This window comes from Neovison vison, chromosome 1 (genome assembly GCF_020171115.1).
Source record: "Neovison vison isolate M4711 chromosome 1, ASM_NN_V1, whole genome shotgun sequence".
NCBI classification, from domain to species: Eukaryota; Metazoa; Chordata; class Mammalia; order Carnivora; family Mustelidae; genus Neogale; species Neogale vison.
In genome coordinates, this window is record NC_058091.1 from 20,063,647 (window position 1) to 20,135,735 (window position 72,089).

The window sequence follows — 72,089 nt, forward strand, 5'->3', positions numbered from 1 at the left end:
AACTTGTGGCCTGAATCCTTATTCTACAGGTATTAAGTTGGTAAGTAGTGTTATGTTTATTTATTTATTTTTTTAACTGATGACTACACAAATCAAGAAGACACTTCTTTGTTAACACAACTGAATAAAAATAATAACCAATAATTCTAATCAGTATATTATAAAAGACTATGCAAATAGAACCCAATTAGGGAAATTCAAGTAGCTGTTGTTTTTTGTTTTTCTCCTTTTAATCAATCTTCAATGGTAAGAAATCTTGGCTTACTTAAAATTTTGTTTTCTCCCATACTTGAGTGTTTTAATAAAATTGCCCAGAATGTTTATTTTTCTGTTCAAGGATCTCTTCAGAAATATATACAACTTAAGTATTTTATTCTCTTTGAATATAACTTGGCTTTTACTCCTTGGTACCTTGTTTTGGGCTTTCTCATTTAGAGAATGTTGTTGGAGACAATGACTAATCAGCCATTTTCTTCCTGTATTTTAGCAAAAGAAAGAAATCGTCTTTTAAGCCAGTTTGTAGATAAAAGGAAGGACTCTGATAAATATCTGTATTGGCCTCAGGAACTAGTAGATTTGCATCCCAGCCATGTGTGACTGTACATAATGGGTGGAAGCCAAGAATATGATAGTTGGAATTACAGAGATTGATCATTTTAAGAGCAGAATTTCTTTAAAAAGCATATGGTAGAGACATATGATAAAATTTAAAAAAAATTAAAATAGTGATGCATAGCTTTATTTGTTAATCTATAGAATATCCAGGACATGTCAAGTACAATAATAAACTTTAAAGAAGTATGTAGAAAATGACTCTGTTCTTATGTAAACTCACACATATTTTTGAACAAATATTTTGTTAATAGCATTTATCTGGAGTTGATTACAGGTGATTTTTATTTTCTTCTTTATACTTTTCTATATTTTCTGAATTTTTAAAAAGAGCAAGTATTAATTTTCCTTTCAAAAAAGGTAGTAATTCTATTTTATTTTCGAAGTATAGTTTAAAGCTTTTAAACAGGAACAGACATAAAGTGATTTCAACAAATTAATTATGAAATCAATTATATGCTGTTGCTCTCCCCTCAACCTACCAAATTAACAGTTGATATTTGTGTCTTTTTGCCTGGTATCAAAGCATAACCACTTCTCTAGGCAGCAACTCTCTATCATACAACAATATGTCTGTAATGCTTGTCTATCCCTGAATTAAAATCATCCTTAGTTAGCCTTAAGCTGCCTTTCAAATGAAAAGACATGATCTTTTCCTAATGTGTGGACTGTTATTTTCCAGAAGACTGACTTTCCTGATGGGTCAACTGACTTTGCTTGTTCAGCGGCTACACTCAGTCTCTTTCTTTCAGATGTAGCATGCCTGCCTCAACATCAGGATCAAGTGGAGGAAAGAGCTTCAGTTTTCTATGCCGGTGACCCTTCAACCATGGGTTCTCCAGAGGTTTCCAGCTTTCAATTCTTTCCCTTAATTTAGTTCTTCCTAGAAGTGGTAGGTGAATCTATAACATTGAGTGACTCTTTCTAAATTTTGAAATGCCCACAGTAAACCAAACTTCTAGTGCTCCTGCTAAAAAAATAAATAAATGTTTTGCTACATTTTTTTCAGTTAATATTATATTCCTTTGGTCAATATTTCATTTCTTTTCTTTCATTTATATTTTTTTAGCTAATAGGTTAAAAGTATTCGCATTAACACTCCTGTTAATATGCCTTGCAAGACAGAGCAGCTCAACTCTACAAAGGCAAACTGTACCCACAAATAAGTCTAGAGTTAGATTGTCTCAGGACCCTAAAGACATTCCTGTGTAGTGTAAAGTCCTGTTTAGTGAAAAGACAATCACTGCTCTAGGGAATTCAGCAGGGCTTCAGGTTAAGAAACGCTACCCAAGTGCCTCAATGACTCAGCGGTTAAGTGTCTGCCATCAGCTCAATTGATGATCTCAGGGTCCTGGGATCAAGTCCCATGTAGGGTTCTCTGCCCAGGGGGGAGTCTGCTCTGTCCTCTCACTCCCTCTTTCTGCTCTATCTCTCAAATAAATAAATTAATAAAATGCTTTAAAAAAGATTTTTTTTTAAAAAATCTACTGAACACTATATAAACTAAATCCTAATATAGCTTAGAAGGGCTACCAAAATATTGATTTTATATCTCCTTCTTTACTGGAAAGTATATAGGCTACTAGGCAATTACCCTATAAAATGGACTGAGAAGTAAATAGAGTAAATCACAATGAAAACCCTCAACGTACTCACCTCTCCAGTTTTAATGATGATTAAACTACAATTCTTAAAATATTTCACAATAATTTTTGAGAGATATTACCAGTTATTTAAGATACTAGACTAGAAACAAATATTGCACTGTATGATCACTAAAATTGAAAGAAATAAAAAGGACCATACTGGAATATATCTTATAATGAACAACTTTTTAGAAAGAAAATTTAACTAGTATTCAACTTTCTGTCAGTTTAGTTTTCCAAAGGATTTTTCATGTGTACAGATATTCTCAATTCCCTTCCTCATCAGTAAAAGTCACAATGATGCTAGTAAAAATGGAAATTGTTTTACCATCTTCAGAACTGAGGTGGTCATAATACACTCAGTTTTCTCGACATCTTTAAGCTGGCAGAACCCCAAACTTTCTAGTCATGCCTAAAACTTCAGTGTCCGTCAAAAGTAGAGACCCTAAAAAAAAAAAAAAAGAGTAGAGACCCTGTAATACAACTGTATTATGAAAAACTCTAAACTTCATAAAGAACTTTCCCTTAACTATTTCCCTTAGAATAAACAAAGGACTGAGAAGAGAAAGGGGTCTTAAATGAAATGTAAGGTGAGGTCAGTAGGCTCATTGATCACTGGCAGAGCACAGCTCTTAAAAATTAGAAGACAGATCAGTTTCTGATAAGGAATGAGCAGATGGCTAGAGTTCATTGGAGGATGGATGAGGAAGGGAAAGATGGTAGAGATGGAAAAGCCATTTGTGTAGAACAAAAACCAGATGAGCTGCCATTGTTTCCATCCCTGCCCTCAGCACAGGGGCTGACCCATTCAGCCAAAAACGTGGACCTAGAGGGAGAAGCATCATTATTACACATCAGCCCAGAAAGCGAGGGTGAGGCCCGAGCCTGTCCCTCAAGGTATGCCAGAAGGTAGGAGCAGCTGAATGGGTTCCTCTCTAACTCAGAAGTTAAGTGAGAGCTATGTGGGAGAAGGAGCTGGAAATGAGAGAGCAGTTTTCGGAGACACCCAGGAAGTAGTGTGTTTAACAGTACCTTATTCTCTAATGTAATCTGAGTATTCTATAAAAATTTTGGCTGGCCTTTGTTTCTGGTTCTTGGGAGGGAGCCTTAAAACCTTTGGAATTTTTTAAGGGACAAGAATATCTTTGTTATTCATGATACCCTGCCATGGGACCTCAAGGGTTTATGCCAATGAGGTGACTCCTAGTTTTAGGATCGGGGTGGATGTGATGGAAGGACCAACTACATGATTAGAAAGTTGCAATTTTGGTGTAGTCCATCCTCTGGGAACCAGATGGCTGCTGGAAATTGAGTTCAATCACATAATCAATGATTCAGTCACATCTGTATTAGGAACCCCGATAAAAACTCTGGACACCTGAAGCTTCAGAGAATTTCCAGTTTGGTGATCAGGAAAGTGATGCATCCTGAGGACATGCATCTTAGCATTTAGAAACCTCCCAGGGCAAGGTCTGCATCTCTTCTTTTGGCTGGTTCTGATTTGCAGGCTTTTTAAATAAAATTGTGATGATAAGTATAATGCTTTCCTGAGTTCTGTGAGGCAGTCTAGCAAATTTTCAAACCAGAAGGTTAGTGGAAACCTCCAAATTTACAGCCAATTGGTCAGAAGTGCAGGAGGCCTGGGAACCCCAAAGTTTGCAGCTGGCATCTGAAATAAAGGGAGGTTTGTTGGGATTATGCCCTTAACCTATGAAATCTGACCTAACTCCAGGTACAGTCAAAATTGTTTTACACCGAGAAAGCTTCTGTTACTCTTGAGTGGCTTCCAGATTATTTTTTTAAGAACTAATGTTTAAAGCAGTAGGTTCTTGAAACATCTGAAGTTACATGTGTCAAATTTCTCAGTATCCAATTTTCACTTGAGCATTCACAAATTAAACTCGACCTCCTTCTACGGTAATTAACTTACACCCCTTGCAGGCTAACAAACAATTCATCTTGCTCACCCTACCCTTTAACATCCATTCTTCCTCCCATTTATGTTCAAATATTTCCAAAGGGGGAAAAAACGTGAAACTTTCTTCTGTATTTACCTAAGCTATTATCAAACCTCTGCTCATGTTGTTAATGCAGTGAGACAGACTAATAGGGCTATCTTCACTTTTGCCCCGATGTACCACCCCTTCACTCTGTCCACCATGTCAGGAAGGATAGGCAACAACAGGTCATGACTCAGAAATGAGTCTTAACCAGAAATGAGTCTTACTTTCTTACATACCCTCAGGGCCCAGGGGTTGTGTCAAACATTTCCTTGCGTTGTCCATTGAGTAAGCTTTCAGTTTTAGAGACCTCTTTCAGATGGTCATTCAGAAGTCCCTTTTTTCCCTGATCTCCCCAGCCTTTTCTCTTCTCACCATCTCCTCAGCATATTCTATGCCCCTCTCAGACTCCATGGAGAGAGTCCAGAGGAATCCACTCAGTCTTCCATTCTATATAAGGTGACTTTACGTCTTTTAGTTTCCTCAGAGGTAAACACCTACAAGAAAAACACATGTGCCTTGCCACCAGCAAAGCCCTTCCATAGCAGAATGACTTAAGTTAACAGAATCAGTGTCTCTTTTCCTCTTTTACCAAAAGATATCCTCCAAGGAGCAGACAGGAAGAAAAGGAAAGAAAGCAGTAACTGAGTAAGAAAACCCTGTAGACAGGTCAATAATCATTGTACTCACAGCTTCTGACCCTGGTCTTATCGTAAAGACTATACTTCACTAGCTGAAACCCTCCAGGATGTAGTAGAACGGTAAACCATGCACTGAAACCTCTTCTTTCTAATGCTTTAAAGACTTGGCTTGGTAACAGAAAGGGGCAAAGAGCTGTGCAGCCACAGGCAAATTCGTAACTATCTGAATCTTAGTTCTCTGATATAACAGGGAAATAATAATAGCAAACTTTCAGTATTACTGTAAGGATAAAATGAGATATGTATAAAGGATATAATGCATAGTGGGCTTGCAAAAAGGATTAGCTCTTATTATTGCTATTATTATTTACTTTTTAAAAAATTTTATTGCCATAGTTAAAATTTTCAGTATAACATTGAATAGAAACAGTTTTATTTCAAAAATTCTAGATTTATGTATTTAGAAAAAAATGCTAGATGTGTAAATTTAGAATATTATTATAATAGGGGTACCTGGGTGGCTCAGTCAACTGAGCATCCAACTCATGATTTCGTCTTATGTCATGATCTCAGGGTCATGAGATCAAGCCCTGCATCAGGCTCCACACTCAGCAGGGAGTCTGCACGAGATCCTCTCTCTCCTTCTGTCCCTCCCCCGGCTCGTGTGCTCGCTCTTTTTAAAATAAAAAAAACCTTTTTAAAAAGAATATTATCACAATATATTAAATATTGTTATACAGTTACGTCATATTAGAGTTTTATGTAGTATATTTGCAGCTGTTCAAAAGTGAGGTTGGTCCATACATTTCTTATCATGTACTATCTCTGACTCTAGTTTCAAATTCTTTCAGTTCTATAAAATGCGGCACTCCACCCATTTGTAAAATTTTTTGAAACCATTTGCTATGAAGCTTGGCAAAAGAAATATATAAAAACAGTGGGAGCCTGGAGATTTGGGGGGTGGAAGTGAGGTCACTGGGGTGTAAGCTCTTTGATTATCAATTCAACTGATTCACCGGTTATTAGTTTACTCAAGTTTAAAGTTTTCTTGACCAGATGCTCAATGGTTATAAATTAAAGCAGAATGCTTAATAGTTATAAACGGACTGTTCTTGAATCTGGCAGCACAAGTTTGAAGACTGTCTTGCCCATTCACTAGCTATTGACGTTGACCAATTTTCTAAGCCTCTCTAATCTCTGATTTCCTCATCAGTTAAGGGAGGATAATAAATATTGCCTACTTCACACAGTTGTTTTAAACATCAAGTGAAATAATGCGTATAAAATGCTCACCACAGTGCTTGGAAGATTGTGGGCATTCAGTCAGTGTTAGCTATTATTAGCAGTGGCTGTGGTGTAGAAAAGTGTGGATTTTAGAAAATAAATTCTTTTTGATCAAAAACTCATACATTTTGCACATACAGCCATTTAGCTGGGTAATTTTGGGGAAGGCAGGTGCTGGCTAGACAAGTCAACTTCTAACTGAAGATATTCTGCTTCTGAGCTACTTGCTTCACATTTAAAAAATAGTTTTGTGGGACACCTGGGTGGCTCAGTGGGTTAAGCCTCTGTCTTCAGGTTAGGTCATGATCCCAGAGACCTGGGATCAAGCCCCACATTAGGCTCTCTGCTCAGCAGGGAGCCTGTTTCCCCCTCTCTCTCTGACTGCCTCTCTGCCTACTTGTGATCTCTATCTGTCAAATAAATAAACAAAATCGTAAAAAAAAAAAAAAAAAAGTTTTGTCCTTCTGATTCTGAATGGTCTTCTTGGCTATCACAAAGACACAGTTACCCTGTATTCATGTACATCCAAATTCAAGTATATGCAAGATAATGAGTTCTCACAGGATTTCTCTTTCCTCTGCATTGAGGTCCCTGGTTATACAGAATGAGTTACAGGTGACTTTAAGTCCACACCCAATGAGGACAACTGGCTAAGGCAGATTCCACAGTTGATTTCAGTGTTCCCTGGATGCACACAGAGCTAGGTCTGGCTCTACTACCTACTACTCAGCCTGGGGCAGGTTAGTTAAGTCTTTAAACATCTGTTTTCATTCGTGGAGAATTTGAGTACAGGTTGTAATCCCTTATTGTCTAATATATTCTGAAACTGAGACTTTCCCAGATTTTAAGACATTAATAGGGCATATGTACCATGTATTATGGACCATTCCAATTAGGGTCTTAAACAGTTCCCCATAATCACACTACTATTTCAGAAGAGTAGGATTATTCACAATAAATCAAATAAATATTACAAACACTTTTCTATTAATTCCATTCAGGACTGGCTAGATTTTGCTACCAAATGTGTTAGGAGGGGTGCCTGGGTGGCACAGCTGGCTAAGCACCAGACTCTTGGTTTCTACTCAAGTTGTGATCTCAGGATTGTGAGATCGAGCCCATCAGCAGACTCTCCACTCAGCTCAGAGTCTGATTAAGACCTTCTGCCTCTCCTTCTTCCTTTACCTGCCCCCATGCTCACTCCCTCTCTTTCACTCTCTCTCTCCAATAAATAAATCTTAAAAAATATGAATTAGGAAAAAATTTTCAATGTTGAGTGCTTTTTTCAATTTCAGTACTGTGGGAGAGAAACTGTGAACCTGGAGTATCAGTACCTGCCCCACAGTATTTTTGTACACATTGAATTAAATTGTACACAACAAAGTGATCCTAAACCATATTCCTACCACTGAGTAGTGCTCTTCAAAGAGTATTTCTTTCTTTCCCTTTTTTTTCTTTCTTTTTTTAAGTAGGCTCCATGCCCAGCATGGAGCCCACTGCAGGGCTTGAACCCATGACCTGGAGATAAGATCTGAGCTGTGATCAAGATCCTGGTGCTTACCCATCTGAGCTACTCAGATGCCCCCACACAAAGAGTATTTTTTTAATTAACTTGTATTATTAGCCCCAGGGGTACAGGACAAAGAGTATTTTTAACTCCAGGGCATTCAACAGCATAGAAACAAATACAACACATCTTCCTATGCCCAATTTTTATATAATTATCTTTTCATAGTCTTTCTCTCTCTATATATATAAATATATAGATATGTATCTAGAAATATACATATCTATATATTTATATATTTATATATGTATATATAAATATATATATAAATATAAATATATATGTATCTATAAATATACATATCTATATAAGTACATAGATAAACACATTCTTCTCCTAGCATTCTACCTTGACCATGAGTAAAGGGGAGCCTCAGTGTTCCATCTTCTATAGACTGGCATTCTAATCTTCCCTTTCCTTAAAAAGGACTAAAGAGGGAGCTCCCAAACAAAGTGTGTTCCATGAAAATGTTTCTTGTGCCTTCACACCACCATTGGTGGAAATGGATAAAAAACCTTCAAATTTTACATGCATCTAACAAGACCCACCCCTGGCCTGCCTCCCTAGGACATAGAGTCTTACCACTGCCTGCCTTGGCACTTTCAGAACTAATCTTACAATGCCATATATCTCTATTTACATCAAATTCTAGAAGGAACCCCAATACTCCCAGGCCATCTCTCAGTTCCAAGACTCTGAACTCCATATACACCCCATCTCCCAACCTCTGTTTTAATTTCTGAAACTAACCACTGTACACTCTGACACTTCTGGTCAGTTACCCACAATATTCCTTTCATCCTAAACATCTCCTTCATATGTTTTCTAGCTCCAAGTGGAATAACAACATTCCTTCTCTTGTCATTTCTTAGAAGGTGATTTTCACTCCCACAAACGTTATAGCTCATTGCAGCTTCCAGACCACCTCCATTCTCTCCTTTCTAAAAATCCCCAGTTTTGAATGCCATACTGTCAGACTACAGCACTCATTCATTCTTGTTATGGTCATGCTCAGAGGTACAAGTCCTTCTAACACAGACCTTGAGGATATTAGCTCCCTGCTCACTTTTTCTCTGTCATTTAATTCTTGTCATAATTTATGGTGATTTCAGAATTTACATGTGTAATGTCTCTCATATCCTGTCATCTCAGTATCTTGACCATTTACCCTCTAAAGATTTGTTCTTCACTCTACGAAGCCATAGACTTCTATCATTCCCTCTTGGACCATTTCATTATCAATAACTGCAACCCCTCCAAAATTCAATTGTAAGCAACACATCTCTTGTATAAACAGAATATTTCAACAATTCTCCAACCTACTGGAACCTAAAATCCATTTACTGAACTATCTTTTCACTATCTGTTGCTATCTTGACATCTAATGCTTCTTTACCCAGCTCAAATTCCATGGTTCTCCATAATAATCATTTCTTTGAATTCTCCCATCTGCTTTCCCCTTCCTTCCTTCATTATTCTCATCTGTCAAAAGCCCATTCCTGTTAAATCTGACTTCCTACTCTCTTTGTAATTTTACTCACACAGCTGAGCATTGCTGGAATAAGCAATACAACCACACTGAATGGCCCCATGTTAAATGTATGACCTTGAATTCTTATTCAACAAAACTTTTGGCTGTACCACTCCGGTCCCACTACCATCTCACTATTCTAGATGACTCTTTCCTACATCTCTTCTCTCAAAATTTCCTCTGTTTCTACCATCATCAATCTCAGATGATGACCATGCTTCTTACTTCACTAAGAAACAAAAGTACTCAGAAAGATTTAATAAACTCCCCCACCACATCTACCTAACTATCCACATCTGTGCCTAAATTCTCTGTGGTCCTCTGGTTATCAAGGAGGTGGAGTGCCACTGGACTCAGATCTTGGAACATCTGTTTTCTCTAGTGCAGTTCACTCCCTAAATGAGTATAAATGGCTTCTCAGCACCTCCATATGGAAATCTAACAGGAATCTTAAACTCAAACCATCTGAAATCCCAACCTTTCATTCCCCGCCTCAATAAACTGGCTCTTCCTTTAGTGTCCCTCCTCACAGTAAATAGCAGCCCCATTATTGTGGTTGTTCAAACTAAAAAGTTTGTATAATCCTTAACTTTTTTATTATCTCTCCTAACACAGATCTGAATCCACCAGCAAATCATGTGAATTCAACCTTCAGTGTGCATTCAGACAAGAAGCACTTGGTTCCAACTCTAAAGCCCTACTGATCTTAATAGTGTCAATTCTGAAATACTGAGAGGATTGAAATGAGGGTCAACAGATTCTTTTTTTTTTTTTTCAAATCCAAATTTCGAACCTTTACTTTTGTATAACTGCTTTATTGAGATATAGTTCACATAGCATACGATTCATCCACTGATGTATAAATCAGTGATCAGTGTTTTTTAGTATATTTAAAGAGTTGTGTAACCATAACCACAATCTAATCTTAGGACATTTTCATGACTCCACAATGAAACTCCTATACCCATTAAAATTGTTCTCACTTTCTTTCCAATGCTTATGAACTTCAAAAGCTCCTGGCTGTAGTCTGGGCATGAGATGCAATGAAAATTTGCCAAAACAGAAAGATGGAATTTATTGAAAAGATATGCTACCCAAATGTATGTACTGTATAATCTCATTTTGCTATTTTGTTTAAAAAATGCTTCTGTAGGTGTGTAAGTAGGTAGACAGAAGGGTAGCAGGATAGATGGACAGATAGATCTAGGAAGATGCACAGTGGGGATTTCTGGAATTGTGTCTTTTTTTTTAGACTTTTGCTTGTCTAATTTTCTTCAGTGTAATTGTACTTCTTGTGTAATAATAACAGACAATGTAAAATAAAATAAAAATGGAGAGATTCCCAGAAATCAGTCAATCTGATCAATTTGATCCTAAATAGGCTGGTTCAAGATAGCAGATGAGGAAATCTTACTAAAATTAGAGCAAAGTAATTTTTAAAATATATGTTTGACGATAAGCCTAAAAATGAGGAAAGTATGAGGGAGACCGTTTCCACATTAAAACAATATGTATATATTTAAAATGGGAGAGAGAGGGAAATTATGGAGTATTTGGTAAATGAGGCAAGGCAGAGAAACCTGAAGACTTGAAAACATACTTAGTGGCTAAAGCTAAGAAAGGAGATCTTTCCAGCAGAAATTTAACTTTTTTACAGCTTCAGAATTAGCTAGTATAGAGCATGGAGAGGAAGTGGGGCTAAAAACTGGAATTAATTAGAGGTTTTGGAACAAGATAATACCTCTTTATACTAAAAGTAGGGTCACTCAAGAATTTACCCCTAGGCCAAAATGCATAATAAATGCATACAGAAGAACACAAATTTGAGAGAGAAGATCAGAGCCTTAGAGAATCCATTCAGAACACCCCACATTCAGTTATTAGGATTTTCAAATAGAGAAAACAAAGAGAAAAGAGAGAAGAAAATTAAACAAAAAGATAATAGAAGAAAAATTCACAGATGTAAGGACATGAGCCTTCAAACTGAAAGTGCCCACCAAATACATGATTAATTTTAAAAGATTTGTTACATATAATACCCAAGTAACATTGGAAATTTTTAATACTATTTAAACAAAAGTCTTACAATTCTTCTTTTTTTTTTTTTTAAAAGACTTTACTTATTTGTTTGTCAGAGAGAGAGAGAGAGAGCACACAGGCAGAGTGGCAGGCAGAGGCAAGGGAGAGGCAGGCTCCCTGTGGGGCAAGGAGGCCAATGTGGGACTCGATCCCAGGACGCTGGGATCATGACCTGAGCCGAAGGCAGCTAGCTGCTTAACCAACTGAGCCACTCAGGCGTCCCAAGTCTTACAATTCTTATGCATGAGTTACCTTCCCACTTCTTCAGACTATCAGGCATCAAAAGCAAGTTGTTCATTATAATTATTTATATAACTATGCTCTAAAAAGTAGTGGTAGGTAGAAGATTTGCTTTTAGAATTGAAATTCTTAGACTAGAGGAAACAAAGAAATCATCTTTAATTAGAATTTTTAGAAAAGAAAAAATTTAGGAAAATGAAAATTAATATTTTATTTATTATTTTAAAGATTGTATTTATTTATTTGAGATAGAGAAAATGTGCACAAGCATGGAGAGGGGCAAGTAGAGAGGGAGAACCAGGCTCTCCATGAGCTGGGAGCCTAATACGGGACTCCACCCCAGGACCCTGAGATCATGACCTGAGCCTAAGGCAGATGCTTAATCAACTGAGCCATCCAGGTGCTCCCAAAATTAATATTTTAAATAACACAAAATAATATTATGAGTTCTGGTTCTGTGAGAAAATGTATCCAAGCATAAAGGGAGACACAATGTGCTCTAAGTTGAGAATGAATTATATCTGCCATGAAAGAGTTCACTTTTTAAAAGATAGGATGAAAGATTGTCTCTATCATGTTTTCAACCTTAATTTATTATAGAAACACTAAAGAGTGTAATAAAGAATGAATCTATTACACAGAAGACCAAAAGCTGTAATCTGTGTTGTCTCAGTCACATGACAAGAGGAAATACCAAAGTTTGGACTCTTGATTTTCTCAGCTGTAAATGGGCATAAATCTCTGTCTTCCTTATCTTATAATAATATTGCTGGACTTTATTTGTTCACCCTACACGTATTTATCAAGTGCTTATTACATGCACTGTATATGAGTTCACAAAGTAAGCAGGCTTGCTTACTCCTGTGGAAAGAAATAATGATAAAATTTACATTAACCTCTTCTTAAATTATTTTAAAATGTAGACACCAGTGAAATATTACTAAATGTGAATTTATTTTTAAGTTGATTTTAGGATTTCTAGCGCTCTTGTGCTGTGCTATTACAGTAAGTATTTTCAATATCTATATATATTTCAATATAAAGTTTTACAGGTACTAGACAACATAACGGTATTTATATAACACTTAAGTAGAACTTTCTCCTATCAACCTGACTTACACACTTTTAAGTAAACCAAGGTATAAATTAATAATCATAATAAATGTAGAAATTTTACCAGTACATTAGCGTTAAAAATAATTCTAAATGATTGGTCCAGAATAAACAACCAGAAGTAAATGATCTCTAAGAGATTTTGAGAGATTGTGTTATCTTGCTTTTATCTCGTGAGTAAGCATAGCATTTCTAATGCTAAAAAGAGTTGATTTGCACATTAAATTTCATCTAAAATGTACTATAGTTCCTTGGGTCATAAAATATAGACATTCCATTTGGTTTACAACGCTTAAGCAATTTGGAGTCAGATTTTTTTCTTTTTTGCCAAGGGAGCTTGTGAGTCTCCCCCCTTTTTTCAAACAATAGATCTTTTAAAGACAAGAATCCAATGACCTTTTCAAGGGTCATTTGGAACCTTGGGCAAAATGTAACAGTTCTTCCTGATGGATTTCCACACAAAGTTACTGGAGACTCAAAGTCTATGGTAAATAGAGTCTAGGGAAACACAAACCTGGATCTGTCTGCCAGCTCATTATTAATACATCTGAATGGTCTGAACCCCTGACCTATGCACTGAATCTCTAAGCAAAACTTCCCTTCTTTCTCTCTCTCCTCTATGGCACCGTAGTCTTACAGGTTTTGCTTATTTTCTTCTATACTTTATATTCATGTAACCCCCATTACAATATTAAGTCAGATTTATTTTGGTTTCCACATCTGTTCTTCTCAGCCCTGTTGGTAGCATTTCGTGGCAAGATGAGCTACGGAAAGAAAATAAGCAGAATGTGTGGGGTTGCAGGAGTGTAAGTGGGGCTTTTTCCCTTTGATCTCCAAGTCATGCTTTCCCTGTAGAGTTTCCTCTACCCATCTTGGCAAACATTAGATGCTGAAGTCACACTACTGTGAAGTTGGGACCAGGAAAGGAGAAAGAACAGACAACTAAAGACTGGAATTAAAAATAAGGATTGTAGATAGCCCTTAAATATTAACCTAAATATATATAGATGTATAGATAAAGATATATTTAGTTTCTATATATATATTTTAAAAACTTCAAATGAGTTTGTGCAAATAACTGTGCAAATAGCAAGAGTACACATAAATAAAAATTTTGACATAATTAAGACAAAAATAAAAGTACTATTCAAATGATTATCTGACAGAAAAAGAAGAATCATATCAACAGGAACATATTAATGCTGCTATAAAACTTGAAATCTTCTCCTGAAATTCCCTATTAATATTTCAGTATCAAAGCTTAAAGAATTTAATCTTCTATGATAATTTATCTCCACAGATTTAATTATCGACTTAAAAAAAAAACTAATCATTAGTAGCAACAGAGACATGTTCATTGACCAACTGATTCATGGCTCTTTGAATGGCTTCACCATGAAAAACTAAATTGTAACGTCTATTTTTTTCCTAGAAGAACTAACAAAAGTTCTCTGGGCACTGAAATCTGTACCTCAACATGATTTTAATTTTGCCCCACTAGTATTTTACCCCCCATTTTTCTTCAGGTGGAAAACACAACCATCAAATTTTAATTCCAGTTTTGCCCAGTTATTTCAGCCCTAAAGAGATTATAGTGAATCATTTTAAAAATTTAATTACATTATTGTGAGGCAGGAATAGTACCATTCCACCCCTACGGCTCCCCTCAAAAAACTCCAGAAATGAGTTCATGGCTGTGAATGTGAATGAAGTTATGCATAGTGTTTAGAAGCTTTAAATCTGAGCTGAGAGAAAATTAGTCCTTTTGCAAGCAGTGAAAAACCAGGGGATCATTTCATTGTCACCACCCAGAAGCCACCAGATGCTTAGAATTCCATGTATTTCAGGGACAAACCATTCAATGACTCCTTTGACACCCAAAGTATGCCAATAATTCAATGTATTAGTTGGATGCAAATTTTATACAATAAGGTATGGAAAGCAAACTGTAATTGGGAATGCTGAGTGAATGGAGCTCTATCCTTTGACAGAGCCCATTGTTGAACTCCAGCCTGAACCTCCGACCCTTTACTTTGCAGGGATACAATAGCCTTTGATATGAGATGGTGGGAAACGGACTTAGAGACTCATTTCACATTCAGTTGCAATTCATCAGTTTGGCGAGGACTTTTAGCAGCTTTAATGACCACAGCAATTGATGGTTAAATCAATTTGTGCCGGTGACAGCATGGCTGGCCTCTAGACTGTAACAATCCAGGATTGCACCAGGCAGAAAAGACTCTGTTATTCAGATGTGCATGGCTCCTACTCAGCTCTGAGTGAGAACAACGGGGAGACAGTCTCTCACAGGGCAGGCCCTGGAGAATGCACACATTCACTCTAGTTGACTACACAATGGTGAGACTTCTTTGTAAAGTGATGCAGTAGATATTTTTTTAAAGTATTGTTGCAAGTAAAAATATACAGTAGAAGACAAAGATTTCTAATATTTGACTATATCCTAAGAGAAAGTAGCAAACCAGAAAGAATTTAGTCTTTGTTTCCTTGATCGAAATGGGTGGTCCTATTCCCGCCACCACTAGACCACCCCTCCCCCTATTAAAAAAAAGAAAAAAAAAAAAAAAAGGAAAATAGAAAGGAGGGAAAAGAAAATCCACAGGAGAGGGAAAAGAAAATCCACAGGAGAGATTATGACTGAGGGGCTTTTTACATTTAAGGAAAAAAAAAAAAAAAGGTGAACTAAGAATTTAAAAAACAATACTGCATTCTGTATCAAAAAGGAGGAAATATTGCTCCCTCTTCTGTTTATCAGAGGGATTTTTTCCAAGTAGTTGGAAGACGTTTTTTTAAATGTTTAAATATAAATGTTTATAATAAAGAAATGGCAGTACAGCATGTGGGATGACTAGTATGGCTTATAAGACTTATTTATAGTAAAAAATGTTAAGTAAATAAATATTTCATTGAGCCTATTTTTTAATGTTTGAGAAATATATATGCAAAATTGACATTTTAAAGGTGGGGGCAAGGACAGAAAGTCATTTTGCCAACAAAATGTTTAGTGTCAGAATGAATGAGTGTAAGAATGACTAATTAAACCATACACAATACTTTACAAGTCTGCAGAAAATGTACTAAGGTATCTAAGAATAAATACACATAATGAGGAATGTCAATATATTATTTAAACATCTGCCTTAAAATAGTTGGAATGACCTAAAGTCCACAGATATACTTCAGTGGACTTCTACGATATGACAGTGAACTTAAATAACTATTTAGGATTTTAGCATTAAACAGGCATTAATGCTACCTTTTTTGCAAAACAGAAATTGTCTTCCAAAGTATGGAAATAATGTACACATAATATTAAATTTAGAATTTCATGAAACTGACTACAAGGATGGAATCTCTGTAAACCTGAGATTTTTTTTTTAATTTTTTTGGTTAAATTTTGTTAATTTCTTTTTGTTAAAAATCAGGCCAAATAATGTTACATTTTTTTAAAGCTATTGTGGAAAGGAGAGAAAAAGGATCTCTTTAAGAACATGGGTAGATCCATGGGAAATGAATTGCATAAAACATGCAGCTATAGCACTGTGGAAAAAATGTAAACAACATTTTCCACCAGATTTGTCTAAACATTGAAAGAATATTGAGGTTGTACAGAGGAGGTCTTGGCACTGAGTCCAGAAGCTGTACTTGGTAACTGGGGAGGGGGAAGAAAAGGAGGCGAGTTTCCATGGCAACGCTGGTGCTGAGAGCAAATGAAACAAGCAAGCATCTTCCCAAGGGAGGAAGGGAGCATGAAAAGTGGAAATGGAGGGGGAAGGGCAGTGGCAGCTTCTGAAAGGCTGGTTTATGCTGAATAAGTGTTTTGTGTAAAGCTGTGACGTGATCCATAACAGAGTGTATATTCTGAGAGATCTGACATCCTCTGGTAATACACTGCTTCAGTGATTAAAGATCACTTTGCATGGGAATGTATATTTGCCTTACAATTTTCAGATTAGATGTATAAAGATATTAAATTCATCTTGGTGTGTACATTGTCTTCTGCCGTCACAATAAAATAATACGAGGTGTCTAGAATAGAACTTTGCATGCATTTTTCCTTGTCATTGTACCCAGGAGTGAAGTTTATATGGAGGAAAAAAACCTTTTATTTCCCTCTCTTAGAGGAAGAGAAGGAAACATAAAGGCAGATAGATATGGTTCCTCATACTTTTGATTATAAAACTCTGATTCACAATCCTGACAACAGTGTTTTATGTGTCACAAGGCAGTATATCGTTTCTAAGAAATACGACTGTGTAAAAGCTGATTTTATTTATCTGATTAAAATGATCATTATGAATATTTTCTTCCAATTATAAATGGCTTAGTGTAAAGAGTAAAACAGTAATGGTACCAAGAAGAGGTGACAGATGGAGGGCTAACTTTCCTCACTGCTCTGGAAATACACATTACCATTGAAGTAAAGCCCCTTTCATTAGAGGTCAGATTATATTGCAAATTAGCACTGAGAAGAATAAAATAAAATGCAGGCGTGGGTGCACTGGAGTTAAGCTTACACCATTGTCCAATAATTTAAGTAGAAACAATCTACACCAGAATATATACTGGTCTACAAACTGTGTGAGGCAGCGGTTATGTTTACCCTTCTCACATAATACTTCCAGCACCCCCACAGAGCCTACACATAGCAGATGCTCAATACACATTTGTTGACTATTCAAAGAGTAAGTAAGATGAATCATTTTTCAAAATTGTGAGACACAACTTGTAAATTCACAGGAAAAGAATGAACCTTTATTCACCGTCTCCAACGTAACAAGCAGCACACTCATGTTCTCTTTTTTAGCACTCACTAATACCTAGGAAAGTAGTTGTTTATCACCCTCACTTTGCAATCAAGAATAGAGAATTCCTGGAAGGCTTAATTACTTGCTCAAATTTACACCATTGAATGAGCTGAGACTCAAACCCAACCCACTCATGATTTTTCAACTTTACCATGCTGCTTACTTTATACCAGATAGCATTGACTAACTCCCACTTTGCTCTAACCTAAAGAATTAAAATGCAAAGGATTCATCATCATACTCATGGCACTGTCTTTGGGACCCCTCTAAAAACCCAGGGATCTCCCTCAGTCCTGCTCCTTGGAAGACAGTGAAGGCCAGGATCTGAAATCCAAAGCTAGATTAACCAAATACAGCTCTCGGTCCTTCACATATAACAGAGTTAAAACTCTGTGGAAGTAAAAGCAGCTGTATTCCTAAGTTCAAATGGAAACTTGGTGCAACCCACATTTCCACTGTCTACTCTTATGTGTTGCTTCCTACATTCTGTGGTTCAGTCTCTGCCAAGACAGCCGTTCTGAACTGACGAAGCTCTACCCAGATCCAGCTCAATCCCTTTCCTTCTCTCTTTTCTACTGACCCCATTTAAAAAAAACCAATGCCAGTGAATCCAATAGCACTTCGATTTCATTTCCTATCGACACGCTTTACTCTACACTTAGTCTCTTCATCGAATAATTCCTCCACTACACGTTCATGATCTTCTTTTCTCTCTGAGTGTAAGCTCTTTTTCTTCTCCTTATACTCCAAGGATCATAACATTCCCAAATTAGCCCCAACACTTTCAGATCATTATTCTTTCACCCTTGTTTAAAAAGGTAGGATGCACCTGTATTTGTGTGTCCACTTACTATGAACAGATAATAATATGACAGGCATTGACTGAGGACATTATTTTGTTTCCCATAAATCTCATTTCACCCCATTTTTGTCTCCAATAACACTCCCTGAAAGTAAGTTTCAAGCAGATTTAATAACTGACCTCGTTTTTGAAGTGGAGTGGGAGTTGAATGCCCACTGATGTTCTCCTCACATCATCATATTTCCTCTCTGTCCAGTTAAATCAATTTCTTTCCACTCTTATTTCTGCCATTTCCCAATTTTCATATACATCCACAGACTCTGAAGACTCCTTCACTTGATTCAGATTGTTCCTCTCCATTATTGGCATCTTGGGTCTTGCCAATGTTCACCCTGAGCACACATCTTAGTATATCTCTAAGCTCTGTCCTGATAATCTTTTCCAATATTTCAGAAACTTACTTTCATGAGTATAACCTAATCAGTTTCTCAAAATGTGGTTTAGAAGACCTTTGATGATCACCAATGATGTCAGCAAATATGTGGTGATTTAAAGCAAAAGACAATGAAATTATCTTGTTGACTTTCATTTCAGAAATCTCATTCCCTTATTCCATATATATTCATCATGCACCAAGGAATTGCCAGGCACTGTTGTAGGCATGAAGATAAAGTAGTGAACAAGACAGACAAGAACTTGTTTTCATGTGACATGATCTTAGGTAGAAATAAATAATTATAAATTATTATAACAAGAAAGGGAAAGAAAGCAACATAATACCAAGTAGTCAAATGTAATACTCATCTACTCAGCAAATATTTATTTCCCTGAGTTCCTACTCTACATCAATCACTGTTACACATAGTGGGGATGCAGCAGTAACCACAAAATGCTAAATCCAGAGAACAGTCACTTCCAGGAGGGGTAACAGTATAAAGCCTATCGTATGACCTTAACATTAGTGTAGAAATTATTTTAGTCAGAGTTGGCCCATGCTCTTCAACATATTACAAGAACTTGTCCTTTATTGTTACCAAGGTGTCGTGGATTAAAACATGCAGGTGTTTGTGTAATCATCTGTTCTTTTCTGTATACATAAGGATCAGCTCAAGTGTTTAGCTGAGAACTCCTCAGAAGCATGAGTCTTCTTGGTAAAGAAGTTGAGTAGGTCTAGGGTTTCTTACAAATCTGAACAGGTTGGGGTTTTTGTTTTTGTTTTCTCCAGAATAATCAATGCTCTTATTCTCTTGGAGACTCCTTTTTAGTGGGGCAGATCATCTATATGCAAATAATAGCAAATAAATTTACTTCTGAGTACAGGGCATGAGAATATAAAATATATAAATGATAAATATAGTGTATATATATATGTGATAAGTAATGTAATAAATAAACATGTGATAATAAAATAATGTGATAGAGAAAGATGAGGGTTAGGGTTTGAGATATGTGAAGAAGAGAGTAAATACGGTATTGTTGGGGAGGCCCTTCAGAAAGAAAAGACTTGAGAGCTAAGGAATCAGAAGTGCCAGAAATTCTATTGTTTTTAATAATCAACACAGGCTTACAGGGAACACCTAAGCAGTGTGGAAACAGTCAATATGTTGTATCCAACATTCAAGTTTAAAGTCTTCTCAGCTAATACATTTTTTTAGAATTTTTTCTGTTTTTGTTTGCAGTTGTCATTATGCTGTAACATATCTCAAATTCAGGAAAAAGAATGCCTCAATGACTGGGAAGTTGTTTATTAAGTCAGAAAGGTGACAAAAATAATCAAAAAATTTCCACAACCAGGAAAGTTACTTACAATAAACCATACTCCAGGATAACATCTGACATGAACCTCTCTGTGGAAGACAAATGAATCTGCAAGTGTAATCATTTCACCTAAATAAAAGGACAAAATAAGAATACCCTACATAGTAATGAATATCTGAAAATTCAATTTTATTGAACTGGAGATCAATTAGTTTCAGTGCATTTCCTCTTGAAAGTACCTCGAATAAAGGTATAAAACCATAAAAGCTTTTACATTGCTTTCAAAAAAAGCACAGTGACCTCTTTGCTAAGTCAATTGAGTTTTTCTAGAATGAGGAACAAATAATGGTTTCCAGTAAAGAATAGATGAATTTGCTTGCCAGGGGCAGAGAAGAAACTAAAACAACAGAGACAACATTCAAAATCATATGCCTCATCGCACAAACAAATATAAACCTACTATAGCTGAGAAGTTTATAAGACTATTAGCAAAATCAATTTGAGAGAGAGACAGAGTATTGGAAAGAAGGCCAAAAGACCCGCACACAAGATACATCAGCATATTTTGCACATTATCATCAATGTATAATGCATAAGAACAATTACTGTTATGTTTGTGTGCTAACCAGTATTTTGCTTTATGGTTCTACAAATGTCATTAATATGTAGTGCATGAATTAGGGGTCCTAGTATGTGTGACGTGTGTATGAGGGGAAAGTACTAGGTCCTTACTTGTTCTGTTTATCTCTGAAAATCTACTGATGAAGATGTAAGCTTTAGTACATAATGAATATTCTGCAAGCCAGATAAAGATCAGCAAAGTTCATTTAGATCAATGCTGACAAATTTCAACTGCATGTTGTATAAATAAAACTATTTGCACCTGCATATCAAGCAATACACATCTTCATTCACAGAGACTGTTGGTAATGGGCGTCTCTTGGTATAGATTCGGTATTGAAAGAAACATGGAACTTTTTGAACACAATTAAATGAAATCCTTGGGTGTATGATTTTTGAGTGCTTTAAGGAGACACATGTTGGACAGAAACTATAAGAAATTTCACCAGTTGTTGAAGGGGAAAATACACTTATTTTTGATCTAAGGAATAAGTTATAAACACTTCGTAATGACTCTGATACTGCTCATAACAATTTCAAGTGGCTTTCTCAAATACGACCTCGAATAACCTGCACTTAAATATTAAAATTACATGTTTTAATGTTGAGAATCATTTAAAAAAAACTACCAGGATTTCTTACAAAGATGGAATTACTGTGTTAACGGGTCAGTTGCTCAAAGTTCTATGCTTTCCCAATACTTCATCATTTTTTTCACTCATTAGAGAAATTGATACCATATAACCAAGTTTTTTTTTTTTAAATTATGGTTAAAAAAAAGCCCACTAAGCAAAATTTATCATTTCAACCATTTTTAAGTGGACAGTTCAGCAGTGTTAACTGTATTCATATCATTGTACAACAGATTCCTATAGCTTTTCCATCTTGCAAAATTGAAATTCATACCCATTAAACAACAACTCTCCCTTTCATCCTCCTCCTCACTCCTGACAAATCATTCTACTTTCTATGTCTAGGAGTTTGATTACTTTAGGTACCTCATGTAAGTGGAATCATATAATATTTGTCTTTTGGTGACTCACTTATCTCAGTTGGTATAACATTCTCAAAGGTCATTGGTGTTGTAACATGTGACAGGATCTCTTTCTTTTTCAAGGCTGAATAATATTCCATTGCATGTATATAATGCAGTTTGTTATCTATTCATCTGTTGATGGACACTTAGGTTGTTTCCACTTCTTGACTATTGTGATTAATGCTCCATTAAATATGGGTATGCAAATAACTCTTGAGATTCTGCTTTCAATTCTTTCGGGTACATACCCAGAAATGGGAATGCTGGATCACAGGATAATTGTATTTTTAATTTTTTGAGGAATTTCCATACTATTTTCCATAGGGCTGCACCATTTTATCTTTCAACCAACACTGCACAATGTTCCAATTTCTTCACATCTTTGCCAAGACTTGCTATTTTCTGGTGGTTTTCTGTTTGGTTTATTTTTATTTTGGGTTTTTTTTTTTTTTTGGCCTTTTTGCTAGCCATCTTGATAAGTATGAGAGAATAACTCATCATGCTTTGCATATCCCTAATAATTAGTGATTTTGAGCATCTTTTCTTGCCTAGTTGACCATTGGTATGTTTTCTTCAGAAAAAAGTTTTCTTCAAATCCCTTGCTCATTGAAGTTCTTTATCTTTTCTGAATATTAATCCTTAATCACATATAAGATTTACAAATATTTTTTCTCATTCCATTAGATGGTTTTTACTCTGTCAATTGTTTCTTTTGATGTGTACAAGTTTTTAAGTTTGATGTCGTTCCATTTATCTATTTTTACTTTTGTTGCCTGTTGTTTTTGTTGTCATATCTAAGAAACTACTGTCAAATCCAATATATAGAGCACTTGTATGTTTTCTTCTGGGAGTTTTGTAGTTTCAGGTCTTACATTTAGGTCTTTAGGTCTATTTTGACTTAATATTTGTACATGGAATAAGGTAAGGGTCTTACTTTATATTTTTGCATGTGGATATTCAGTTTGCCCAGCACCATTTGTTGAAGAGTCTGATCCTTCCTTATTGTGTAATCTTGCCACCCTTGTCAAAGATATTTTACCATACATGAAAGGATCTTATTTTTAAACCACATTCAAATTCTTTAAAATTAAAATTTAAATGCAACTAAAAAATGGTTGCATTTACCTCCCAAATTCTAATTTGAGTGGGCAATGCTTGTTTATAGTACTAGAAGTAGTTTAAGTGAGGAATCTCTCTGAATTTCTGCACACATTCAATCCGTTTATTCAATACTATTTGACAGCTGCCAAGTAATTATGTCCATGCTGCAAACTCATGATTGTGAGGCTAAGATTAACTTAATACAAATAGACTGAGAATATTGTTGAGTGCATTTCCTAATCTGTGCGTTAATATATCTATAACTGAGATTGATAGCAAGACTTCAACAGAAAGCTAGGAAAATCACTTCACTAAAACTAAGCAATAATCATCATTCTTTTTTTCCCCCATTCTGCTTCACCCATTTTGTCCATACCCCAGTGATCATTTTTCTGAATACACATTAAAATGTTGTATACCCTTTATTTTTTATACTGTGATAATTTCTCTATTTATTTCAAATATTGGTTTATTATGCTCCACATTCCCATTAACTGATGTAAGACCTCATTTTGAAAAGCTTTGTCTTAAATCTGACCATACAACAGCTTTAATAGTGCCATTCAGTTGAAAAGAAATGCAAGCTGCATTTGTAATTTTACCTGTTTTAGTAAGGTGTAAAAGTAAGATGGAACAGGTGACATTAACTTTAATAATAAATTTATTTGAAAAATGTCCCAAATATTATTATTTCTACATGGGATAAATATTTCAAAATACTGAGATATTTTGCAATCTTTTTTTTCTACTAAGTTTTCACAATCAGTCTATATTGTACATTAACAGCACTTCTCACTTGTGCTTACATCTCAGTTTGGAGGGGCTGCATATGACTAGTGACTACTGTACTGGACAACAGAGTCCTAAAACTTGAACCTTAGAAATCAGATTCTTTGAACTTAACCTTCTCTCCATTGACTTCTTCCGATATCTTTCTATCACTAAATCTAAATTTTAACCCCAAGGAGACCCTTTCCTTTGATGCTACTCTTCTCTGAGTCCAATGGCTTCCCTAGCCTTTTTTTAGGAAAGCACTCAGTAAGGAAAACTCTCTAATCAATGTGCTTCATTGGCCAGACCATTCTGCAAGGCTGATTCAGTTTAAGCACTCACTTTCTTATTTCTTCTCCAGACCAGAGGCACTACCAAAGGAAGTTTATAGGCATGTTCACTGCCAACGTCTCACATTGATCCCTTTAACCTCCGCAGGTGTGAGTGGGTCTTCAACTCTCCATTATATTACATTATAATATATACATTCTCCATTATATTACAGTGACTGTATTCATTCCTAGTGGGATTCACTTTCCACTCCTTCGCCAGATGGTCAATATGTAGAACCCCCTTCTCCTGTCCCACATTATCGCTTCACCTTGCAATCCTAGCAGACTGTCTAGCCCCCTATGTCAGAGGAAGTAGAAATGACCAAGCATGCACAACAGGCAGACACTTCCCTTTTCAAGACAAATTCCTTCTACCTGAGTTCTTCAATCCCTCCCTTCCAGGATTTCTCAGTGACTTTGGGTGAAAAGCAAGAGCACCAGTTGACATCCAAGTTAAATACTGATGGAATTACTCAGCTTCTTAAGGAAACTTTACATTATTAGTCCCATTCTGGCACCAGATATGTGACTTTAAGCAAATGTTTCCATACCTCAGCTATCTCATCTTAAAAGTCAAGCTGGGTGAATTCTGTTGTTGCTTTTAGTTCCTATGTTTTAAACTCTACAGTCCAGCATGATAGAAAATGAGCTTTGAAATGCTGACCAAATACAGAGGAAAGGAAAATGAGTATGTTTAGAACTACTTGACCTCCTTTCCTTTCTGGCTCTGTAACCCCACATAGACCTGAACCTCCTTAGGACACTGTTTCTTCATCTATAAAGTTGAGATTAAAGTAACCAGTTCACAGAATGGCTCTGAAAATTTGAAGGCACAACGCCCTCGTGGGCAAGTCTCTCCTAGCACAGTACATATGCCAGAACAGGGACTCAACTTCCATTCTCTGTTTCAGGCATGGGCAGAGGCATCATGGAGGGCACTGTCTGTCTGCACACAGATGCAACTGCACCCTGTTCTTGCAAACTACATTTCCCAGGCTCCCTTGCTAACTGGCTTTCTGACATGTTGGCCACTCAGAAGCACTGGTAGATGACTAAGGGTGGGAGGAGGGGAAAAATAGAGAATTTCTCCTTCTTTTTCTATGCCTCGGACAGCATTTTACATGGCTCTAGCTCCCTGCCAGACACCCCCTACCTTAATGGTCCTGTGTCTTTAGTCACAAGAGATAGGCCTTAATTCCGGGTTCTACTAACACTAACTTCTATGTCCTTCTCCACCTCCTGAGGTTTCTCCTTTGTTTAAAATTCTCTACTTCCTGGCTAGACCTTGGCTGACACCACGATGAGAGTGCCATCTGTCTTTGGAGAATAGGTGAGGATTTTAACACTGAGAGTAAAGGAATGAGCCAGGTAAATTATCTAGACCCTTTTTCAGTTTCAATCACCTAATTCTTATATTTTTGTTACAGGCAGACATTCATTACATTAATTTCATAGCCAAATGTTTAATTTCAAAGCTTTTCAGAGAAGTGCTAGGTTCACAGAATGAGCAAAATTTGGGAGTATAAAACTTGGTGAGTCCAATGCACCACAGCTGGTCTTAATAGCAAAGCCACAGGGTAGAAATTGTATGCATCAAACTACCCTGTGCCAGTCCAACTGTATTTTATGATCCCAGGTCTGGTTTTCCCACAGCATATCCTCCCACAGCTAATGGCTTCCATGACTCTTTCCCCATTCCTGCAGGCCTTGCTGCATTGGAATGTTGAGGTTTCTAATGCTAATCTTAACCACATTCTCCCCTCTGTGTGCTGAACTAAGACAGATCAAAGCAGATGCATATGCAAAAAATAAGATTTTTGGGAAACAAAACTCAAACTTTTCTTGGGCCTATATGCTAAATGAGAGTTCATTTTTATATACGACAATATTTCTCAGAAATACATTCTGTCTTGAGCTAATAATGAGTTGCCTTGCCAAAAGTTCAAACCTCTTAGAAAAGCCACATTAATGGTTTCCCCTTACCTCCTGACCTCTTCACCTTTGTCAGGCTCCTGTGTTGCAACGTCAAACATTTCAACATTAAACCTATCTGCTTCGTCCTCAATGAATTTGTCTAAGCTCCTGTATAGCAATGAGATATACAGTTTCTCATCTAGAGATAGTATTACAAGATCATATTATATTCTAGTATTCCCTATATGACAATTGTCACTGCACAAAGAGGTTTCAGGATTCTAACAAATATTTATTGAACCGGGCAATTTTCTCAGAACTCTAAGGACCTTAGTTCAATCAATATTCACAACCATACTACAAAGTAAGAAGCATTATTGTCTCCATCTTACAGATAAGGAAATAGAAGCATTTAGAAATTGATTCGTTTGAAAGTTATACAGTTAGCAGGTAATAAATAGAGATTCAAACCCAAGAATGCTGTTGTCACAGTCTGCATTCTCAATCACTACACAAACTGAGATATAGATTCTTTAGTAAATGTCTCCATAGTTGTAATGTTTTTTATCTAAAAAAATTTAAAATTTAAATAATTTTTATTTTAAAATTTAAATAATTTTAAAAACATATTTTAAAATTTTGAAATTTTAAATATTTTAAAATTTAAATAATTTTAAATTTTAAATTGTAAAATTTAAATAATTTTAAATTTTACATTTTAAAATTTAAATAATTTAATTTTAAATTATTTTAAAATTTAAATAATTTCAAACTTACAAGCAAGTTACAAAAATTATATAAATAATTTCCATATTCCCTTCACCCAGACTCCCACAGCACAATTACCAAAACAAGGAAATTAATATTAATACAGTACTAATTGGTTAACATAGTTCTAATTTATAAACATTCAAATTTTGCCACCTGCCATGATAATGACCTTTTTACTGACCCAGGATCCAATCCAAGACCAAACATTACATTTTGTTGTCATGTCTCCTTGGTCTCCTTCTGGAACAGTTCTTCAGCTTTTGTTTTTCATGACCTTGATACTTTGACCCCATTATTTTGTCAACTGTCCTCTTGACTATCCAAAATAATCTTAAGGCTGAGGAAAACTGACATTAACCAGAGGAAGGTGCTTGCAACATCACACAAAGATGTAACACGGGTGTACATTAACATGTATCTAATGGGATGTGCCCCAGCTTCTCAAGGAGAAGGCCACTGAGGCCACTTGGCTCAGTTACCCTCTCCCCTACAGGCACTCTTCTGACCAATGATCCGTTTTCAGAGCATGACTGGTTTGTAATGAATTAGAGAAATATTTCATTCCACTGGGTAATCTGTGTGAATATGATCTCTCAAGCATTTTCTACCATAAACCAATTATCTTGAGAGGCATATGAAGAAATTTAGTTTGTTTTCCTGTGTATATTCTTCCTGAGCATTTCCAGATAATTGGCTCCAGATGAATTTCTTGTGCAGATGAAAGCCATAAACACCACATTTCTATTGTGATATAGATATGACAGGCATTTTTCTCATGTTTAAAATCTGAGTTAAATATAGTTATTTGCCAGTTTCAGGCTATTATCTATTTTAATTCTTTAGATGATCAAGACAATACAGCAGTTGATGTTGCTTAGACTAGTCCATGTGTCAGCTATAACTATCACACTAGAATTCTTTTCAGTGGATATTCCAACACTGAATATAACAACTTGGATGGAAGGGCAGAGATTCTTTTAAATGTCATATCGTTCATGTAATATAAAATAGGCATGCTTCAAATTGGTGAGTGCTGAGGAGTGAGAGCTTTCTCATACAGTTCAATAAAGCATTACTCCTTTCACTACCAAGACCATTCTTGACTCCTTCCCGGACTTGATCATGAAAATTATCATCCATTGGTCAATGTGCTTAACTCAATACTTTTCCATATTTATAAGTAAGACTACATTAATTCTTTGTAAAGCAGCAATAGTTCTCATGCCTACTGATTTTAGGACCCCTTTATGCCCTTAAAAATTATTGAGAACTCCAAATAACTGTTGTTTAATTAGGTTATATCCATTATTATTTACCAAAATTGAAATTGCAGCTGAGAATAGGGGTGCCTGGGTGATCAGTCAGTTAAGTGTTTTCCTTCAGCTCAGGGCATGATCCTAGGGTCCTGGGATGGAGCCCCACATTGGGCTCCCTACTCAGAGCTTGTGCTCTCTAGCATGTGCGCTCTCTCTCTCTCTCTCTGCCAAATAAATAAATAAATAAATAAAAATTTTTATAAAAAAAGAAATTGAAACTGAGAGTAACTTAAAATATTTACTTATCAATCACTTAAAGTAATTCTTCTTATATCATCCATAGATGGGCAGTACCATAATTTAATAAAATCCTTGCCTCCAGAAAACATCTTTCTTTTTTTTTTTAAGATTTTATTTTTTTATTTGAGAGAGACAGAATAAGAGAGAGAAAAGGCATGAGACAGGGGAGGGTCATAGGGAGAAGCAGACTTTCCCACTGAGCTAGGAGCGCCCCCAACCCCCAGGTAGGGCTTGATCCTGAGACATCAGGATCATGACCTGAGCCAAAGGCAGTAGCTTTACCAGCTGAGCCACCCAGGTGTCCTAGAAAACATCTTTCATCACCACTTTTAGCACATGAACTTCGAAGATATAAAATTGATTGGGGAAAATAATAGGTTAGGACCCATAAAAACTTTCAAAAATAAAATGGGACAAAAATGATCAAGAAATTATAAACTGCCTCAAGTAGCCAAAAGATGACAATGTTTTAGATTGTATTATATCATTTTGAAGTTTGTTACCAAGATTTAAGTCATGTTCCTACTGCATATTCACTGATCAAAATCAAATCCTAAAGTCTTTGCTATCTCTCAGTTCATACAGCAACTTCTTATGTATTACCAGACTTTAAATTAACATCACTCAGCTTCAATATTCTTACAGCAACCTACAAGGTATGACTACTTGTCATAAACAACGCTTTTATCTTTATTAAAGTCCTTTAGAAAATAAAGGCTTATTTAAATCTCCAAGCACAGGAAATCAATAGAATAATACTTTAATCACCACCATTCCACTAGTCAGGCCTTGGACAGTTTCTGGCTCTGCACTAGCCTGGTTCCTGACCCAACCATTTCTCATTAGAGGCTCTGTGTAAAGTTTGCAATATTTAAATAAGTTTCTGGAGCATAACACAGCTCAATAGAAATAACCTTAACCAAAACAGTATTTTTAGTTGTAGAGTTACCAAATCTTATGAAATATTTAATAGTTATTTCTGATATATTTCTTCTAGAAATCACTTTCTGTACTACCACCACCCCCACCACCCCCACCCCCAGACATTTTTGATAATAGAGTGAAGTGATAAAGTCAAGGCCTTTACTTTGTCTATTTCCTTATAAGCACTGCCCTAAACATAACCTGTTTATAAGTTTCAAGTCAGACTGATGTACTTACAGATGAATCACTTCCAATTAATAATCAAAACTTAAGTTTTTAGTTTTCCTAATAATGTTCTCTCAACTTATTGGGAAGTATTCTGGTAAGAATTCTGGTTATAAGTGACAGAAGCACAACTCAAAGTATTTTACAAAAACAACAGAGGTCATTGGGTATATACAAGGCAATTCATTGAATTGAGGAAGAAATGCAGAAATTGAGGCAGTTTTACAGACTTTGGGGCCACAATCAAAAGTTCAAATGCTGTAGGAGCATCTGGGGGGCTCAGTGGGTTAAACGTCTGACTCTTGCTTTCAGCTTAGGTCATGATCTCAGAGGCGTGAGGTCGAGACCCTGCATGGGCTCCACACTTAACGGGGAGTCTGTTTCAAATTCTCCCTCTCCTTCCCCCTCTGCCCCTCCCCTTGCTCACATGTGCTCTTTCTTTAAATAAATAAACCTTTTTTTAAAATTTCACATTCTGAAAGTACTGTCTCTGTCTCTCTTAGTCCCTCTCTGTCTCCTTTCTCTTTTTCTCCATTTGAATGGTACATGCAGGTGCATCTCACCTTGACTGCTCTCTGCTTGTGAGTTATTCTCCCAAGTTTCATCTCTGCCAGGAAATCATGGCCACTAGCAGCTCTGGGGGTCCATCCTTGCAACTCCAACAACAGAGAGAGAAGACCTAACTTGTGTCATGTACTCACCGTTTAAATCAAACTAGCTAGGAGTTGAGAACCCCCCATTGGACAAGTGTAGGTAGTGTGACCACCTCCAGGGCAGGATGTGGAAGCAAGTCCAGCAGAGCTTCTGCCAAAACTACTTGTTTGGAGTCGAGGAGAAGGTTCTCAAGGGAGGATGAAAGGTACTTCTTCTGGAAGAATGGCAAAAAGTGGTGCTATTTCCATTTCTTTCTTCCTTGAAGAAGATATCAACTACAGATAGTTTCTTTTATCTACGACAAATACTGTCTTTAAAATTACCAAGTGTTTTAAATTTAATTAATTGTTCAGTTCCATCAACTTCTGTTTTCCTTAAAATAACTAATCTTTGCTTTACTCCCCACTTCACAACCACTACTCTAGTAGAACCCCCTAATATTTGGCCCATTCAGATGTCCTCAGACCAATAGATTGAATCCTCTTCATTCAATTCCCTAAAGCCTTAATTTCACATGTATCCTGCCCTTGTCAAAGATCCCACCAATAGGTCTTCGTTTCCCTTTCCTCCTGCCAGCTCATATAATTGAATGTACATTATACAAATCTTTACTGTTGCAATTCTTGTGCATTAGACCAGTGGCCTGAGATAAGGTGCTATAGTTTTGTACCTGCTGTTATATCTACCTAGCCTACAGCTCCTCAAACTCTCACTAATCCTGAGTTTACTCTCATCATACTTTGCTTAGATTTTGTATTTGCCTTATATAGCATGGTTCACAGTTTTTATCATATCATTTCAATGGAATATTCCCTAAACAATGCCTTAGTAAACCGTCGATAGCTGGATATCACTCCAAGGCAAAACTTAAAATGCTCTACTTTTTAAATAGCATTTGCATCATTTGAATTGTCTGTGACTTTTTCTTACTGCAATACATTGCCAAGACTTCAACTCTCATTTACTGAGTAAGCAAAATAATGTTTAATAAAGGAGAGAATTCAAGGAAGAAAGAAATGGAAAGAGGTAATTATGAAATCTTATAGTACAGACCTGGATTTATTGCAGACCCAAGAAAATGGAGGAAAATGAGATAATTCCTAAACGAAAAATACATCAGTTGTGAGGAAAGACAAGAGGGAACATGAACTAACCAGAGAAAGAAATAAAAAAAGATTATACACCATCACATGTTCTTCAGCTCTTTGATGTATCTGCTTTGAGCTTTATAACTTAATGGTGTTTTCTTCTTAGAGCCCTCTCCCACTTCAAGTAGTTTGTGGATAATACATCTAAAAAAAAAAAAAAAAAGCTAAATAGAGTAAATTAAACTACCTCAACTGTACGATTTGAACCCTTAACACATGCAGCTCAGACGACTGCTGCTGTTTGGTCACTAGCCTGGCAATGACACAGCTTTCCAGTGTTTGCATGACTTTCTCTGTGCCGTTGGAGAGGCATGCCCCAAACTCTAGCAATGGGATGTGTGTGAATATATTCCATGTTGGACCCTAGAAAACAAGACCTCCCAAGACTCAGGCAAGCACATCAGGTGTTCTCTCTCTTCCTCTTCAGCTACCATACCAGACCAATGCTACTGACATTCAGGACAGGGAAAACAATCAACTGTTTTGCTTCTTATAATTATCCTTTCTGCCATTTAGGAAACCAAGACAATATCTTGGCATGCATGATGAGTTTGTGGTGTTCTTCTCTCTTTTGAAGAAGAAAGCAGATGACACTCTAGCTCTATGGAATTGAAACATGACATTATTCCAAGTCATAGCAGCATTTAGATCATATAACTCTAGTACTTGTTGAGGGCTTGCCTCCAATAACTATCACTGCTCTGAAGAGTATTTTGTTAGATGGGGCCAGGGTGGGGAGGAGGTACATTACACCCATTATTTCAAATATCTCCCATTACTGAGAATAGACTAGAAAAAGAATAAAAGTAGATCTCATCATGAGGAGACCTTAAAGAATGCCATTCTCTGCTGGTTTAGGATGCTGTGGTCTGTAATTCAATGATAGTTTTATGAAGTATGTAGTCTACAGAGGTGACTATGTGAATAGAATCTTGGTATAACAGTGTGAAGTGCCTTAAAATTAATTTTTTAAATGGAGTACAGTTCTTGCTGCACCATGTTTCCAGTAGAAGGCAAGGCAGGGGGAAAAAAATGCCTGATACTGGTTGCTATGGCAGCAAGTGCAAAAAGTGAGTCTGAATTCTGTGTCAAGGTAATGAATTTAGCATCTACAGGAAAAGAAATGGATTTCCTGTCACACACTGTAAATCCACCACAGGAAATGAACACATTGTAGTCATTTTGGGATGTTTAAAACCCATTTAAGATGTGCAAAAGTGGTAGATAGAGTGCATCAGATTTCCTCAAGGGACTCAGTTTTTCCCCATCAGTGTGTTTTCATCCACGTCTGTGATTGGGAGGAGGAAAGAACCTTCCACATGAATCTAGCAATTTGGACTCAGCGGGTCCCAAAGTGATGATGGCATTGCCAAGAGTTTTCCTCAAGGCCTTATTTTTGCTCTGGACTACAGAAAGCGCCTTCTCAGGGAATGATTTCAGGAAGGCATTTCGTCCCTCCTTGACTCTTGACCATTCTCTTGTTCTTACTGTTGTCAGTGTGAAATGGTATGGTGGGCTCAAAATCTATGTGAGGAATAAACATCCTTTAATAGGAGCTGCATTGAGCTCCCTAATGCCAACATTCATCCTTCTCTATAATTTCTTTAGGTCTCTGCTGGTTTTTCTAAAACAGAAGGGTACAAAAAAGTATCTCTAGATTTTGTTGGAAAAAAAATTCTGTATTAGAATATTTCTGCAAGGATCAAAAACAAGGATAATGGTAATAATACTCTTTCATTGTACTTTCAGACAAAATTGAAAACTTGCTATCCTAGGAGCCTCTTTCCCATCTTTCAAGTACGCTTAGACTCAATCTTCAAAGAAGTCCACATAAAAGTGCTATTAGCACAGAATATCTTCATAACACTTTGCAATTCAGTAACAGCATACTGATGCCAGTGAAATCATAATTCACACCACTGTTATTTCTATTGTCTCTGAGAATAATGCAGTCAGAATAAAGTGAAGTACAAAATCAAATCCTCTGTCAATTGTTGATATTGCTTTATCAAATGTTAAGTAAAGACTAAGAGCAGAAAGCATGAGTTGTCCCAGTCCACTTAGGTGGAAAACAAAGAAACAGAATTCCCAAGTATAAACTTGGCTGAACTCATTTGGAAGCCCAACTTGCTTATTGCTTTAGAAATTAATGGACTGCAGATGTTACTATATTTTAACAGCATATTGTACCCAGATCAGAGACTGTGCATGGTCCCAGTAGGACAGATGTTTTGTGCAGTCAGTGGAAAATTCAATCAAATAAGCTGTAATTGCAAAAGTAATTAAAGTTCATTACTTACAGTAAATACACTCAGAAAAATTCAATGGCTAAGAAAAAGCAACTTTCTTCTTCTATCAGCATACCAGACAAAATTGAAAATGAAAGAATTTGATCACTAAAACACGGAGGATTCTCTTCCAGTGTAGAGGCAAGTAAATATTTGCAAAGTAATAAAAGTTAAGTTAAAATATCCAGCAATGCTTCTTATAATGAATACTTGAGTTGACAAAATTATGGGCATAGAATATCACCAAACACAACTGAGAAAGATTTAGGCATATAATAAACTTCAAAATAGTTATGTAATTTCAAAATTGTACCATCGGGAATATTATATAAGAGGTTAAAAATGTAATAGATTTTGCCAGTTTTCTCCAATCTCAATATCTGGTCTTTTAAAATAGACCTGAAGAGTGTTTGGGGACTTTTTTGTCCTCAAAAGTTCAGTGAATTGTTACCAGTAATGCATATTATAATAGTAAAATAATAGCTATCATTTTTATCTACCTCCCCTGTACTTATCAAAGTGCTAAGAACTTTACAATAATCCAATGAGATGGATTCTGTTTACTCATTTTATAGATGAAAATAATGAGCTTTAGAGAAATTAAATAACATCCCACTATCACACCTTAGTGGAGAAGCCGTGATGACAAACTACACAGTTATACTCCAGAGGCTATATTCAAATACTTGATATATTATCTCGGAAAGTTGGGGGTCTTATTTATTCAAATGTTATCTATTTCAAATAGTTATTTGAGGTAGCTATAACATTTTTAAAATCACAAAAGTTATTCATGAATATTTAAAAATCTTTCTTGAACTTATTTACATTTTCACTCTGTAGTGATCATTATGTAAAGTGTTTTTTTGATACTAATACTTCAAGAGTCAAAGAGAGCCCCTTTATTTTACATACTCTGCATTTAATGAATTAAGGATACAGCTCACATTTTCCATTAATTTAAAAAATTTTAGGTATGTCTTCATTTACTCTTGTATTTTCATTATTTTTATTAAGCTCTCTTTTCTTCCCATTTGTACTAATATGGAACCCATTTATCTACTTTATCACACTATTATTATTCTTTAAATTATTTTTCATGATTTTTCAGGTCCTTTATCTTTTAACAGATGGCAAATTGGAATTATAAAAATCATTTAACTTTGAGTAAGGCCAAGCTAATATTTTCCATATTGTTTTTTCCTGGTAATAATTTTTTATTATAATAACACACTGGTTAGGAAATTCAAGAAAAAGCAGTTACTTCTTCCTAAAAACTTTCCTAAGCTATAATTAGTAATACACTAGTTTCCAGGGTTTTTTTTCATTTTTTCTAAGTATCTCATATTTACCAACATAAAGGATTTAAAATTTCAAATACTGTTATCCTGAATTTTTAAAATGCACCAATGGAGAGTTTTTTTTTTTTTTTAAGTAGAAATGCTTGTTTTTGATGATGTTATTGATTCTTCTTTTGATTCTATTGATTCTTCTTTTAAACTTTCTGCACATGGTAGCTTAGTTAGCATTGAAACTGAGGTATCTGCTTTCAATTATGTTTCACTAGAAATAATTTTACCACATTGGAGGTAATTTACAAATATAAGGAGAGAAAAAAGCAAAGTGCAAGTTAAGAAAAATGGTCTGAAATTTAACCTCAAAGCCATTCATATATAAATGTTGGGCTAATCCACTGCTTCCTAAATTACGGGTCTTGGTACACTAGCTCCATAACATTAAATGAAACAGTTCTATTGTTTGGGAAATCAGTAATTAAATGAGTTAAACAAGTTTCTATACCCCAGAACTCAGTTCTTAAATTATACAAAAGTTCATTATGAATTTCCAAGGGAGAAACATAATATAAACTATTTTCCACATTCCTTTGGCCCCAAAGCCCTTGTATTTATGGAGTTGCTCTTAATTCTAAAGCTCTATGGAACACACACTGGGAAATGCATGGGTAATTAATATATTCCACAAACTACCATTATAAACTAGAATGATTTCTACTTACAAAATGTCTAGCAGTGGATATTTTGGGTATTGTTATTATATACGGATTTATTCCAGTTGGAAGGATTCTGGAGATGGTCAACACAGAAGGAACATTGTTGAGGAAAGGCGAAGCAGGGTGACAGGCAACATGTACTATGTATTACCAGCATAACCTCAAAACTTAGCTAATTGACTTTATTAACATCCATCTTGTTTTCAGATTTTCATTCCCGTGTAAGTATTTGAAATCATCAAGACACTTTTTTCACTAACTACATTTAGCTACTTCCATTTTCCTGTAATATACATTAACACAGACATAAAAAGTATGTAAAAAGGTTGTCCTTTCCGTTCATAGTATTTAAGTTGTTAAAGCACAATGTTAGCAATATTTTTAACCAAAAACAAAACAAAACAAAAACAACTGTGGTTCTCTTTAAATAGAGTAAGTCTCCAGCTGGCTCATTGATTTTTTTCTATCAAAACTTGCTATGTTTCCTAAGATCCTTCAAAAATCTCCTAGAAACTGGGGACCTGCCAGCTTATAAAAATACATCACTCTCCTATATATTACATCCAGTTGTTGAATGTGTATGGATTGTGCTTACACTATCTGCTGAGCAATGAGAAAGCTGAACCAATGTTCATCTATTGGTGGCAGTATGAAGGAAGTTAAGAATCACAAATTATTTAAGGTTTTTAATTTTTAAATGTTCATACTACTTACACTTTTTCTTATACAATATTGAAAATGCTACAAGGTAAATGTCTTTTCTTCTCCAGTGAGGTCTTAGCTTCAATAAATATCATCAGTTCCTAAGGTAAAATTTGATGTAGCATCTTTAACAAATTTTTCTGGTCAAAAGGAGAAAGATATTTCCAGATTTAGGGTGGCATTGGAGCAGTTTCTGAGCAGCTCCAGTACTCAGAATTTGACCTTATTGCCCAGCTGTTTACCTTCATAAATAGTATCATTCTTTTGGATATAGAAGATTCTGATTTAAAGCACAAGCTCTTAGAAATACAAAAATCCTAGGGTAGAATAATGTCAAATGATAGGAGTCAACTAAGAACAAAGACCTTTGCTTTGAAGATGAGAGGGCAGAGGGGAGGAAGGAAAATGGTATGGGAAAGTATGGAAAAATGTTTTACCTTCTTAAAAAATATCTTCCCTGTGAGCACAAAATATTCCACCTGCAAAATAATTAATGGCAAATAAAATTGCAGAAAAGCTCCCAGAGAGGCAGATAATGGGAAACAAGAAGAGTCCCATTTTTACTTCGTCTAGCATCCTTTTGCATGTTTGAATGACAGAAGTCTTTTTAAATGAAACAATTTATGAAATTTAAAACATTTTTTAAGTTTGAGGGTTTAACTTATCAACCCAGGAAACAGAACATAAAGGAGAAATAAGACCTCAGAGTTTCCCCCCTCATACAGCTCTCCCAGAGTTGAGTTGCTAGCCTAATTCAGAAACCAAGACTTGACCAGTGGAGGCAGAAGTACACCCAACCCTCACTCTTCCCAGAGCAAAGATCCAAAGGAGAATCTCTTTTTCTGCCTAAATTTAGTGCAAATTTCACAACTGCATGAATGGTGAATGAAATAATGAGATAAAATATGAAAACAGATGAGCATTATCAATTTTCTTTTCTCAGTAATGGAAAACTCAAAGAAAATACCTCTGAGTTAATGCATCAGCCCTGAATATAAAGTGAATTTGGAAAATCTTGGTTAAACAACTTTAAAGTTTTCATATAATCAGGGGGCCTCAAAGAGTAAGGAATGTGGTGAACACTTTCAAAGATAATATTGTCACTCTTTAAAGAGTGATAACACTCTCTTTAAGAGTGATAACACTCTTGGGCGCCTGGGTGGCTCAGTGGATTAAGCCGCTGCCTTCGGCTCAGGTCATGATCTCAGGGTCCTGGGATCGAGTCCCGCATCGGGCTCTCTGCTCAGCAGGGAGCCTGCTTCCTCCTCTCTCTCTGCCTACTTGTGATCTCTCTCTGTCAAATAAATAAATAAAATCTTTAAAAAAAAAAAAGAGTGATAACACTCTTAAGTGTTATCAGCAGAACACTGAAAAATGAGATGACTTGGGGCGCCTGGGTGGTTCAGTTAGTTAACTATCTAACGCTTGGTTTGGGCTCAGGTCATGATCTCATGGGTTGTGAGATGGAGCTCCGCGTCTGGCTCCATGTCCAGCAGGGAATCTGCTTGAAGATGCTCTCCCTCTGCCCCTCCCCCACCCAATAAGTAAATAAATCTTTAAAAAGCTAAAATGAGATCAGTTACCCCTTTTTGTAATGTATGTCTTAAACCTGAAAACTTTTTACCATTGGTTTTCTCAATACATAATGGTGTTAAAGGATAAAAATTAATTTCTTCTTTCTATTTCTATTTATATAGAAAAGAGTAGAGTAACTGGACCAATGGAACCACCACTCATAATGGAGTCTGCCACATTTGACACTAATCTTTTTTCCTCACTAAAGAAAATAAAATATTAAAATTAAATTAATCTTTGTCCAATTTTATTCCCTATTTCTCTTTCTCCCCAGAAAGCAATTAACCAGAATATCCAGGCATTTGAAAAATAATCATGCCACACATCCATGTATCCATATACAATTTTGTTATTTTTGAATTTTACTTAGAGGACATCATTGCTAAATAGTTTTGTGCAAGTTAGAGTTTTACTGAATATTATTTTTCATCTAATTTATCTCTGTTGGTACATGGATCTAGTTTATTCTTGTAACTACAGCAGAATATTCAAATTCTATTTTCATTTTATTTCTTAAAGAATTTAATTATTTTAAATGAGTTCTTACTTAATGACTTTTGTCTGCTTCCCTATCTTCTTCCCTTCCTAGCCTTTGATCCCAACACACACACAGACATACACACACACTTATTCAGAGTTTTTACGTTAGGCTTCTCCAACCCCAAATTCTATTGGTAAATGTTCTGGAGTCCAGCTTCCCACCTCTAAGTGTACAACAGGCCGAAATGCAGAGGGTGACCAGGAAATAGCTGAACTTTTGTTAGGATCCCTTTTAGGTGCAGTAATTACATGTAGCTCAGAAAGTTTTTGCGATGGAGTATAAACAAACAAAAATTTGGGGGCTATGTTTGGAATGTCCTATTAGTTTTCCCAAAGGGTTAACAGTTAAAATGACAATTTAGCAACAAAAACTAACAGGGTGTATGAATCACTGACTTAACAGGGTATTTCCATTAATAATGCTTTTCAGCTGTGCAATTTGGAAAGGAAAATGAAAAGGAAGGGGGGCTCATCAACTCATACAGATAACTGAACTCTCTCATAAAGCTTTGCTGGTGGAATTGACATTGTTCTGGATGAAAAAATGCTACAGCTTCCCTGTCCCTAGTTCTCTTTGATTCAATTTCTGCACTTAATTAGTATTACATTCTCTTTCTTCACACTGATACACACACACACACACAAACACACACACACACACACAGTGTATCTATAAGGTCAAACCACAAACCTGAATATTCAAAATAATTTAACTGCATTTTTATGATTTTATTTGTTCCACATATTGCGACAAATCTGTTACTTCTACCTATTGATGTTTCAGTACTGAATGTCAATAAATTAAAATAATTATGTGCATGAGAAAAAAGCAGCTCAAGCTAATTTTCATCCCCTCCCCTAAAAATTATGATTTACTTTTTAATTACCCCACAGACTAATGATTATATTTAGAGAACTTCATATATCACAGTGATTTTATATTGCACAATTTATATGAGGAAAACTGTTCTATAGATGCTATAAAATAAAATAAACAACAAAAAGCAAAAATCAACCTTGTTCTTGGGGAGTTTACATTCTAATAAGTGAAATGACACCATCAGAAATGAAAGTAACATTGACTATAAATATATTTTAATAGGGAAGAAGAAAGAATTCTATCAACTATACACATAAGGAATTGAGGCACCCTAAGACAGGATAGGATAGGACACTCAGAATTCTAAAATTTTAGTCCCTTTCCTCGCTCTATCCTTACTGATTAGCAGCATACCTGACACGTGGTAATTGCCAATGAACATTTGTTGATTTACTACACTGAATTGAGACATCACAGCTCCTCAAAGTCTTCTTTCCTCACCCACAAAAGGGGACAAGAGATAATTCATAAAATTCTTGTGATGACGGTGGGAGTGCCTGGGTAGACTAATCATTTAAGCATCTGCCTTCAGCTCAGGTCACTATCCCAGGGTCCTGGGACTGAGCTCCATGTCAGGCTCCCTGCTCAACGGGGAGCCTGTTTCTCCCTCTCCCTCTGCCATCCCCCCTGTTTGTACTCTCTCTCTCTCACTAATAAATAAATAAAATCTTCAAATATTCTTGTGATAATCAAATATAATATGTGAAAGTATATTATAGTAAGTTTTAAGGTACTGGAGAGTTATTGCTCATTCTGTGCAGAATTTAAAAGTATGAGTCTCAGAATTATTAAAGCTTGTGCAACACAATATTAAGGTGACTTTCCTGTCAGTAGCCTGTGGTGGAAATGTAAAAGAAGGAAACACTTGTTTCCTCCTTGTTATCCTTCTCCTATGGCTACAACCACAACCCCATCCCACCTCCTTACCCTCCCCTAGTGGTTATGAGGTAACTGACCTTCCAAACTTGTAACTTCCTTTTCCATGGGTGAGTGGGCCGTAGTCTCTGCAGAATGTGAAGCAGAGACTACCTCCATGCTTATAATCTGACCTTAAATTGAAACCAATCAGTATTTCCTCTATAGGCCCCAGCATAGTGACCTTAGAGAGGAAGATTTAATAAATGCATTTTGTAAAGCTGTGGCGTCATCTGTGATTTTAAATTCTCACTCTAGGCCAAACCTCTTGCTAGGAATAATGGAAGATCCGAGTGTATATAACCTGCAATTTCCATGTTCTATGGTAGCCTGAGAAAGAATGACCAGTCTGGAATAAAAGCACGGAATCGTAACAACGGTGATCAAGAGATAATGAGAAAACTGTTCTCATGGTTTAAACATCTGAATCACACCTTCAGATAACATTTATTGTCCAAGAATAGGAACATTCTGAGCATTATGACACTGACCAAACTTTCTATACAAATCCTCAAAGCAGGCGTTGCACTACGACAGCATACCATGTATCAACTGCTAATCTTTTCGTGACATTCTATTCTATAACATTTCAGTGATGGTGTAAAAAAGAAGGATCACTAAACCTAAAAGGGAGGTGGTAAGGATTATCCAAGAAGAAAGAAGGAAGAAGGTGGAGAGGACAGGAGATATGAAGGAAGGAACGGAGATGGGATGATCCTTGGATAAAACAGTTTAAGAAAAGAAAGAAAGAGAGGAGAAGAGAAGAGAAGAGAAAAAATAATATATGGCATTCAGTCCAGCTTGGCATATTTGAGAGAGACGATTTTATTAGGATATTTTACTATTGACAGACTTTTCATTTAAATGTAAATTGTGTACATATTCATAGTAACTCTCCACACATAAATCAACTTGCTTCCAGCTAAATGCATTCCGCTCAGATATGCCAATAGAATGTTGGGATTTCAGCAAAAATTAAAAATGCAGTAAGACTCCATGAACTATGTCATTCATTTATTATCAATCCAACTATTTAGAATTTTTCAATCTTTGCTTTAAATTTATTCTTCCTCATATATAACATGTATCTAATACATTTATCATTATGACATTTTTTGCAGTGCTCAACCCAAAGTATTTATTCTCTCTCCTTGTGTTCATCTCTCTCTCTCTTCTGTGTTATCTGTTTAAACTGGTATGTATGTTGTGGCATAAAACCAAGCAGCATAAGGAAGGAGTGATTATGAAGAAAGAATAGGGGTGATTTTAGAAATAGAAAAGTTCTTGGGTAGGTGGTTTTGAAACAGAGTACACTGGGTTTCTGATGATATAGAAACTGTTTTTCTGAAAGTGTTTTCCTTATTTTACCAATCACCTGGCCTACATTTTTCTGCGTTTTTCCTCTCTCTACTCTCCTTTGCTTTCAGATGACCTTTTTTCCTTTTTCTCTGTTTCTGTCAACATTAGAGACTACTGCTTTAAGAGTGTTTTCTCTCTACCTTCTGACAGGATCTTTCATGGGAAGTCTATTTGTGGGTGAACCCCAGCTTCTTCAGCTGTAAGCAAAAGAATACAGTCCCAGATTCTCACCACACGCCACATCTAAAAGTGAATCACACTCAAGCAGATGTTGTTTCCCACAGGAACAATGTACTGTTTGAGGTGGTCATTCCTAACTAAAGAGTCAGCCTCAAGTGAATCGTAAACATGACCAACAATAGGTTTTAAAATGAAAATACAATAATTATCATATACTGGAAAAGATCACTAAGATCCAAGTCCCAAGAAATGGATTTTAGTGCATTAATTATATTGGTAGTTATAATACGGATCCCTACTATAAAGTGAGCATCCGGATAAAGACAAAAGCCTTCTTTAACTTAGTCTAAATCTGATATGCCAGTTACTTTAATTAAACAAATGGGGAGAAATTTCACAATTACTAATCCGGATAAACACATACACACATACATTCAGCTTCTTTAAAAAAAATGTATCCATAACATGATTTTATTTCATAGTTCTGACTGGAGCAACAAAATAATTATTAACATTAACATAGATGGAGATTTTTTTCTAAGGTGACATTTTAAAAAGGGTAAGAAAATGATTTTATAATAGTAAAGAATGGGCGGGATAACAGGAAAACAAGATGACCAAAAATAAAATGTCCATGGGTATAAACCAGGACATAGAACACCAAAGAGAAACCCTTGTTTCTAAAATAGTGTTTCCTGGAAGTGGAAAACAGCCCGGTGGACAGCTGTGAGTTTCGTAGGACTGGTCAGTCTTGCATCGCTTGTGTGCCAGGGTGTGATGGTAAAGCCCAGCTCAGTGAAAGCATTCAGCAGGTGGATGAGCCAAAATGATTCCAGTTTTGGGACACCTGGGTGGCTCAGTCAAGCGTTTTGATTTCAACTCAGGTCGTAAGCTTGGTGTCTTGGGGTCCAACCCTGTCTGGCTACCTGCTTAGTGGGGAGTCTGCTTCTCCCTCTCCCTCTGCCCTCCCACTGTGCGTGCTCGCTCCCCACCGCCGCTGCATGCTCGCTTGCTCACTCAAATGAATAAATTAAATCTTTTTAATAAAAAAAATTACATACAAATTTAAAAGTATATAAAAAACTAGGTGCCAAGATCAGCCCTCCAAACTACCAACCATCCATCTTGCCTGGGAGCAAGGCATGCCCTTGGGTGCCCTTGGGTGCAAACTTGAATCACTATAACCATGAAAGTTCCCCGGGTTAAGCGGGCAATTTGGTTACCCAACTCCCCAAGTACAGGGTGAGAATTTACCATGGACCTGAAAGAAAGCACTTTCCTTGCTGTCTGGTTTGAATGCTAAGAATTATTTATGCATTTACAGAAGTATAAAATTAGGGTAAGAAAACAGAGCTATTAGGATGAGAAAGAAGACATGAATTGAACTCTTAAGAGTGTTTGGCAGGACGGAGTAGGAACTTGTTAGGGGAAATTATGGAAATTGATATTTACTATGCACCCTCTTTTTAAAGAATGGCATTTAGCCTATAAATGTGTACGTTCAATCATCAAAAAATACAATCAATATGCAAAATTCTGTATTTGCATATAAAGAGATAGCCTCCTTATGTGGAAGATTAAAAGAAACCAATTTCCCTCATGCTGCTGTTTAGTGTCTAATGAGGGATTTCAACCTATTTCAACTGAGATTACTCTTTAGCATTCCATCCAAGGCAAAGTGCCCTAGCTGGCATGCGTGATACGCTGATTCTAAAGGGAAAACAAATGAATAGCATAATTGTATTTTCAAAACACTTTAAACAGCTTTGATGTCTGGAAAGTCACTTCATTTTTTGCTGACAAATAATGTCAATTTTCCTTTGATCTTAAAAAAAGATGCAGGTATAAAGCAAGATTCTCAAATCAGTATATTTTTCAGTTCAAAATTTTTGAAAAATAGAAGCCAGAATCTCATCCTATTACTACTATGCATTCAGCACAAAGCCCATTATAAATTCGTGTGGAGCTAAATGTAAAAGGGAAATTCTGAAGGATTGTTCTGAACGCATGTCTCAAGTATCTGCCCTGAAAGTCTCCTGCAAGAGGTGATATTAAATAAGCTCATTGCATTTCACGAGAATCTTCACACCAGTGTTTTCTCCCTGCCAGCCTGTGAACCACACCTCTCAGACTTGGGGACAAAATTTAAGGAAAAGCATCTTTCATTTCTCAAACGGTAGTTTTGCTTTTAGAGATGCAACATTGACTAAAGGAAAGTCATGTGGATTTGGGATCCTAAGATTTTCTTTTTCTGAATCTTAGCTTCACTAATACGCTTGAGATAAAGCAGGTCCTATGAGCCTCTGAGCCCACTTATACACCCGTACCACTGTACAGTGTCACTTGATCTATCCACCTCACAGAGGAACTTTAAAGCATCCACTGTACTATGTAAGATAATAATTGGCAAACTTTGGTTTTGATCTTTGGGATAGTTCACATATCACCCAAATGCTGTCCTGATAGTGTTACATAACGAATGCCACCCCTTACAGTGTTCCCATTTCCTTTGTTCTAACTGAAGGATAACTACATCTAATAACAAGGATGACATCGTGTGAGCAATTCATGTATGTAGTGCTAAGGGGCACATGACTCTCTCTTCCTAGTGAGGAGTCCAGCCACTGTTCCACAACAAAGAATGAGCTGGAGACGTTCAACAGCACACTCCTGGCTTTATTAAAGCAATTCCCACCAACAAAATCTTCCATTAGAGCAGATCCAGCTCTACTGGCAGTAGCTCTGGGCTGGCTGCTTTTGCAAGATCAACTCTTAGCACAGACCTGCTAACTACCGGAGTTTGGTCCCCAGAGGTGTCCATGCCTGCTCTTCCCTGACAGGTGACTCTGGTCAGCTTTTCAAAGCAGCTCCCTATGTCTTGGCAAGTCCTAGCTCAGTGTCGCTATCTTGTACAATCTGTTCAACAAATGCTTATCAAATTCCTACAATTTGCCCAATACTGTATTTGATGTTAGGGATAAACAGGGGAAACATAATATGGCTGCCCTTGAGACATTTATAAGCTACTAATAGCCCAAGGCCCATAAATGGAAGAATGTGGTTAAATGTTCTGCAGTGGTCCAACCAGCAGTCGGGGGAGCATCAGAAGACAGATTCCTGCAGCACTAAACTTTATTGGTTGATTCAGACCTTGGTCCACTCTGAGCATTCCATGCTCAGTTCTTTCAAGGAAATAGATGAAGACTTCTAAGCCTGGGATCCACAGACAGAGTCTCTGGTATCAAGAGCATTCTAAGAGAATTTTGTGTATGTGCATTCTTTCATTTCGGAGATAATCTCAATTATGTAAACCAAAGTCAGACAACTTTTTTTGTAAAAGACAAGATGGTAAATATTTCAGGCTTTGTGGACCACACAATCTCTATCACAGCTGCTTGACTCCACCATTATAGCAAGAAAGCAACTGTGGGCAATAACAAAAAAAAATTTAGGCATGACTAAGTTATAATAAAACTTTATTTAAAAAATAGGTGTGGGGGCTTGCAGATTAGGCCAGCAGGCCAGAGTTTGATGACCTCTGATTTAAGTCAACATTTTATAACATAATACAACTTACTATGTGATTTCATTGGTGTTTAGAGTGTGTTTAGGAAAGGGTTAGAGCCAAAAAGCATCAAGATACAATATATAAATATAAACTTTTTGTAAGTCATTCAGAGAGAGTGCACTCTTTTTCTCTCTCTCTCTAAAAAGAATAATGAGGTACCTGAGTGGCTCAGTCAGTTAAGGTCTGACTCTTCATTTCTACTTGATTCTCTCTTTCCCTCTGCCCCTCCTAGCTGTTCTCTCTTTCTCTTCTCTCTCATTCTCTCTCTCTAAAAAAAAGGGGGGTTAACAGGGGGCACCTGGGTAGCTCAGTTGGTAAAGTGTCACCCAGGTCATGATCCTACCGTCCCAGGATGGAGCCCTGAATCAGGCTCCCTGCTCAGTGGGGACTGTGCTGCACCCTCTCCCTCTGCCCCTCACCCCACTCGTTTCCTCTCTCTCTCTCTCTCTAGCTGTCTATAAATAAATAAATTTTTTTAAGAAACTTGTTTTTAGGGCACTTGGGTGGCTCAGTTGGTTAAGCAACTGCCTTTGGCTCAGGTCATGATCCTGGAGTCCCAGGATGGAATCCCACATCAGGCTCCCTGCTCAACAGGGTGTCTGCTTCTTCCTCTGACCCTCCCCACTCTCCTGCTCTCTCTCTCTCTCTCATTCTCTCTCTCGAATAAATAAATAAAAACTTAAAAAACCATTTTTTTAAAATAAATACAATTTTTAAAACATTTTTAAAAAAAGAGAAAGGCTTCCTATCCCAATGGCATAGGGAGTTCATTGCATGGAACACAGCCTTGTAGACATGCCAAACTAAAAGGCTTCTGTGCTCTGGGAGAGCAGTTCCATATTCATATTGCCTTGTGAAGATATCACTATCCATGGCAACTTTCAATAATTCACCATCAGAAAATATATAAATGCAATGAAAGGGGCTTTTCTGTTTACCAGTATTTTTTGTTGTTGTTTTGACATCATTTAGGAGAATATATGTTAATATTGATTTTCCCAACAAAACATTTGATTGGTAGTTAAAAGTCAGTTTACTGTCAATCGTCATCATCATCAAAGTAATAAAAATCGAAGAGGGTTTCATTACATAGACATGGTTAATTAATCATTGGCCACATGATTGAACTCAATTTCTAACCTCCCTTTCCCCACTGCTGTTGGGTTGGATCAAAGTTCCAACCTTCTAATCAGGTGGTTGTTCTTTCCAGTAAACAGTGTGTTCCTAAAGCTATCTAGGACCCCACCTTGACTCACCTCAGTAGCACAACGAAGACACTACTGTCACTTGGGAAACTCCAAGGGTCTTTGAAGCTCCCTGCCAGAAACTGAGAACAAAGACCATACACATTGTTTATTATACCACAAAACTTGCAAGAAATGTAAAGAACACCAGTGGAAAAAGAGCATAGTAAGCAAGGGAGAATGGTGTAAAATGGTAGGGCCAAACTTTGCTGCACGCTAGAATAATGTGGGTATCTTTAAAAAATAATGTCTGTCTGCTACCCTCAGACAGTCTAATGTAAATGGCAAGACGCAAAAAAAAAAAAAAAAAAAAAAAAAAAAAAACAGGGCATCAGGATTTCTTAAAGCACACCATGTAAATCTAATGTACAAAATGTTTGGAAACCACTGATATTAATTAAGGTTGAAAGACAAGAACTTCATCAGACAAAACCCTTAAGGGCACGTAAGTACTTTAAATTTTCTTCTAAATCCAACGGGAAGCTGCTGAAAGAATTTTGTGTATGTGCGTTCTTTCATTTCAGAGATAATCTCAATCATGTAAACCAAAGTCTTAAGAAGGGAGTAATAAAACTATTTTTATAATAGCTATATGATACACCATGAAATATAGTGAAATAGAAGTATGGGAGAATGAAGACCAATCAAAAGAGATTCTAATGCTAGAGTAGGCAGCTAGGTTCTAACAAGATACCTGGAGGTCAGGAAGAAGGAAGTCATGGTCAGCTAGGCAAGGTCCGAGGTCTGTCCCAGCAGCACTCCACAAGAAGCCCAATCAAACCAGACAGGCCCAAGATCTCAAGTGCCATGACAGGAAACTGCTGACTGAATTAGGAAGAAAAAGGGAAAAACCCCTGCTTATTGCTCCAAGTAGTGAATATTCCCCCTGCTAGTTAAGAACTGCAGATAAAAGATAGAAAACCCAAACCTCAGAGATACACCTCCCTCTCCCTCTCTCCCTCTCTCTGTCTCTTTTTCTTTCTTTTGCTAGCCTCCATCATATCTTGAGTGTACTTTTTGCTTTAATAAACTTTCCCACTTGTGTTACTCTTCCACTGTGCTGTGCGTCTGTCCTGAATTCCTTCTCAAGACAACCAAGAATGTTCAGCAATTTCTTTTGGGTTAGACTGATCAAGGTCCCAGGACCTGGGGTCACCCCATTCACCCAGTGACTCTGTGAGGACAAATCAGAAGACTTGATTTATATTTCTTTTTTTTTTTTTTTAAGATTTTATTTGTTTATTTGACAGAGAAAGATCACAAGTAGGCAGAGAGGCAGGCAGAGAGAGGGAGGGGGAAACAGGCTCCCCGCTGAGCGGAAAGCCCGATGCGGGGCTTGATCCCAGGACCCTGAGATCATGATCTGAGCTGAAGGCAGAGGCTTAACCCACTGAGCCACCCAGGTGCCCAAAACTTGATTTATATTTCTTGAAGCCTGGGTGATACAAGACTGGTGTCTGCACCAGCCCTGAGGAATTTAAAAGCCTAGAAGTGGGTAAGGCGGACAGTGGTAACTGAGAAGATGGCTTCATTGAGGGAACCTTTTCTACCGACAAGTTCAATGTGTGTGTTTTCCCTTTGAACTGGGAAGACGTGACCTTGTGTCTAAAAGTGACTTTGTCCAGGAAGTGTGGTAGAGACGCAGGCATAGGTGGATAACAAGGAGTTTTAAATAGTCAGTGAGAAAATGTCAAAGAACTACCAATGAGCAATCTGCAGTAATGGGAGAACTTCCAAAGAACCCATGCAGCCCACAGTAGAAGAATCCATTGTAAAACACTAACCAAGCCAGAAAGTGTTACACCAGCTCACAACAGTAACAGAAAAGAAACACCTTTACTGTCCCTTACTTTCCCTTCTCTTCTCCGTTCCATTTGGGGGGAACAATGTCATCTTTGCTTTGATGTGTGGGGTAGAGAAGCAGGGACAGAAATACGAGGCAATAAAAAAGAAAAGAATTCTACATTTCCTATTCTCAGCAGGTGTGAGCTGAGAGAGAGGTAGGGCACCCAGCACTAGAACTCACCAACATCCCTCTATTCCCTTTTTCAGGAAAATGAAGACACATTTTCCAGCCCCTTTCAATTACATGAGGCCTGAGACTATAAATAACTGAAATTGGACTGAAAATGCCATGTGTCACTTTCAAACTGCAACAATAAGAACCCTCTGTGTGACTCTGTTATTCCCTCTTTCCCAGCAGCAAGGAGGTCCCTTCTCAACATGGCACCATCCCAAGAGAGACAGCTTTGATTACTGACTTATTACGGAGGAGTTACTGCTTTGGTACTAGAAGGACTTAGGATAAACAAAGAAAAAACAAACAAAAATCCAGAACTTGTGTTGGGTCTGTCTGTTACCACAGCACAACTTGATCTGTCCTAATTAAAACAAGGATAGAAGATTTAACCTAGAACAAAATTTGGAGTCTGTATTACTACTTGAGACTGAACATACTAATTATTGATCTAAAAACCATTTTCAGGGTCAAAGAGCCTACAAGGCTTTTATTATCTAAGAGCTTCTTTGAGATTTCAGCCAAGGGCAGGGAGAAAAAGAGCCACATGGACATTTGCAAGGTTTTTGGGAGGAAAAATTACATTGTTTTATTGTTTCAGCCTCAAAACTTATACTTCTATTGTGCTGATTATGGAAGGTTTCTGGAAATTCTCACTAACCTAGGTCAACCTATTTAAGAGATTACTTCATGTAACAAGGAAAATAACAGTATATAGTTTTTTTTTTTAAATTCCTCTGAGCTTCCTCTGAGTTTAGGTGTAGATAGGGTTAAGTCGCAAAGGAATGGAAAGGAATGCCATCCCCCAGGAGTTACGATTTTATGTTTCTGGAAGATCTTTATAACTTGAATAGACTGTCGTACCATCAACTACTTGAAAAGACAGGCTTCATTGTCTTAGATTACTGTTGGTTATCTCTGCCACAGGAGCGGGGATGGAGAGCCATCATTGCCTCAGAAATACAGCTATGCTGTTTAGATATCCATAGGCATTGTTTGACTAGTGTAGATTGCAAAAACAGCCACATTGTTCTGCTTTTTTTCTCTGTGCTGCCAAGACTCTGGTCTAGTCTTTTGACTTGATTTAACCAACAGACTGAGTTGAAGGAAGGAGCACAGTTCAAGTTCTGAGCTTGGGACTGATCTGGCTTCTTGCAACCTTGGAGTTGTCATCAGTCATTCCGGGCTAGCGTGACAGAGGGTGAGAGATAGGCATCCCAGTCACTTTTGTTGTCCCAGCTGATGACTAGACCCTCCTGAGAGAGATCTGCCCCGCAGACATTCGGGTGGCTGCCAACACATGGGGATCCCAGCTTAGACTGGAAGAACTAGAAGAATAGAAACTCCCAGCTATGATCTCCACGCTGACCCATAAGATTGTGAACAAAATGAACGGATGTTTTAATTCATTAACTTTTGGATGATTCTTTAAATGACAAAAGCTGGTTGAAAAAACAAGGATGAGATAAATACTGTTTGTAAGAAACTCTGCTAATTGTTTACGAATGGCAACAGAAAGGAAAGGCTATTATTATGGAACAAATAAATACCAAGTGTCCTAAATGCTACATTTAGGGAGAGAGGGTTAGATTTTATAGCTACTCATTTTTAGGTCTTGTATTAGTAATTTGGGCTGTCTTAACAAAATTCCATAGACTGGGTGGCTTCAACAGAATTTTATTTTCTCACAGTTCTGAAGGCTAGGAAGTCCAAAGTCAAGGTGCTAGCTGATTGGTTCCTGGTGAGAACTTTTCCTAGCTTGCAGAAGATTGCCTTTTCTTTGTGTCCTCACATGACAGTGTCTCCCCTTCTTAGAAGGGCATAAGCTCTATAGGATGAGTGTCCTAGTCTCATGACCTAATTCAACTTTTATCACCTCTTCATGGGCTATGTCTCCAGATACAGTCACGTTGGGGGATATGGCTTCAGTGTGTGAATTTGAGGGGAACAGAAACTTTCAGTCCATAATAGCTCGAAAAACACTATCATTGTTGACATTCCTAGAGTAAAAAACCAGTTCGTTATTATAGGATTGAACGTCATTAGTCCTTCCCCTCTCTTCCCCACTAAATGATTTTCCATAACACATATTTTCTTAGGAATGCAACTTTTACATTATTACACTGAACAGATTATACAAATAAGTCTTTCTAAAATTTTTGCTATACAATCCGACATTTTATGAAATGAAAGGATTACATTGGAAGAAATAACTTGAGCTTTAGCAGCTTTTTGGAAGTCAAGGTAGCCTTTAAGACAAATCGCATTTGATGAAGCAAAATAGAAAAATAATTCTCAAAGGCGCACATACACATTTTGGCAGTTTAAATATCTCCCATTCTTCTCACACATTTTTATTTTTATATTTAGAAATAAATGGTCAACTTGTAATATTATTTGAATAACAAAATAGAAACAGTTACATTAAGTAAATGGCAAAGAATGTTTAAAATCTATTAGGTATTCCTATACTAAAAGTTTACTATAATACATATAAAAAGGCCTTTATGCAAATTTTCTATTTCTCATTGTGCAATGCTGAGCAAATATTGTTGCTTGCTGCTATGTCATTTTACACTTGAAGTGTTTATATTTTCTTAATAAAAGAATGCTTAAGTATATAGCATAATATTTACATATTAAAATATCAAAGAATGATATATTCAGTTCTATGAATATTATTAGTGGTCTACTATTATGTGTTTTCATATTTTATACTCCAACTGAAGTCAATGGATATAGATCATTTGCTACCTGACATCATGAAGATATTTTCCTGTGTTGATAATTTTGTCTTTCGCATTTAGGTCTTTAATCAACCCAGACTTGATTTTATGTGTGAATAAAGTAGCATTTTGATTTGTTGTTCATATGGATACATTTGATCTGAACAGTATTTATGGAAGACATTGTTCATCCTCCACTAATCTTCCATGCCATCTTGGTCACATATATGTCTGTATATATATATCTGCTTTTAGGCTGTCCATTTTATTTCATTAGTCTATCTCTGCACCCATACCACATTACCTTAATTATTATAGATCCGTAATAAATCTTAATATCTAATAAAGCAAGCCTTAGCTCTGATTTTTCTATTTCAAAACTGTCTTGATTTATGTACCCTCTTGAATTTACATATAAATTTTAGAATCAGCTTATTAATTTCTATGGAAAGAAAATGCTGTGATTTTGACTAGACTCTTTTAGAGATAAAATCAATTAATATAATTTATTTTTTAATTCATTTAGGTATTGTTTAATATCTTTCAATAAATTTTAAAATATCTCTCAGAGTTCTTGAGTATATTCTGTCAGATATGTTTTTATGTAACTTTTATGTTTGGTGTTATAAATGTTATCTTCAAACATTTTTGTTTGTATTTTTACTATTTATTACTGTTATTTGAGAACACTATTTTACTATGCATATTTTTATTTAGCAACTTTTTCTTACTCTTCTACTAATTTGAATGATTATTTGCAAGTGTTTTTGTTATTCCTTATGCATAGTTATATGATTTGAAAATTAGTTTTTTTTCTTTATTCTTTCTAATCGTTACACACTTACTTCTTTTTCTTGTCATACTGCACTAGTTAGAAAAACTGGTAAAAAATTAAATAATAGAGGTATTGCTTGGAATCTAAGTCTTCTTCCTGAATTCAGAAACAAAGCTTCTCGATATGTTGTTCTCACTGTGTATAAAGTTCACTGTTGATTTTCAGTCACATTAAGGAAGTTCCCTTCTGTTTCTAATTTGTCAAGAACATCAACATCAATGCACATTGTATTTTAATAAGTGCTGTGTGGGCAATTGTTGAGGTATTTTATGATCTTTAATTTTACAATATGACAAATTATATTAACGTTTCCATATTAATACTTTATCTTCCAGAAGTAAAAGCAACTTTGTCACATGGATTATACCATTTATACTTTTTGTATGTTCTAAATTCTTTTTGCTAGCATATTACTTATGATTTTTGCATCGTGTTTCTTAAATAAATTTTGCTCATGTTTTTCTTTCTTGACTATCTTTGTTGCATTTTGGAACTAAAATTATACTAGCCTCATAAATAAGCTTTTAGTGCCCTAAAAAAGTATGAGGAAGTTTGCAAAAATTTACTTGAACACTGTTAAACTTGTTGATAGAGACTCTGTGCTTGGAATTTTCTTAGTGGAAAGATTTTTGACTACTGATTCACTCTTCTAGTAAGTATAGGACCACTCAGACCTTCCAATTCTTCTTTGGGTAAATTTGTATATATATTTTTTTTCTTGAAATTTGTCAATGTAGTTGAAAAGTTTTAATTTATAGCATGAGGTTTTCATAAAACTTTCATAAATATTAAAAATCCCAGAAATACCCAAATGAATTATAACTTATGTCCACTCAAAAATCTGCACCTGACTGTTTATAACAGTTTTATTCATAATTGCTAAAACCTGGAAGCAAGTAAGATGTCCGTCAATAGGGGAATGGATAAGGAAACTGTGGTATATCCATACAGTGGAATATTTCTCACCAATAAAAATAAAGGAGCAATCAAGCCATGAGAAGACATCGAGAAAACTTAAATGCATATTGGTAAGTGAAAGGATTTAATCTGAGAAGGCTACATACCATGTAATTCCCACTATAGGACATTCTGGAACAGAAGAAACTATGAAGGTTATTAAAAAAATCAGTGGTTGCCAGAAGTTGGGAGAGGTGGAGGGAGGGATGAATAGACAGAGCACAGGGAATTTTTGGAGCAGTGAAATTATTCTGTATGATACTGTAATGTGTACATATAATACATTTATACATTTGTCAAAACTCATAGAATACACAGCACAAAGAGTGAACTCTAATATAAATTATGAACTTCAGTTAATAATAATGTATCAATATGGGCTCATCAATTGCAAAAATGTTCACACTAATGTAAGATTTAATAGTAAGGAAAACTACGCTCAGGGGAGAAAATGAGTATATGGGAATTCTCCATATTTTCTGTAAACTAAAACTGCTAAAAAATAGTCTATTAAATTACAAAATTAATAAATAAGTGTTGTATTAACTTACTTGTCATATGATGTTTCCTAGTTTCTTTTATAATTGTATCAACCTTTAACCATATTTTTCCATTACTATATTACATTTTTATAATGATGGAATCCACAGCTGTCTAAATCCTGGACCTAGTTTCTTCTTTTACAAACTCTTTATGTACCATTAAAACACTACATTTTTCCTAATTGACTTATTTTACAGGTTATTACTTTGAGAAAAAGTTTTAAGGAATGCTCTCATTAATGTTGGTTTCCTTTCTGAATAGTCTTTTTTTTTTAATTAGAGCTTTATTATTGTTGGCAAATTGTGATTTTTTTCAAGATCAATAACATTTGCTCAACACCAGCTGCATCAACTCAGGTAATTCTTACCTTACCTCAATGTACACTTGCCTAAAATGGTCAATTTAATAAATTTATTTATTTATATTAATACTATGGTCACATAAATCCAACAGAGTAGATATTCTACAACTTTAGACAAGTTCCATAACCCTGACTTATTGGTATTTTCCCCATGATCATGGAAAACAGAAAAGAACCAGCTTAGACAATTTTAAAAAAAGTATATGTCTCAGGACGCTCTGACTGTCCTATGTTCTCTTTCCTTTTGAATGCAACTCACCTGCACAAAGAGGAAAGCTTATTTATATAGCCTTGTGGTTGCCCAAGAGAATCTGGTTGTGTTTTACTTGAGATGTTAGGTTAATATGATTTTCTTAAACTTCATAACTCAATCCACCTTTTTTATTTGGAGCAGAAATTTTTCCCTTGAATTACAAATGATCTAGGTCAATTCTTTTGCATTGACTTAAGCAAAAAGTTGGAAATATCAGGCTGACTTTATCATATTCTCTGTAATTAAGCAGAGAATTTGTTTTCTGATATTGTTATTTTTTCCCTAGTATTTGATTAGTATTTTTTCTTTTGCTTATTCAATTTGTGGGAACTATAGGCATAAAAAGCATAGGGAAAAAAACTCTTACTGCATAAATTTTGAGGTTTAGTTTAGAATTGCACACTCTTTTATTTAGGATAAACTTGAAACTAATTAAATTATTTCTATTTCTTTTTTTTTTTCCAATTTATTTATTTTCAGAAAAACAGTATTCATTATTTTTTCACCACACCCAGTGCTCCATGCAAGCTGTGCCCTCTATAATACCCACCACCTGGTACCCCAACCTCCCACCCCCCCGCCACTTCAAACCCCTCAGATTGTTTTTCAGAGTCCATAGTCTCTCATGGTTCATCTCCCCTTCCAATTTACCCAAAAGCACATACCCTCCCCAATGTCCATAACCCTACCCCCCTTCTCCCAACCCCCCTCCCCCCAGCAACCCACAGTTTGTTTCGTGAGATTAAGAGTCACTTATGGTTTGTCTCCCTCCCTATCCCATCTTGTTTCATGGATTCTTCTCCTACCCACTTAAGCCCCCATGTTGCATCACCACTTCCTCATATCAGGGAGATCATATGATATTTGTCTTTCTCCGCTTGACTTATTTCGCTAAGCATGATACGCTCTAGTTCCATCCATGTTAAAAAAAAAAAAAAAATTATTTCTATTTCAAATTCCAAAATATCAAGAGCTATAATACTAACAGGAAGAAATGATGAAAATAGTCTTTTCTTCTTTTTCTGGGAATGTGCCCCTGTTTTGGAATTCATTGTACTTTTTTCACTTATAGATCTTGGGCACAAAATATCTACTATTTAGATATTTGCTAATAAAATTCATTGTTAAAGTCTGGAGCAGGCATTTTTTTTAACTTTCTAAAAAAAAAAAACCCTCATAATCCTATATTTACTTTTTTAAAATGTCCTCTGAAATTCAAGAAAATTCTATAAACAAAAAACATCTAAAAATCAGATGTCTACACTAGGTCAGTTGCTTCGAAAACAGTTGTAGTATTACCATAATTGAACCTGTCCAGTCTAAAAGGAGGAGAACCCAGACCAAGTAGTTTAATATGACTGATCACTAGTTACAATGGAAGAGGAAGACCTACAAAGACAATCAGAGAATGGTGAGGACACCCAGGGTTTCACATCAATACCCAGAAATTAGTGTCAGTCAAAAGTTATTCTAGAGTTGGGGAGACAAAGGAGGCAATGATGCTGCAAAAGCTTGAGCATACAGAATGTACGGACAGGAGCTGGAATCGTAGAGGAACAGCCACTTGTGGAAGCAAGGCCCAGTTGGGAACTGGGATCATGGCAAGGTTTGACTCAATAAAAATTATGGCCACAGAGAGAAGGTCTGCTAGAAAGAGAAGGAATTATTGGGACTCGGTCTCTACAAAAAATGTATCCCAAAGCCAAGAAAGAAGGGAACAAAGGAACCTGGTTTCTCTCCCATTGTCCTCCATTTTTTTTTTTTTTAAATTTTGTCTCCCTTTAGCTGTATCTATCTAGAACACAATTGGCAAAGGAGGGTGTGGAAAATCAAGTTTGTGAGAATCAGGACCCTGAGACTGAACAGAAGAGTAAAAATATTAATCTTTTCTCAGAGTGAAGTAGTCATGATTTGGGGAAATTTGGCAGAAAATCTAGAAATAAGGACTAGGAAAAAAATAAGAAATATAGGGTTGGAAAATTCTATAATGACTATCAGTAACATTAGAACAGATGGAAATATGTTCGTGATTAGTGTTTATATTAAGTTTTATGGCAAAGAACAAAAGTCTCAGATACGTTTTTTAAAAATATCTATGAGTGCTTGAATCCGTAGAAAACCTTACTTCATAAAGTTCTTGACAAATACCTTCTAACACTTACTGAATGTAGATGATGGGCCATTCACAGGGCTATCCATGCTCTTTTTTATTTAATCCTCACAAAAACTCTAGGAAGTAGATACAATTGTCATTTTGCTGATGAAGGGAGGACTAATTCTGTGAAGTCACAGTGGTAGCAAGTGGGAGAAGACCTATTCAAAGCCTTGTTTCCTGATCTCTAAGCTCTGTCCAGATCACCATGTAATTCTGTCCCAGTCAGTGCCCGTCTGATGAGGCTTCATTATGTGTTATTCATAATCACCTTTCTGAGCAGATGGCTCTCTCCCACTTCACAAAGCTGGCTCACAATAAGGATGGTTAAAATTAAATAGATGCTTTATAACCAACCCACACACAAAAGATGAAATCATTCCTGCTTACGCGACCAATGATCTTCTAAAGGCTATATGTACATTTTTATCTCCTTAATCATCTGTAAATACTCTGTTATTCTAGAAGATGGCTAAGGGGGTAGGTAGATTGAAACAGAAAAGGAAAGCATTCATCTACAGGCAGAGGCATCTCTTCATCCAAAGCAGCCTCCCAACTTCCTCAGCCTCCAGAACCTTGCTGGGTTTGCCTTGCCAGTCCAGAAATGGAAAAGCATTTGGTGGTCAGCATTTACACACATGGTTACCTTTCCCTGGTAAAAGGAGGCTTATCTGACCATGGCCACATCCTGCACATTGGACACTACCAGACAATGATGGAGCTTTCAGCAAGATGTAGAAGAGATGAAGAATTATAAGACTCCACTGAGACAGTTTTGCAAAAGTCAAGGGAAATGGAATGTTCTATTTTAGAGATATTGTAAGATCCGTCACCTCCAGCTACAGGTCATTTTTGTGCCACCCAGCCATTGCTCTGTTGATGACATTAAAGACGTCTTTGTTATCCAGGCACAGGAACAACAGATAGAGCTAGCTGTTGGAAATCCAGAGCGCTCTGGCATCAAGCCCATTGCACAGCCAGGAGCAATGTATTTTTATGTTGAAATTGACAGAGGAAAGAAACTTTCCCACAACATTAAAAAAAAAATGCAGTTAAAAAAGGGGGTCCTGGCAAATGAAGCCATTCTTAATATTCCCGACTGTCTGACTGGTGGCAGTGCCACATGAGCAAGGAAGAGGCAACCCTGGCTCACAGCTTCTGGAGAAACTTTGAGCTCTTTGACTACTTTCTTGATGACTGAGCAAAGAGAAAGGTGCTTTGTGAACTTCACAAGAAGTAGTAGCAACCTATTCATAAAGAAATCAGTCCCTCAGGGACTCCTATGGAAACCACCTGCAGCAAAGAGGCCTAATATTGAAATGTTTTCTGGAAAAAATCACCTTCTAGGATGAACATCTTATGTTAAAGCATGTCTGTCATCCAGCTCCAAGTACAGATTGTGTTTACCTACATTGTCAAAAAAGCATTTAAATTATCAAATAAAATCCAAATGTTTTTCCATGAAAAAAAAAACGAATCATGGGTAGGATCAATAGAAATTCTGCTCTTTTTGGTTTAACCCAAATTAGGTAAGTACTTGTTTCGTTGATTATTTATTTATTTATTTATTATTTATTATTAATTACTAATGCACTGTTTAGTGTGTGTGTGTGTGTGTGTGTGTTGTAGGGAAAGGTACAACACGCTATTACAAAACTCTTTCTCAAAACTGCATAAGAACCTTATTTTTCACAGGTATCAGTACTCAAAATAATAATATATATCAGTATATATGCTATATATTAATCAAATTTAATCCTTATATATTCCTTTATAATGCTAGTCATTTCTTAGAGAAATACACCTCAAAAAAAAAAGGACAAAAAAAGTAAAGAGAGGAGCATCCATTCGGCATCAAGAAAATACATTAGGGCCAGCATGATATTAGGTAAAGGGCATTTGCCAAGGATTCAGGTGTCCCAACTATGCTTCTCCTTTACTCTGTAACCTTGGACATGTTACTTAGCCTCCTTTCTTTGCAGTCATTTCTCCACAGAAGGAGGCAACGACTTCCTGCTTTTCACCCTCAAACACATGTGAGGTAGGAAAATGTAAAATGAGATGACTGATGTAAATATACTTTGCAAACTAAAATGATATACAAATTCAAGCTGTAAAAATTCTCCTGAGTTATTCTATGCTGGTCTAGATACACACTCATGTACTAAAATGTTTCATACACAGACAGAAACACACACACACACAGAGGCCTGAGAAACAAGTGCCATGCCATGTATATGATGCACACTTACATGCTGGAATATATGAATCATGAGCAGCATTGGAGGAGGAGGGAAACAAGACCCATAAGCTGGATAGACTGCAGCAATTGTCTTGGCTCCTATCTTACTGTCATGTCTCTTCCTGTGTTGTTAAACAAACAGCAGAGGAAGGAGAATAGCATGCCATTCATTCACTGCTAGGAAAGGCATATATGGTAGAAAATAAAATTAAATTGTCAAACTATATGGTGGTTCCCTAAAGATTTTTCTTACTGAGATGGAGGGGAAAACCTCACCATTACATTTCAATTGAGAAGAATCTGGGATAGTACTTCCTCACATAAATCACAAAAACAACTTTATCATGATTGATTTCTAGAAAAATAATAAGAAATGTGAAAATTATCATAAAGAACAGAACTGTGCTCACTATTATTTTAAATAACAGTTCTCTATACAAGATAACTGTACTGCTGAAAATTAGAGAAATATGAAATATGAAATTTTTGACTTGGAGGATTTAATTTCAGCTAATTTATATTTTCCTTTTTATCAGAAAAAAAGATTGGGAAAAAAAAAGTGCCATGCCCTGTGGTTGAATTATTGGATTATCCTTGCTGCAGCTATTGACAAACAACTTCATCATTACTAATTTTGCTTTTTTTTTCCACTGTAGTTAAACTTATTTTTAAATTTTAATTCCTGTATATTAACATACAGTGTTATACTAGTTTTAGGTGTACCAATAGTGATTCAGCAGTTCCATACATAACTCAGTGCTCAACATGATAAGTGTGCTCTTAATCCCCATCACCTATTTAACCCATCCCCCAGCCACCTCCTCTGCTAAGCACTAGTCTGTTAGTTCTCTACAGTGAAGAGTTTGGATTTTTGTCCCTTTTTTTCTTGTTTGATTTTTTTGTTTCTTAAATTCCATGTATGAGTGAAATCATAAGATCTTTGTCTTTCCCTGACCGACTTAGTTCACTTGGCATAATGCTCTCTGGCTCCATCCATGTCATTGCAAGTGACAAGATTTCATTCTATTTTATGCCTGAGTAATACTCCATTGTATATACAAACCACCTCTTCATTATCCTCTCATATATTTATGGACACTTGGATAGCTTCCATAATTTGGCTGTCATAAATAATGCTGCAATAAACATAGAACTGTATATCTTTTTTAATTAATGCTTCATATTCTTTGGGTAAATACCCAGAAGTGGTATATATCATATGGTAATTCTACTTTTAACTTTTGAGGAACCTCCATATTGTCTTCCACAGTGGCCACACTAGTTTGCATTCAACAGTGCACAAGAGTTTATTTTTCTCCACATCTTCACCAACACTTGTTGTTTCTTGTGTCTTTGATTTTAGCCATTCTGACAGGTTTGAGGCAATATCTCACTGTAGTTTTGATTTGCATTTCCCTGATGACTAGTGATTTTGAGGATCTTCACATGTATCGGTTGGCCATCTGGATGCCTTTTTTGGATAATTTTGTTTTTTTATAGTTTTCTTTTTAGACATGTCAAAGATCAGTCTTTCTGATTGTCTTTATTTTGGAGGTACTTTAAGGAAAATTTCAATCTACTCATTTCTGTGTTGGTCTTAATTTTCTTCTTGATTTCCTAAAGGTTGTTAGTTATTCTTTTTCCTAAATTCTGAAATAAAATATGTCACACACTAAGTAAAGGGCAGAGTATCAGAAAAACACTGTGTGTGAATAGACTTAACACCTTGGACTTCAGAACATTTTTGGCACATAGTATAGAAACATTGTTAAATAGATTTATCTACATGAAATGATAGCTACTGATTTGGAAATGCTGATTATCATATTTTATTCTGGTATCTGTCCTAAAGTGGCAGAGGCTTGCATTTGTCTTGTGTAATCAACCTGAATTTATATTATGAATAAAAACTGACAAACTTTGGTGCAGAATAACGTGATTTATTTAGTACAGATACCAGGTCTCTAGATGGTGGAGCCGAATGGGTCTAAGGGCTGGCAGTAGGCCTTGAAGAAAGATAAGACCATCTTTTAGTTTCAGAGGACCAGAATGTCTGGGATGAAGCACAAGTGAGCCACTGTTCTTCTAAATATAGCACTGTCCTCTATCTAATTCATAGGGAAAGAAATCCTCATCGATAATCTAATAATTTGTCCATTTTTATTGTAGGTATTATTGTGGGTTTTCATCTTTTTCTATATTTTCATAGACATATGTGTTGCCAGAATATGATTAAAGTAGACACTCAAAACCAAATGGAGAATAGAGAGAAGAATATTCTTAAAGAATGCAAAATTCTAGTTATTGAGATATGGAAGGAATCAGAAAGGCCCAGAGGGAGGTTGGTGGAGTCCTGCTGTTGGGAAGAACAGCTGCTCCTCAGAGACAAGTCCCTCCTTGAGGTCCATGTTTGGGCACCATAGACTCCACCATGCGCTCAGATGAATGACATGATAACAGAGTTAACTGAAGCACACCCTCAAGTTTTGATTGTGGAGTTGGAAGTTGAACTTCTTCCTTAACAGAGAGGCTGCTTTCGGGCAACGGGTTTGAGTGATGGAAGATAGAAAGGACCCACAGCAGCCCCCTGGCTGACAATAGGTCCATCAGGGGATCCACCTCAAGATATACATAGGCTCTAACAGACCACTGGGCTACTTCCAACCAGGCACAGTCACCAAAAAAGGGATAATTCCCTATGTCCCATACCTCCTCACCTTCCCACTTTAACTACACCCCCTGACCTGTGGCCTCATGTCACACAGTCTTTCCTCTGCTGTCCTGCCCATGGTTCCCTTGTGGAGTATTCAATAAACATCTATCTCCTTTTTTTTCTGCCTCAGGTGAATCCTTTCACAACCAGGCCTTCAACCCCCACTCTATCGTCATCCCACATTTGGGGTCCCTATCCTATCAAGACAGATACCATATTTAGACACCAGCCTTAAGGATCTGAAAAATATGAAATTAGTTTTCCAAGATTTCTGAGAAAAATGACCTAATCAATCGTGCACATGCCCAAGTTGGCCAAAAAAGTTCAGTGCCATGAATCTAGAGGCTCCTTCCCACCAGGGGTAACAAGCATCCTAAAGAAGCTTCGCCTGAAGGGATGAACTCCTGCCGCCCCTTGCATGTTTTTCATGAACAGAACTCCTCAAGAGCCCCACTGTGGTTTCAGCAAGCAGGTGGTAGAAACTCTTTTTTTTTTTTTAAAGATTTTTTTATTTATTTATTTGACAGACAGAGATCACAGGTAGTCAGAGAGGCAGCCAGAGAGAGAAGAAGGGAAGCAGGCTCCCTGCTGAGCAGAGAGCCCGATGCCAGGCTCGATCCCAGGACTCCTGGTTCGTGACCTGAGCCCAAGGCAGAGGCTTTAACCCACTGAGCCACCCAGGAACCCCAGGTGGTAGAAATTCTTAACAAACATTTAGTATTTAGTTGAGCAGTTTTGGTATCTTCTCACGTGACCAAGTTTCAGAGACTCAAAACCTATTCCAATTGGCCCACCTAGCCCCAGCTCTACGTTTCTGGAGCGCTCATAGGAGGACTAAATATAATTAAGGGGATGGAAGTATCTGACAAACTACAGACAATTTTCCCCAAAGCTCCCAAATTAGAGGGAAGGCTCAAAGTGCTGACAAATAAAGCTTCTGTCGTGCTCCTTATGGAAGGAAACAAACAGGAAGCAAAATGTGAATTCAGCAAATTCTGGAAATAAGAAATAGTGCTGGTGTCGAATATGAGACATTTGCTATATCAGAAGCCGAAGAAGTTCTGCAGGGGTTTAAAGCTTACTCGCATCGGTCCACGTACCCTCAGCTGTCTATAAAAGGGGAGCTTATTGGAGATCCGGATATTGCTAAGGAACTAAAAGACAATGGCAAGTTGCCACCAATACTGAAAGGGGAGAAATTGTGAATGTTCCACTTGGTGTCCCACTGTTGCAGGAAATACTTCATCCCAGTGGGGCCTCCTGACTCAGGTCTCAGAGGAGGTGAGGGGCAGGGACTGCTTCCTACCCAGTTAGGCTTGGTGTATTTCACAAGTTTGCACTAAATATAGGTATGGTTCATTTTTTTTCACCACACACAGAATGCAATAAATATCTTCAAATCCAATTAAAAATACTTTGTGTAAAAAAATAATAATTTAAAACATTTGATAATTTAAGAAAATAAAAATAATTTAATAAAAAATAAAATAAAAAGCAATTTAAAATAAAACGGGAAGTTAAAGTCTGTGTTATCAGTTATCTACTGTGGCATTCCAAAGGAATTAAAATGGAGGCTTAAGACATTTACTTGCTCATGATTCGGCAATTTGGGCTGCCCTCCATTGGATAGTTTTTCTGCACATCCCTCCTAGAGTCACTCATGCAGCTGCTGAAACTGAGATCTCTTCTGGGAATGGATGGTCCAAAATGTTAGTGGTTACCCAGGACAACCACCCAAGGTACCTCAATATTCCTACTCAGAAAGTTATCCAAAAATTCCTATTTGGTAAAAGCAGGTAACTTAAAGCCTCTTTGGCCCAGGCATACAAATCACACAAAGTCACTTCTACCATTCTGCTCAAATCAAGACACAGGCCCACCCAGATCCAAGAGGTGGGAAGATAGATTCTACCTCTTGATGAGAGCTGAGAAATTCACATTGCAAAGGGACATGAATACCGGGAGTTATGACTCACTGGATGGTCTTATTGTAATAACCCATCAGTCTAGACATAAAACCATTCTTCCAGAATAATGATTATAACAACTGTTAATATATACTTTAAAATTTACAAGTATCTAATAACTATTCTACATAACATATAATAACTTTTGAACTGTCTGAGATAAATACAATTATTTTCACAATTTTACAAATGAGAAAACAAGATCATATGGATGTAAATGTATTAAAATTGTTTCAGTAATTAAATATTAGGAATATGATCTCAATTAAGAAGTAGACAGATATAATTAGAACAAAAGAGAAAGTCCAGAATTAGGCTCAACTATATGTGGGAATTCAATCTAGTAAAAAGCAGTCATTTCAAATTACTAAGATAAAGTATACTGTGCAACAAATTATTAAGTTATCTGGTAATTGTTTAATTACATGTATCACACGCAAAATGAGCCATTTGAAAAAAGTTAACATTTGATGTACAACTCATTCACGAAAATGAATGCAAATAGATCGAATGTATAATTAAATAAATGTTAATCCTGTAGAAGTACTGATACATGGTGTAAGCAAATATATTAGAGTGACCAAGCACATTTAGACCACAAAATCTTAGGGTAAGCCTGGCTGTGAAAACCAGAAACTCAAAAAATATTATATATTTTTATTACATAACAATAAGCTAAGACTACTTTAAGACTTATAAGTAATATTCTAAACACTTTACAATTATTATAACATTTGACATTCATACAATTTCTATGAGGTAGTCGTTAGCATTACTCACACTTTATATCTAAAGAAACTGACACATAGAGTTATCCATTATCTGTAGTCATATAGCTTCTAAGAAGATGAGCTAGAATAGGAACATTAACATTCTGACTCCATAACTTGTGCTCTCTCATAAAAATAACTTTTTTTTTCATTTTTTTAATTAACATACAAGGTATTATTAGCCCCAGGGGTACAGGTCTATGAATCTCCAGGTTTACACTTCACAGCACTCACCACAGCAAATACCTTCCCCAATGTCCATAACACAACCACCCACTCCCTAAAAATACCTTTTTTTTTAAAGATTTTATTTATTTACTTGACAGACAGAGATCACAAGTAGGCAGAGAAGCAGGCAGAAAGAGAGAGGAGGAAGCAGGCTCCCTGCCGAGCACAGAGCCCGACAAGGGGCTCCATCCCAGGACCCTGGGATCATGACCTGAGCTGAAAGCAGAGGCTTTAACCCACTGAGCCATGCAGGCGCCCCCTTAAAAATAACTTTTTAAAGATTTATTTATTTATTTAAGAAAGAGAGAGCAGGAGGGAGAAGCAGATGGAGAGGGAGAGAGAATGTCTAGAGGACTCCCCAGTAAGCATGGAACCTAACACAGGGTTGGATTCACCACCCATGAGATCACAACCTGAGCCCAAACCAAGAGCCAGATGCTCAACCAACTGACTCATCCAGGTGCCCCCCAGAAATAAAATACTCTTAAGTAAAAGGCCAATAAAAGGAAACATATGTTCTAAAGTAGAAGGCATGAAATAGGAAATGGATTTATAATGGGGATAGCATAAAAGATAATACAGCCAATGGCAAAGAACCTAACAAACACACAAACAAAAAACAATAGGAAAAAAAAATGGACTAAGAATAGAAATGGGAAATTCACACAGAAAAAGAAACACAAATATTCAGTAGAAACAAGAAAACATGTTTGAAAACACTAGTAATCAAGTAAGTGTAAGCAAAACTAGGGATTATCAATGCCAGTTATTGGTCTGGGAAACGTGAAAGTAGTGAATAATGCTCAGATCTTATGAAAATATAAAGAAATAGCTACCCATACGCATTGACAGAGGGATTGTAAATTGGAGGGTGATATGATAAAATATTCCCTAAATCAGAATGACCCTGAAAACTGTAACATTTTCCATAGAAATTTATGCTAGGGAAGATATCTAAACAAATGTGCTAAGATATACATGTATCACATTGTTGTTTAGAATGAAAAAAAAAAGAAGAAAAAGAAGAAACCATCTTAAAATTCCTCAATAAGGGATAGGGTAATAAAATTTAGAACCACCATGTCATAAAATATACTCCTGTGTAGGCATTAAAATGGCTGATGTAAATCTATTCACACTGACACTGAAATACCCACTACCTTGTTGAAAGAAAGAAAGTGGGCTATAAAACATTCTGTAATGTGTGCTCCTCTTAATATAAAATTGTATGGTAATACATTAAGAGAGCATGAAAGGATAGTCACATTGAGGTTAATAGTAGTTGGGGGTTAATAGTAGTTGGGGTTAATAATAGTTGTAGTTGAAACACAGAAGAATTGATTTTTTTTTAGTGTTTATTTCTTTACATATTATTTAACTTTTTCATAAGAAGCATTCTCTTTGTAAAACAGCAAGTTTGGATTTTTGGATGTGATAGCATGAAAATGTTGGAGAATCCTCTCTCCAATAAACAAGTACAAAACTGGACAAAATTGTGAAAAACACCCATTTTGGAGCTGTAAAAAATTGACCAATAACAACAAAACTGACCACATTTATGTATGAAAAATGACAAAGCTTTGTGTAAGAACAGGGGGAGTCTGTCTGCAGCCTCTTTTCCCTTACATGCTTCCTATACTCACACACACACACACACACACACACAGAGTCAGCTGACATGGTAATTTTACAAGGGTGGGGCTTGCCAGGAAAACCTGCAGCTTTGCTGTCCACTGGAGCAGACTTGATTTGGAGCAAAGGGCAATAACTCAGGGATGGCAGTGCTGTCAATAAAAGCAGCAAACTCATTAGGTAATGAACAGGGAAAACCTCTGCTCTGCTAACCTGCATTTGCAATCTTAAGTGGAGAGAAACTCTAAAAATGAAAGAGCCATGGATTGTAACAGGCAAAAATGGTAGCACTGTATTGTTGGATTCATGACATACATAGAATATATATGACAATAACAGCATAAAGTAGGCAGAAATTGTAATTATATTTTACTGGAATTAATTCAACATTAGCTTCATCTAGCTTGTGATAGTTAAAATGTATAGTATATACATTAGTTATATATGTTAAAATATAGTTAAAAGATAGTTAAAATGTATAGTATCCTTAGTGTAACCACTAAGGAAACAACTCAAAAATGTATAGTTTAAAGAAAATAATAATGAAAGAGAAGACATCACTATCAACCTTACAGAAATAAAAAAGATTTATAAGGGAATACTATGACCAACCATATGCCAACGAAGTATATAAATTAGATGAAATTGACAAAATCCAGGAAGAATAAAGACAACCAAAACTATCTCAAAAGGAATATCTAAACAGACCTATAATAAATAAAAAGATTGAAAAAATAAATAAGTAAAAACCCCCTACAATGAAAAGCCCAGGCCCAGAGATCTTCCTTGGTGATTTCTACCAAGAAAGAATTAATGCCAATTTTTCACAACCTCTTCCACATAGAAAGGTAAGGATTACTTCTCAACTCATTCTATGTGCTCAGTATTACCCTAATACCAAAATCAGAAAAACGTATCTCAAGAAAAAAATCTATAGACTAACATCTCCTATAAATATAAGATGAGAAAACCCTCAATAAAATACTAGTAACCTGAATCCAGCAACCTACAAAAAGGACTGTATACCATTACCAAGTGGAATTCATTCCAGGAATGCAGGGTTTGACTTCCTAAAATCAATTAGTGCAATACATCATAACAACAGGCATCAAAACAAAATCACATGGTTATCTCAATTGATGCAGAAAAATCATTTGGCCAAACTTAACATCTTTCCTGATATAAATACTCACAAAGAAAGGAGAGAGGAGAACATCCTTAATCTGATTAAAGGCATATATATGAAAAACCCATAGCTAACATCATGCTTAACGGTAAAAGACTAAATGCGTTTCTCCTAAGAAACAACGCAAAGATATCTGCTCTTACCAGAATAGGCAAATCCCTGCAGATGGAAAGTAAATCAGTGGTTGCCTAGGGCTGGGTCAGGGAGGGATTTAGGAGGAAGTGGAAAGTGTCTGCTAATAAGTACGGGGGTTCTTTGGTGGTGACAGAAGTGTTATAAAATTTACTGTGGTGATAATAGGCCAACTCTGTGAATACACTATAAAGTACTGAATTGCACATTTTAAGTGGGTGAAACGTATTATGTATGAATTAAACCCTAATAAATCTATTAGTTTTTAAAAGAAGAAAATAAAATAATATACTAAAATATTGATTCAATACAAAAACTGTAAAAGGAAGAACAAAGGGACAAAAAAAGACATGAGATGTTGAAAACAAAGAACAAAATGATAGAGATAAATCCAGATATATCAATGTCTTTTCAAGTATGAGATGGCAGAGATGGTCAGATGGAATTAAAAAACAAGATCCAGCTATGTTGTCTGTAAGTGACACAATTTGGGTGGAAAGACACAGCTAAGTTGAAAGTAAAAGGGTGAGAAAAGATATACTAAATATACAGGGCTGGGGTGGCTATACTGACATCAGGCAAAATAGAGTATAAGACAAAAAAAAATTATTACTGATAGAGAAGGACGTTTTATGATACAAGAGTCAATATATATGGAAGCTATACATGTACACACACCTAAGAGTAGAGTCCCCAAATATACAAGTCAAATACAGACAAAACTAGAAAGAAAAACCGACAGTCCAACAATTATAGGTGATTTTAATACCCCATTCTCATAATTGATAGAACTGGGCAGAAAATTAATGGTATAGAAGATTTGAACACGATCAAACAACCTAACCTAACATTTATAGAATGCTCCACCCCAAAACAGTAGAATGCTCATTCTTTTCAAGAATAAATAGAACATTCCCCAGGATAGACCATAGTCTTAGTCATTCACTAAGTCTCAGTAAATCTAAGAGAATTAAAATCATATAAAATACATTCATTGAGCACGATAAAATTAAATTAAAAAGTGACCACAGAAAGAAATTTGAGAGATCTCAAGTATTTGGAAATTGACCATCTGTAAATAACCCAAAGGTCAAACCAATAACCACAGGGAAAACAAGAAAATCTTACTTGAAAAAGAAAACACAACATAAAAATTGGGGAATGCCCCTAAAGAAGTGCTTAGAGGGAAATTTAGTCATTTGAATACTTACATTAAAGAGAGAGAGAAAAAAAGATAGAAATAAAAGAAATTATCTAAGCCCATACCTCAAGAAAAGAGAAAAGAGAAACCTAAATTAAATAGAAAGAAAGAACAAATAAAGAGCAGTGCTGAAATCAATGAATCAGAAAAATAAAACCAATAAAGAAAAACAACAGAACCAAAAGTTGGTTCTTTGAAGAGCCAACAAAATTGATACACTAAAAAGATAGAGTGACAGAGAAAAAAAAGACTTTCCTCAAAAGCCTTAAAGATTTTTGTTTCAGAGCACCTCAGTGGCTCAGTTGGGTAAGCGACGGCCTTCAGTTTAGGTCATGATCCCGGGGTCCTGAGATCAAGGGGAACCTGCTTCTCCCTCTCCCTCTCCCTCTGCCTGCCACTCTCCCTGCTTATTTTCTCTCTCTCTCTCTCTCTCTCTCTCTCTCTCTCTCTCTCTGTCAAATGAATAAACAAATCTCAATTTAAAAAAATATATATTTTTGTTTGTTTTAGAGTAGTCTTAGATTCAGAAATAGTACCGAGAGTTTCAGGATACGCTGCCCCCAGTTCCCCCTATTGTTAAAATCTTACTTTATTTTGGTACTTCTGTCACTACTGATGAATCAATATTAGTACAATATTATTAGCTAAAGCCCATACTTTATTTCGATTCCCTTCATTTGTATGAAATGTTCTTTTCCTGTTACAGGACCACATTCAGGGTACCACATAGCATTTAGTCAGGATGTCTCCCTAGGCTTCTCTAGACTGGGACCGTTTGTCAAACTTGCTTTGCTGTCTTCTATGACTTAGGTAGGTATTTTGTAGAATGTCCCTCACACTGAGATTGTCTAATGTTTTTCTCATGTTTAGACCATAATGCATGTTGGGGAAGAAAGACTACAAAGGTAAAGTGTTTTTCATACCCCATTATATCAAGGATACACGTTAGCAACATGACATGGCTGAAGATTTTGACTTTCATCACTTGACTGCAGTAATTCTTGTCCGATTATTCTAGGGTGAAATTACCCTTTGGGGCCTCCCCAGCCTTGTGCATACTATACTCTTTGGAAGGGAGACCCTATGCGCAGTCCTCACTTAAGGGGTGGGGGGAGTTATGCGCTGCCTCCATAAGGTAGTTATCTACATAAATTATTTATAATTCATAACTCCTTGGTATGGGATATTTATTTTTCATATTTATTTGATCATTTGTTTATATCAGAATGAACTCATGAGGATTTACTTAAACTCTGGATTATGATCTGGTTTATAATCTGGTTTATAATCTGGATTATAATCTGATACTACATTATTTATTTTGTTCTTTAAATCTTCCCAGCTTTGGCCATTGGGAGCTTTTCACATCATCTCCTGTGTCACTTTGAAAAATTCTCATCATTTTGTCTTTTAAGGACTTTCTTACTTTCCCACAGGATCTCTGAGTTTGTCTTGTATTTTCCCAATCCAGACCTAGGATCCAACATTTCTCCAAGGGGCCCTGGTTCCTTTCATTGGAGAAGAGTATTAAAAACCAAAATTTAGATGTCAGTGGGCATGTTGCTTGTTTCTAGACCTTCTCAGAAGACAAAGCTGGGAAATATGTGTGTTTATATTAACCCATGTACACACAACCTATAGTTTTATATATACATATGTATATATATATACATATATGTATATGTTTACATATGTGTATACATATATACACATATATATACACATATACACCATTATATATATATATTATATATATATAATGGTGAAATGTAAATGAGATAGATAGATAAATAGGTCCATCCATCAGTATTTATATTAAGGTAAATGTGTTTATACTGATACAGTGTCTCCATCGCTAATTGGGAACCATATGGTTCATTCTAGTCTTCTTCCTTAACTGTAATAATCAGTTGCTTTTCAAAAATGTGCCAAGATAATTCGGTGGAGGAAATGAGTCATTTCAACACATGATGCTGAAACAATTAGATATCCACAAGAAAAATCTTTAAAAACTAACTTAAATTTTTACCTCACAGCATTGCAAAGATTAACTTAACATGGGTCTTAGACACAATTGTAAAGCTAAAACTGGGCAACAAATAATGAGGCACTCTTAACTACAGAGGACAAACTGAGGGTTGATTGAGGGAGGTGGGTGAGGGATGGGGCAGATGGGAGATGGGTGTTAAGGAGGGCACTTGTTATGATGAGCACTGGGTGTTATATGTAAATGATGAACCACTGAACTCTACTCCTGCAACCAACATTGAACTGTACAGCCACTAACTAGAATTTAATAATTAAATAAATAAATAAATACTAAACTAAACTAAAACTATAAAAATTCTATAAGAAAACATAAGATAAATAAATCTTTGTGCCCTCAAGGGAGACAAAAAAATTCTTCAATGTGACACAAACTGCACAACCCATGAAACAAAAAAATTGATAAACAGGATTTCTTTTTAAGATTTTATTTATTTATTTATTTTTGGCAGACGGAGATCACACATAAGCAGAGAAGTCAGAGATAGAGAGGAGAAGCAGGTTCCCTGCTGATCAGAGAGCCAAATATGGAGCTCAATCCCAGGACCCTGAGACCACGACCTGAGCAGAAGGCAGAGGCTTAACCCACTGAGCCACCTGGCACCACAATAAACAGGATGTTATTAAAATAAAAATCTTTTGTTCTTCTAAGGTTAACATTAAGAAAATGAAGAGACAAATCAAAGACTAGGATAAAATATTTGCAAATCACATATTTGTTTAAAAAAAACCTAATTATTCAGTACCAAGAAGGCATCAATTCAATTAAAATATGGGGAAAAGATTTAAATAGACACATCACCAAAGAAGATATATGAATAGCTAATAGGCACACGAAAAGATGCTCAATATCATTAGTCACCAGAGATATCCAAACTTAAGCCATAATGAAATAACACTAAATACCCACTAAACTGACTAATCCAAACAACCATCAAAACGAAGTTTTAACAAGAATGTGGACCCCTGGAGCTCTCATGCATTATTGATTGGAATATAAAATCGTAGAGTCACTTTAAAAAACAGTTTATCAGTGTTGTTGTTGTTGTTTTTTAAGTTAACTTTATACTTACTTAAAAACCTGACATTCACTTATCCTCCCAATGAAAATGAAAATTATGTCCACCCAAAGGCCCATGAACGAACGTTATAGCAGCATTATCCATAATATCTAAAAGGTGAAAGCAATCTAAACATCTATCAGTTGGCGAACTGGTAAACAAATGTGGTATATCTCTGCAATGGAATACAAGTCATCGTTAAAAATTATGAACCGTGGTTTCATGCTGTAACGTAGATGAGCTTCAGAGACATTACATACGCAAAGTCATGAAAGTCCACATATTGTAAGAATCTGTTTATATGAAATCTCTACAAATGGCAAATCTGTAAGGGACAGAAAGCAGATCTGTGGTTGCCAGGGAGGGACTGGTCATGGGGTGGGGATTGGCGGCAAACAGGCATAAACGAAACCTCTGGGGATGACGCAAATGTTCCAAAACCCAGGTTGTAGTGATGGTTGCACAGCTGTATAAATTTATTAAAAATCATTGAGATGTACACCTGCACGGAATGAATTTTATGGTATTTAAGTTATGCCTCAATAACTTAAGAATATGTAATAATAGCTTTAAGCATAGGGTAGTATTTAAACAAGAGAGTAGAGAACCCAGCAATGGTTATAGACAGAAATTTAACATAGAATGAAATGGCT

General features: G+C 36.1%; 2 pseudogenes; both read left to right on the plus strand.

The window, feature by feature from the left end:
• Positions 1-2,955: 2,955 nt before the first annotated feature.
• Positions 2,956-57,459, plus strand: LOC122906211 (annotated as a pseudogene).
• Positions 57,460-61,523: 4,064 nt separating this feature from the next.
• Positions 61,524-62,418, plus strand: LOC122906815 (annotated as a pseudogene).
• The last annotated feature ends 9,671 nt before the right edge of the window (positions 62,419-72,089 follow it).